This window comes from Cupressus sempervirens, chromosome 2, assembly GCF_028749045.1.
Source record: "Cupressus sempervirens isolate cs-2001-9-10 chromosome 2, ASM2874904v1, whole genome shotgun sequence".
NCBI lineage: Eukaryota > Viridiplantae > Streptophyta > Pinopsida > Cupressales > Cupressaceae > Cupressus > Cupressus sempervirens.
In genome coordinates, this window is record NC_143119.1 from 111,069,107 (window position 1) to 111,141,195 (window position 72,089).

Consider the following 72,089-nt stretch of genomic DNA (forward strand, 5'->3'; position numbering starts at 1 on the left):
AATATCGTCTGCAAATTGCTCATGAGTTGTGTTTTCAACATTTTCTGTTACTGGGATACCTTGAATTTTGGATTGGATTTGAGCTTGTTTGATTGTTCTACCCAAGGTTTCAGCCAATATTATAAAAAGAAAGGGTGAAATCGGGTTACCCTGTCATATGCCTCTTGAAGCACTGAAGAAACCTTCAGGGGTTCCATTGATGAGTATTGAAAATTTTGGTGTAGCTATACATTGGTAGATGAGGTTTATCCATCTTTTTGAGAATCCAAATTTCTCCATAGTCTTACACAAGAATTGCCAGTCTACTTTATCGTATTCTTTTTGAATATCTAGTTTGAGGAACATGCATGTTTCTTTGTTTGTCTTTACTGAGTGAATTGTTACTTGTATAATAGATATTCCATCAATCATGGATTTTCTAGGCATAAAGCCGGTTTGTTCTTCCGATATAATTTTAGATAAAAGAGTCTTGAGCCAGGCAGCAAGGGCTTTTGATAGGATTTTGTATATAGTATTATAGAGAGCTATAGGTCTGTAGTCTCCAGGGGTTTCAGTGTTACTATTTTTTGGTATTAGTGTCAAGAAAGTATGATTAATTTCTTTGAGTATGTGTCCCCCATTTCTAGTAGCTTCTATGGCAGCCCATAGCTCTTTCCCAATAATATCCCAACATTTTTGATAAAAAAAGGCTTGGACCATCCGAGCCAGGAGATTTATCCGGGTTCATGCTAAAGAGGGTTGTCCTAATTTCCTCCAAAGTGAATGGTTTATTTAAGAATTTGTTGTCATTATCTTAGATAATTTTGGGGATATTACTGAGCATTTCCTACTGGGCAGTAATGTGAGATGTTTCATAATTATTGAGACAGTCTTGAAAATACTTGATTATTTCCTCAGAGATCTTAAGAGGTTCCGAGGTTAGGTTTCCTTTAGAGTTTTTTATATGAGTTATGAGTCTAAGATTATGGTTATGGAGAGTACTGTTATGAAAGTATTTTGTATTTCTGTCCCCTTCTTCTAGCCATTTTTCTCTTGATTTCTGGCGCCAGAAGATTTCTTCTTTTGCTAATATTTCTTCTTGTTTAAACATTAATTCTTTTTCTTTTATGTATTTGTTATTATCCATGTCTTCCCTAATTACTTCATTATTGAGGTTTTTTAGTTCTTCTTCTATTTCAAGTTTTGTTAAGAAAATATTTTTGAAGTGCTCTTTATTCCATTCTTTTATTTTATTTTTTAGGTTTTTCATTTTTGTTATCAAGCAGAACATTTTTGATCCTTGCGGCTTATCTGTATTCCACCATTTCTTAATTTGAATCATAAATGTTGGATCTAAGAACCACATTTTTTCACATTTAAAGGCATTTCTTATTGGTTTGTTGGGTTCTCAGATATTAAGAGTAATAGGAAAATGATCAGATCCTGATATTGGGAGAATTTCTGCCATAAAATCCATGCCAAAGCTGCTTAAATCCTCTTTAACTAGGAATTTGTCTAATCTCTCTGCAATGTAATTGAAATCTTTTCTTCTGTTATTCCATGTGAATATTCCATTTTTTGTTGGTATATCTATCAGCATATTTTTTTCTGCCCAGCTTTTAAAGTTCCTGTTTATCTGTGATAACATTTGCTTTCCACCATACTTTTCTTCCTTTTTCATGATTACATTGAAGTCTCCTCCTAGAAATATTGTCATATCTGGATGATTAGAGAGAAAGCCACTGATCTCTTGCCATACTGTAACTTTATCCCTAGAGGGAATGGGACCACATATATTAATTAGTATAAATTTAACATTATTTTTTAGGCTTGTCACTCTGCTACTTATCCAATTCGAATTTTTATTTATTATAGTGAGATTGACCTTCCGAGGATTCCAAATTATTCCTAGGCCTCCTGATGCTCCCATAGATTCTTTAAAGTCTGACTGCCATTGTTTTAATCTTTTCCCCAGTTTAATGCTTTCTGCAATATCTAATTTAGTTTCTTGAATGATTATAATTTCCGACTCAAAAGCTATTAAATTATGTTTTAATAGCCTTTTTTTGCTAGGGGCATTTAGCCCTCTAGCACTCCAGGAAGTGATCTTCATTGCTCATTGGGAAGGCTCTTCCCCTTCCCTGCATTTAATAAATCATTGATTTTTTGCTGTTCTCTAGCTTGTCCTGCTACTTCTCTTAATTCTTTAAGAGACTTCCTCCCCCTTCTGCTTTTAATTTTGCCACATTTAGGGTGTTTATAGCCTTCTTCATTGGTAGCTATTCCCAGAAACTCTGAAGTTATCTGTTTGTTTTCATCTTCATTGCTTTTTGGTTCATCCATTACTAGGTCATTAATGAGAAAATCAGTTAAATCATCCTCCTTTGTTTCAGCGTTCCAATATCCTTCTTCTATTTCTTCTTTTCCTGCTAGAATAGGAGTATGATTGGTTTCCATATTATCCATTCCTTCCTTCACTGGTGTATTGGGTTTAAGTCCCTTTTTTATTTCATCTACCTCTCTTTCTGATAGGCTTGCTTCTTTTAAAATCTTAGTTATTTCAGGTAATTGCATTGTTGTTTGCATTTCAATGCCCATTGTTTGACTTTTCCCCAATTCTTCAAATATATCTGAGCCATCCATTGGAGTTTGCCAGAATTTATAACTCTTTTTCTTGTTCTTTTTGCGAATTGTTATATTGTTCCATTGTTCATCATCCGCTGCTAGGATTTTAGCTGAATTCTGAATAGGGGTATCTGTACTTTTTAGAGATTCTCTGTATTCTTCTATTTTTTCTTGCATGTCCTCAATATCCAATGGTTCCTGATTGTCCTCTTTTTGATTTAAGGGGTTTAAACTCTAAGTATCCTCCCCAGTAGTGCAATGTTCTTTGTGCATTTGTTCTAAGATGACTAACAAGTCTTCAATATCGCTTTGAGTGATTTCAATTTCATAATTTAGTGCCTTGAGTTTATTCTAATTAGTCTCCAATTCCTCAACATTATTTCTACATTTAGTGCATTGATTTATAGCTAATAAAATATCTTGATCTATTACCTCGTGTTCTTTGAGATCGTCATTACTTATCCTTTCCTGAGAATCCCTTGGCTCCTCTATGCAATGTTCTTCTATTTTTGATTTTTTATATAATTTCTCATCTGTTGCTTCATTATTAGATCATTTTCTTTGATTGACGAAGCTGAGCATGTCTTTAATGTTTGTAGCTTTAAATCCAACTTCAGTGCTAGGAATGATTATGCCAGAACATTCTCCCTCACAGGTTAAAAATTCTAGGTTATAAATTGATCCGTTTGTAATTAATTTTTTAATTATCGGTTTTGTTGGTTTACAATCTGATTCTATCAAGAATTTGATGGTGCTTTCTTTGTAATAATCAGATTCTATACCAATTAACTTACCTAAAAAATTTCCAATTCGTTTTAGGGTTTTAAAATGTTTAATTTTCGGAGGGAAATTTTTACATTTTAACCAATAGGCAGTTTTGTTAGGTTTACCTTCAAACCAATTAGGTTCCCATAGTAAAAATTTAACTAAAAATCCTTTATAAAAATAGTTTGCCATTTTGGCTGATAAATTGCTAGTTCGCATTGATTTATAGAGAATAAATAATGAGCTTTTTGCAAAGAAACTTATACTTACCTGGTCCTGACAGTATTTTTCAATTCTCCTTTTTAGATTCGGGATATATTTGCTAGGGCCATTCTATACTACGTAAAGCCCCCTTTCTTCGCATTCTTTCCAGTGTTCTTGTGTGAACATGTCACTAATAATCAGTGTATCAGCAAAGTTATTATCTGACAACTAATTTTCCTCTATGTTTGTTTGCTTCAGAAATTCCATATTCCTCTTATGTGGAGGGATATACGATTTTTGTTTGTCAAAGGTCCATGATCCATTTTTTCCTTCAAAATTTGTCGCGGCCCTATCACTGTACGATTAGCTTCAGATATATAGAGTGATGGTGATATTGTATTACCCTCCTTCCTTTTCTTTTTATATTTTATTCCATCTCCATCTTGTCTGTTTTGGATCTCAAATCTTAGGTCTTTTTTTTTTATTTCGCTAATTTTGCTTTTTTTGCATCGACTGGTGGTTCTGGCATTGTTTTGATATCTTCTTCTTTCTTTGAACAATTTGCCATCCTTCCTCTACCTTCGCTGGATATTCTTTGACTTTTTCCTTATTTAAGATCTCAAGCCTTCTGTTTTCATATGCTTCCATAATCTCCTTGAAAGAGTTAATTCAACGGGCCTTATTGTTTGATAAAATTTCAAATTGGTTGGATGTATTGATGCGATTCTCATTAACTCTTATTTCCTCATGCCCTTGCATATTTCTGTGATTAATATGATTAGTGTTTACCTGGTGTCTATGATTTTCTATTATTTTATTAGGGTTTGAATTATTTGCAACTGCCGATTGTTGTCTTGTATTTCGTGCTTTGTAATGCTGTTTCGAATCCTCTAGATTTAATTTGATTTGATATCTCTACTTTTTTGCCAAATTCGTATTTCGCTCTTTTCCTACCATTTTTTGCTAAAAAAAGGCTACTATTATTAAAATCCCTTCCAAGTTACAGACATTGGAATATTAAAAAAAAATCAGTATATGATAACCTTGCTTCTTCAATACAATTTAAAATGCATAAAGTCACTATCATAACTATGAATGAAATCTTAAGAAGTAACAATAAAAAAATATTATTATTATTACCCTCCCATAAGAAGGCGTCCAGGAATTAAATAGCTAACAGGGTCCTTTCTTTTTCAAAAAAATACATTACCTTACAAGTGGAGGATGGGACACATCCCTACCCACCCTTACCTGTTGATTCAAAAAGGGAGGCATGTTTGTTTTAAAAAGTTAACTTACTAAACAATTATCATGTACTAAATAGGACTTCCTCTTTTATGGTGCCTCAACCCAAAATTCACAATTAATAAGGAGGGGGGGGGGGCTATCTTATCAAACCACTCCCCATGTTCTCTACTCCACTTAGCCATGTGAATATGTGAGTAGCAAGGAGGATAAAAAAATTAATGAGAGGAGCATTTAAAAAGTTTATTAATTGCCTTGTTTGACCAACCTACATAATCTCTTAAACGTCTACCTTAGGAATAGGAAAAAGTGATTATGTTGTCTTAAATTGGATGCACTCCAATTTAATGAAGGTTTATCACCTATATAATGTGATATCATCAATCTCCTTGTGTCTTTCAACCCTTCTTCTATTTTTTGTCCTTCCTCCTAGATGGAATTGGGGTAAAACCTAATAGACCCTCTTTAAAGCTCTTATTTTCATAGTGATAATCTTGAGGTAGGATTTATTCCTCCTAGGTCCTCCTTTCCCTTCATCTATCCACTTGGAATCTACTCTTTGCATCGTAACGACTATATCTCAAACTCTGCACCTGATTATAGACATTTGGGCTTGTTTTTAGATCCTAAAGGTCCTGTGACTTGGTTGTTAGGGGCACAGTGTGCCCCTAATGGGCCAATTAGGGGTACAATTCTTGGGACCTATTTTAGCCTCCTCTTTGGGTCTCCTATCTTGATATATTTAGGGTATTAATTTGACCTAAATAAGTTAGTCAATTTTGAGCTCTATATAAACCATTCCATTTGCTCCATTTCACAATCATCAATCTACACATTAAAGCACTCAATTCTAGTTTTCAATCCTTCAAATCTTCAAGTATTCATTCAAGAATTCCTCCATCAAAGATAAATGATTCAAGGATTCAAGTAATTGAAGGTGTTTATCTTCGAGATCCTTTGTTGCCTCTCCTACATCAATCGATCTTCATCTTCTTGATCCAAATCAATTGGTAAAGTAAGCATGCTACATTCAATTTGAGAAATCTAGCTATTGTAAGATGAATTCATACATTTAATTTACATTCATGCTATTTAAATTATTTATATTCAAGGTTAATTCCTAAAAGAGTTTGACCAAGGAAAACTCCCCATCAACAACAAAAATCATTTTTTATTGCAGCTTGTGGATATCTAATCGATGAACAAATTGCAGATCTAAGTACCCTTTTAAGTTTTTGTTGGAATTAAAAAATCAGAATCAACATTACATGCAGTTAATCAGGGGCACATTGCACCCCTAATAATCCACTGTTTCACCCCATAAGATCTAGCTGTTGGATACAATCATTCAATTGTATGTTGTCTTTAATGTTACACAAATGTCAAGTATATACTGAGAAATTAGTGTATGTCAAGCTCACTCAGAAGTCAAAGGAAGTTGTAGTGTATGACGAGTGTTTCAGTATTAACCAAGTTCAGAGTGAGTGTTAATCAAGCTCACTCAGTTCAAAGGGAGTTTGTAGGAAGACAATGTCTACCGAGATCACTCGGTTACCAAAGAAAAGTTGGCATGGAACGAGTGTCAACCAAGATCACTCGGTTACCAAAGGAATTCTAAAGGAAAATTGTTTCTAATTTAGTGTTGACCAAGTTGGGTTAGCTAATGAAGGATTTTCTTGTATCAATTTTGTTGGTTAGTTCTAGCCGACTCATGGGATAAATTTCATTTGTTTGAAATTATATTCAAGCTAACTTGACAAGGTAAAACATATAAGTATAAGGTCAAGTTGAGGATTGAATCAAGGAGAAGAAGCATGGGATTGAAAAGATAAATCAAGGAACTAAATTAGGAGTTGACTAAGTTGCAAAGAATATTTTGATCAAGAAGGATCAAGTATTCAAGCCAGAACAAAGATTTGAAATCAGCAAATATAGTTGCATCAACAATTGGGTCATATCATTGTTACTCTCTAATAATTGTAGTAGTGAATAAAATATCTTAACAGAGTTAACAACTATTTTCCAAATCCTCTAACAAGGTGGCATTTCTAAATTGAAGTGTATAAAGACCTCTAACAAGGCCACTCCTAACAAGGTGAACTAAATCCTTTAAGAGGGTCGCACCTAACAATGTATTTGGTAACCTTTAATAGGGTTGGCTCCTAATAGGACTCACTTCAAAAGAATGAAAAATAGTAACTAGTTGCAATTGGTGGGTTTTCCCAAATTCAGTTTCCACGTTAAGTCCTAGTGTCTCTTGTATTCATGTTATTTGCTTTATGATTCTGCAACTAAGTTAATTAAGGTTAATCACACTTAACATCATAAGATTTGCATCTTTAGTGTTAACAAAGTAACAATGCATATATTCAGTATTAACCGAGTGTTTACTGAGTGACACTCATTCTTAGTGTAAACCAAGTTACTATGTTAACTAAGTTTTTCAATGCTAACTGACTTACAACAGTATTTCAGTTTCAACAGAGTTTGGTTTTGTTTTATACTGATATCTTAAGGGACTAAGGATTTTTTTTTGTGGTAATTAATTCACCCCTCCTCGCTTAGTTACTCCTCTTACATTTCCAACAATTGGTATCAGAGCTTTTGGTGCTTGCCGAGAAGGTTTCAAGGACCTAAGCTAAAGATCAAGATGTCTTACAAAAGGGAGATTCCTAAGCTAAACAAAGATAACTTCCTAGCATGGAAGGAACTCATGAAGTTGCATTTGGAAAAAATTGGAGACTCAGGCCTGAAATATCTAAACACCAAGTATGTGACATCTACTAGAACTATGACTATGGAAGAGATTACAAAAAAGAGGAACCATAACATTATGATGATTGACATTGCTTCCACTCTCAACTATGTTGAATTTGATGACATAAAATATTGTGCTGTTGCTTATGAGATGTGGATCAAACTAAAAGCTATCTATGGAGGTGATGATAATGTGAGGAGAGCTAAGGCAGAAAGTCTCAGAGGTCAATTTAATCAGATGAAGATGAGAACATTGCACAGTACAATGAAAGAATTAAAGCTAGTGTGTGCAAATAGAGCCTCGAGTGGGAAAATTGGTGATGAACATTGCATAGTACAATGAAAGAATCGAAGCTAGTGTGTGCAAATAGAGCCTCAGGTGGGAAAATTGGTGATGTAACAATGGTAAGCAAGGTACTTAGAACCCTTCTTCATTTTTATGCAATTAAAGTGTCAGTTATTCAAGAAATGAGATGTGATCATAAGAATGATATAACTTTGGATGCACTAGTGGGAAAGTTGACTGTAATTGAGTTGGATAATTTTGATAATTATGTTCCTAACTCTAGTAACCTTGAGTTTGCATTCCAAGCCAAGCTATCACTTAACAAGAAAGTTGCAAAGTCTAAAAGCAAGAAGTCTAACAGTGAAGATGAAGATGGTTCTAATGATGATCTTGAAGTCATAGAAGCATTGCTTGCAAGAAGATTTCCCAAAGGCAAAGGAAAGTACAAAGGAAAAATTCCTTTGATTTGCTTTTCTTGTGAAGAAGTTGGTCACATTTTTGCAAGGTGTCAAAATAGAGAAAGCAAAGAAGAAAAGAAGCACAACAAGTACAAAGGCAAGGAGGATTTCAAAAGCTATAAAGACTACAAGGAAAAAGGTAAGAAATCTTATTACATGGCTAAAGATTCTGATAGTAGTGAAGAAAATGAAATGGTTTACATTGTTGTTAAGGATGAATCAAATGATGAGAATGATAAGATGGTCCTTATCTCACATGCTAGTAAGAATGATACATGGATTATTAATAGTGGTTGTTCTCACCACATGACTAGTGATAAATCTAAATTTGAACACTTGAAACACTATGATGGTGGGAGTGTCAAATTTGGAAATGATGAGCCTTGTTATGTGAAGGGAAAAGGTTGTATTACACTAACCAATGATCTCAGAAGTGACAATGCTTATTAGGTTGAAGGACTAAAGCATAATCTGCTTAGTGTGGCACAATTGAATAATATTGGATTCAAGGTAGAACTCATGAATAACAAAGCCAAGCTACTAGATGGAAATGGAAATCTAGTTGGGACTAGTAATCAAACAAGAGGTAATCTATTCTACCTAGATTTAACTATAAATTCATGTTGCATAGCTCAAGTAGAAGAAAGTTGGTTATGGCATAAAAGGTTGTGTCATGTGAATTTTGATAACCTAGTCAACATAAGCAAGAACAAAAGCATTAGAGGCATTCCAAGCTTGAAGAAACCTGATATGGGCATGTGCAAGAATTGTCAAATTGGTAAGATAGGAAAGACAAGTTTTAAAAGCAAGAACTATCATTCTATAGAAGTCTTGGAGCTAGTTCATATAGACCTTTGCGGACCTATTGGCATACAAAGCTACACTGGAGATAAGTACTTTATTTTTTTTGTTGATGATTATTCTAGGATGATGACAACTATGTATTTAAAGGATAAATCAAAAGCTTTTCAAAAGTTCAAATGGTATCTGGCTAGAGTTGACAAGGAAATGAGAAAGAAACTAAAAAGTTTAAGATCAAATAGAGGAGATGAATTCATCTTAGACGAATTCAATGAATTTTGCAATGAGAGATGAATTAAAAGACATGTATTTGCACCTAGTACACATTAGCATAATGACATTGCTGAGAGACGGAATAGATCAATCATGGATTGTGCAAGGACATTGATGATAGAGAAGAACGTTTCTATCAAATATTGGAAGGAATCAATTAACACTGCAGTTCATACCTTGAACTAAGTTTTGTTGAAGAAGGACTCAAATCAAACACCTTTTGAATTATGGTATGGCTATAAAGCTAATGTGTGTTATTTCAAAGTATTTTGAAGTAAATGTTATATTCTGAAGAAGTCAAGAAAAGGAAAATTTGATGTGAAGAGTGATGAAGGCATATTCTTGGGATCCTCCAATAAGAGTAAAACATACAAATGTTTGAATCTATCTACTCACAAAGTTATAGAATGTGCACATGTAAAGATTGATGAGTTTGCAAAGGAGTCCGAAGAATAGAGCAGGAAAGAACCTGAAGATTATAGAAACTTTATTTAATATGAGCCTAATACTTTACCTAAGTTCAAGAAAATGGCATTCAACAGTCTTCACCACCTGAGTCCTTAAAATCCCTAGTTCAACCTGAGTTGCAACCAGTACAACTTGAGTCACAATCAGCAGGACCTGAGACACAGTTAGGAGGACCTAAGTTTCAACAAGTGAAAATCGAGTCATGTAATGGACCGAAGTCACAGACAGTGTGACTTGAGCATGATTCAAAAGATCATGGTGAACCTAGTGAATTCAGAAAGGAGCCCAAAATTGTTAAATATGTCAGAAGGCATCATGCACCCAAGCAAATCATTAGAGATTAGTCAGATGGAATAATTACAAGGAATAAATTAAAAGGTACATGTTTGCTTACTGATTTTGAACCTAGAACTATGAAAGATGCATTAGAAAATGAAAGTTGGATAGGGACAATGAATGACGAGATTGATTAGACTGAAAGGAATAAAACTTGGATTCTTGTTCCTAGACCAAAGGACAAGAATGTAATTGGCACAAAATGGGTATTAATAAATAAGTTGAATGAGAATGGAGAAGTTTCAAGAAATAAGGCAAGATTAGTTTCAAATAGTTATGCTCAAGAAGAAGGTATTGACTATGGAGAAACTTTTGCTCCTATTACTAGACTAGAAGGTGTTAGAACACTCCTTGCATACGCAACACACAAAGGATCCAAAGTATATCAAGTGGATGTGAAATCAACTTTCTTGAATAGAATCTTAGAATAGGAAGTCTACATTGAGCAACTAGAAGGTTTCATTGATCATAACAAAAGGGACATGGTTTGCAGACTACGAAAAGCTTTGTATGGTCTCAAACAAGCTCCCAGAGCCTGGTATGAATGGTTACATAATTATCTCATATAGGCTGATTTTCAAAGAACTAATGATAACAACAACCTATACATCAAAGCAAGACCTGATAAGAAGATTGTGTTGGTAGAAATATTTGTAGATGATACATTATTTACTGGAAATGAAGATTTGTGCAAAACTTTTTCTTTGGAAATGAGTAAGGAATTTGAAATGTCAATGCTTGGAGAAATCAAATTCTTTGTTGGCTTACAAATTTAATAGATGAAGGATGGTATCTATATTTCTCAATCAAAATACATCAAGGAGATACTAAATTTTTTTGTAATGGAGGATTCTAGGCCAGTTGGAACACCTATGTCTACTGGACACAAGCTTTCAAAAAATGATGATTCCAAGGAGGTAGATCAGACTACATATAGCTCAATGATTGGAAAACTTAAGTATGTAGTACACACAAGACTTGATGTAGCATTAGCAGTTGGTATGGTGGCTTGATTCTTTGCTAATCCTAAAGAAAATCATATGATGGCAATCAAAAGAATCATGAGGTATTTGAAAGGTACCAAATATTATGATCTGTGCTATACGAAAGGAGGAAACTTTGAATTGAAGGCATTCACTAATGTAGATTGGGAAGAAAGTACGTTGATGATAGAAAAAGCACTACTGGTGGAACACTTTTTCTTGGAAAAAGGCTAGTATCTTGGACAAGCAAGAAACATAATTATATCTCTCAGTCTACAACAAAAGAAAAATATGTTGTTGTAGTAGTCAATTGTTCCAATATTGTGTAGTTCAAGCAACTATTGTTAGGAATGAAGGAGGAGATCAAGGACCCAGTTGTTATCTTCTATGATAACACAAGTGCAATCAACATATCCAAAAATCCAGTAATGAATACCAAAATCAAGCACATTCTAATAAAATATCATTTCTTGAGAGAATTGGTGCAAGATAAGGAAGTGATGTTGGAATATGTGAATACAAAATAATAGATTGCAAACATATTCACCAAGCTATTGCCTAAGGATGCATTTTTGTATCTAAGAGGTAAGCTATGGGTCATTCCCTTGTTTGAAGCTCACTAATTAGATTTTAGTGATGCATCAACCAAGCATGTTGAAGATCAGACAAGTTGATGCAGTATTGTTAGAGCAGATTGCATATGAATCTGTACATCAAGGTACATGGAAACTACATTAATTGTTGTCTTTGGCATGAGATGTCAAAGTGGGAGAGTTTGTTGTCATATATTAGAGAAATTTTTGTGAATGTTTGAGATGTCAAAGAGGGAGAATTTCTTATTTCATAAATTTTGAGTTGATATCAAAGAGGGAGAGTTTGCTATTAAAGTCATTGCAATCAGAGTTTGGTGATAGAGGGAGTTCACACTAATAGAGTGAGTTCTCATGGATGAGAATTAGAATTAAACTAAGGATATTATCCTTTCTTCTATTTTTCTCTAAAATTTCTATGTATCATGACATGTTGTGTTGCCATCCATGCTAAAGAAGGATTTTGTTGGATATAATCATTAAATTGTATCTTGCCTTTGATGCTACACAAATTTCAAGTATATACTTGTACACTCGAAAGTGTCCCACTCTAAACCCTTCTATCCAAATGATTCCATGAGTTCGAAATGCTCGAATGCCGGCTTAGAGCTCCCTATCCATAGAGTGCAAGAGAATATATTTCAAGAATAAGAAGGCTCTCAAATGAGCCTTAGAGATACTCTTCTTGCTAGTAAACCATGCAATGGGAGGTTCCAAAGACAAGATGCAAGAATGCAAATGTCCCAAGGAGTTCCTCAAGAATGCAATGCAACTAAAGATTAAACTAGAATGAATATGAAAAGTGGAGCTATGCTAAAACATGTATGAGAGTGTTACAATACCATTATTAAGCTATGTGAGATTAAGCTACATGTAAAAATGAAAGCTAAGCTAAGCTAGAATGCCATGATGTCATGGATGAGAGAATGTAGACAAGAAATAGAAGTTCTCCATAAAGCTCCAAAGAAACCTGTTAGAAAACCTACAGCATAACAATATTCAAAATGAGGATGGATTGAGGGGGAAAGCTCTCTCCCTTTTAAAGATGTATGGACGGTAGAGATCAAGATGAAGATGGTGGATGATCAATGGTGAAATTCAAAAAGAGGAGTGATCCATGTGCACACACAAGTCAACCAATAGAATATAAGTTGACTTGTCATATAAGACAAAAGTCACAAAGCCTTTTCTTTTTAATTGCAAAATAGAAAAAGGACTTTATGTGTGCACTTTAAGTGGGTTAAAAGAATGGGGTCTTTTATTTAATTAAAAGGGGACATGTTATTTTAATCAAATAATGAACTTAGGATAGCATAGTCAAACTATAGGTTATAATCAAATAAATTGATTATTAGCAATTTGGTCTAGGTAAATGATTAAATTAATTGAGCCAAAATGTTGAAAAGGGGGCTAATAGTCTAGATGACCATTTTTAGGTGATTACAATATTGAGCAATTAGTGTATTTCGAGCTCACTTGGGAGTCAAAAGAAGTTGCAGTGTATGAAGAACATTTCAGTATTAACCAAGTTCAAAGCAAGTGTTAACCAAGCTCACTCAGTTACCAAAGGGAGTTTGTAGGAAGGCAGTGTCTACCGAGCTCACTCGGTTACCAAAGAAATGTTGGCATGGAATGAGTGTTAACCATAACCAAGCTCACTCGGTTACCAAAGGAAGTTTGAAGGAAAATCATTTCTTGGGTTGGGTCGGCTAACGAAGGATTTTCCTATATTAGTTGTGTTGGTTAGTTCTAGCTGACTCATGGGATGAATTTCATTTGTTTGAAATTGTATTCAAGCCGACTTGAAAAGGTAAAACATAAAAGTATATAGTTAAGTTGAGGATTGAATTGAGGAGAAAAAGCATGGGATTGAAACAATAAATCAAGGAAGGGAATCAGGAGTTGATTGAGTTGCAAAGAACATTTTGATCAAGAAGGATAAAGTATTCAAGCCAGAACAAAGATCTGAAATCAACAAATACAGTTGCATCAACAATCAAGTCATATAATTGTTGCTTTCTAATAATTGTAGTAGTAAATCATATCTTTTAATAGAGTTAGCTTAACATCTATTTGCCAAATCCTCTAACAATATAGCATTTCTAGATTCAAATGTCTAAAGACCTCTAACAAGGCCACTCGTAATAGGGTGAACTAAATCCTTTAATAAGTTCACACCTAATAGTGTGTTTTGTAACCTTTAACAGGGTTGGCTCCTAATAGGGCTCACTTCAAAAGAGTGAAAAAATAGTAACTAGTTGTAACAGGTGGTTTTTCCCAAATTGGTTTTCCACGTTAAATCCTTGTGTCTCTTGTGTTCATGTTATTTGCTTTATGATTTTGCAACTAAGTTAATTAAGGTTAATAACACTTAATATCATAAGATCTGCATGTTCAATGTTAACAAAGTAACAATGCATACATTCAATATTAATCGAGTGTTTACCGAGTGACACTAATTCTTAGTGTAAACTGAGTTACTGCGTTAACTGAGTGTTTCAGTGCTAACCAAGTTACTACAATATTTCAATTTCAGCAGAGTTTGGTTTTGTTTTGTTTTGTAGTTACATCTTAAGGGATTAAGGATTTGTTTTTGTGGTAACTGATTCACCCCTCCCCTCTCAGTTACTCCTCTTACATTTCCAACACTAGTTCACTCTTGACATATTGCTAAAATATTTATGGGTTTCATCTGCTACATAGTTTCAAACCTAGATTTGATGATTTCCATTCATTTCATTCAAAATAAAAAGAATAAAATAAACTTTAAAAGTATGTTCTTTACCTTTATTTGTCCTTTTAACACATTTACTTATATCTAGCTCCAACTTATTTCATTCATCCAGGACTTTCAAGGATTTAGATACCTTTCTCCTATTATTCCTATACCTAGTTTGCAGTAGTGTTCCTTGCTTGGCTCATCCTCTAAATGAGATTATTGAACTCATAACTAAAGGTAATGTCTGGATGCAACTGGTTGAAGTTGAAGATGCTCTTCACTCTTGGAAACATTATAATGGGGACATACACTTAGTCTATGAAAGCCCTAGACTCATTACAAAAAAGGTAAAGGACTCAAAAGTGATATCCTCCAAAAATTCATGATAGAAAAAGAGGGCTCACTCTAGGACGACTATCCTTCCTTTCTTAGTCTTATGTCTCTTCCTATCCACTACAAAAGATGGACTATGACTTCATGCTCATGTTTAAATGACTAGCAAAGCGTTGTAATATGGAGTAACGATCATGATTTTCAAAATTAAAAAAAATGACCATTGGTGGACAAAATTCTTGTATGCTTTCAAGGAATGATCTATTAGCAAAAGAATAGTGGTAGGAATCTCCTCACATGCCAAATTGGAGCTGATGGGGGACCCTTGTAATGACCCTCACTCTAAGAGGATTTTAGTGGAGAATCTTTGATGCTCAAAATTTTTGGATTCTCAAGATAGTCAATTAGGACTAGGATGGGAATAAATGCGGGTGTTCTCAAACACACAATTCAAATACTTAGTGGACTTAGTGCAAGACCAATATCAAATAAGATCTAGGAACGTGTTGGATGAATCTCTTAACTTTTTGAGTTATCAGGACCACAACCTGAGACCAACTTTGGGAAGTAAGATTTCTCCAATTTTCAAGGACATTCAAATCTCACTAGAAAGGAATATGGATGTGACATTTACCTCAACTCTAGATAGGACAATTAGTGACAATGATAACATCAAATACATCTCTAAATCATATTAGCAAAATGAGGATAGATTAGGTTTGGACACACTCATGGGTCTAGAAGAAAAAGACACCAACCAAAACCCTTCACAAAAACTCAAATGTAAAGGGGGGTAGAAATGTAAGACAGGTAGGAAAAATGTTAAAGCCAAGTTGGAGGCAGTTGGATAAACTATGGGAAAAAGAAAACTTAGATAGGGAAAGGATCATAACTCCTTGTCCCAAGGACAATAAAGATCCTCTCATGAAATCTTAGGGGCTGCAATGCCCTTGACAAGGTTTGACTGATCAACCAATCCCTTAATCAAATGAGGCTTGAAATATTTCTCTTACAAGAAACTAAAATTAGTGGCACATATGTGATTGGCTTTACTAAGCACTTTAGTAATTGGAAGTATTCCTTTGTATATGTACTTGGCACCTCGAGGGGATTGGGCTTGCTCTGGAATTAGGATGTACACATCAACTTGTTGGCATCAGGTGATTCAAGGTAGTTGACATGGGTTGTTTCAAAATAAATAAATAGGAGATTTGATCTCCTAAATGTGCACAACCCTATAGGTACTAATGTGCTACAAGAACTTGGGAGTAAATTTCACAGACTCTTCTTTAGTTTTAGGATAGACATTTGATTGTAGGGGGAGATCTTAACTCTATCTTTCACCCGATGGATAAATTGGGTAGACATGGTTGGGAAATCTCAAAGGAACACAACTTTCAATATTTTGTTTCAAATAACAACATGAATGAGATTGAGTTCAATCTAAAGAGTACCCATTGACCAACATAAGATGTGGATTCTCAAACATTGTAGAGAAGTTGGATAGATTTTTCAAGGTGGGTAATTAGGTAGATTTTCCTTGGGATCTTTCAACAAACCTCTTACCATTAATAAGGTCATACCACTTCCTAATTAGTCTTTGGCTTCACAAGGGCACTTCTCTAAACAGATAACCTTTCAAATTTGAGAAAATGTGGTTCTATGCTGTTGGATTCAAAGAGTTGATTCAAGACTGGTGGATTTTTTCTCGACAATGAGAAGGTAACAAAGCTTTCAATTTATTTGAAAATCTTACTACTTATGAAGGAACATCTTAAGAAATGGAATAGAGTAGTGTTTAAAAACATCTTTGTAGAAAAAGAGAGAGTTTCAAAAGAGCTTCATAAGTTAATTGGTTGTTGATTTCGATCATGAGAAAAAAAACTCAAAGAAGAATACTCAAAGCTTTTGCATAAGGAAGAAAGCTTTTGGCATAAAAAATATAGGAAAATGTGGCTTTAGGATGGTGATAGAAATACAAAGTTCTTTGCCACAATTACAACGTTCTCCTCCTAGGAGAATTGTTTAATAAACAATAAATATAATATTTAATAATTGTGATATACATTGTTGATTGTATTATTACTAACTCTTGATATAATTGTAAATGGATAAATATAGTATAATATATATATATATATATATATATATCAATTATGACAATACTTTAAATATTATTATAATATTAAAAATATTAAAAACTAAATAAATAATAAATAATACTATAGGAAATAATGTAATATAAATTAATTAATAAATATAATAGTTTATCCCATATTAAATTATAATGTAATAAAATTAAAACTAAACTAAGGCATCTAAAGAGTCACAACTCTTCATGTGTAATAAGTATATAAGAGAAATTAAAAAGCATTCTCTTTGATTATGGATGATGTACATAAAATATATATACAAGATTGAAAATGATCAAATGGGGAACATTACAAATGGTATCTGAGGGTTATCTTCACCTTTGTTGTTGGCTATCTCCCTTCTGAGGCTCAAAAATAATATAATGTGGGAAAAAGGAAGGATACAAATCAAAGAAAAAAAGGCTCAAAAAAGTTGTTATCTAGTATAGAAAGATCCTATAGCTAGACCACAATTCTAAAAAGGCATGACAACAAAAAATCAGATTACAAACTAAGCAATAGAAAATACGTAGTTCAAACTAGAGACAATATAAGATAGATTAGAAAGACTTTAACAAGGTAAAATCTTATACATAATAGTCAAAAGACATATAAAAAAGGCAAAAGGCTATTTGAAAGGCAAAAAAGCCAAAATTATAGGAGGCCTCTATTATTAGGTGAATCTAGTCAAGCATACACCTTTAAAAGACAATATTTATATGTTTCCCTTTCAAATATTGACCCACTACCATAACATAGTGATGTTAGCCAATAGGGTATATAAGGACCCTTTTCATTATAATTACATATATTATGTGTTGAGTAAAAATATAATTAAGGCACTATAGAATCAACATTTAATATTGACTTCAATACTTCTTAAAGAGTATTCATTAATATTATTACTAATGGTTATAAAAATAGAATTGAATCTAGTATATTATTGTAGTTGAATTAATATTGGGCACGTAAGTATTCTTATATTAAGAATTGATCTCTACATATTATTTATAATTGGAACATGACTACTTCCAATTTTACCATCATTTGATTTGTGATCGAAAGGATACAATGTTACCAAGAAGGAACTTGTCTAAGCCCAACCAATTGGATATTTGTCCCATAACAAGGTAGGGGTCAATGACCCATGATCCTTCGTGACATGGTCTTGGACCTGTAAACTTTGAGGGAATTCATTGTACATTTGAAATCTAGGCAACTTGGATAACAACTATAACCTTCAATCCTAAATATAAGTAATAACATCTACTCTATCCTTCAGTGAGTTGAAAAAAATAATATGACTATAAATATAATAAATAATCTTACTTCTTATATGGCCAACAAGAGATGGTAATGATGTTACCAAGGAGGGGCTTGTCTAAGTCCAAGAAATTTGATGTTTGTCCCAAGATAGTGTAGGGGTTAGCGACCCATGATCCTTTGAGACATGGGCTTGGACCTATAAACTTTGAGGGAATCCATTGCACATTTGGTGTCTAGGAAACTTGGATAACATCTATACCTTCTAATCCTAAATTCAGATAATAACATCCTTATTAAGAATAAAATTGATTTCCAATTGGTCATGTCTAACATCAACTCCTTCCACCTTTTGAGGTTTATATGAGTGTTAAAAGATGAACAAATTAATTCTATTAGAGAATTGACTTAGAGTAATTTATCATGATTCACATTTTCTTTAAAACTTATATATAAATATAGACACACGCGCGCACACACACACACACACACATACATGTGTACTAATGATCACTTGTGGTTGTAGGATTATATCAAAGAAGTAAATTTTGTAAATCATATTCTTGACTCTAGTTAACTATAAGGAATTAATCAAGAATGCACATGTTATGTGTTTGCATTGTGTTTGCTTAATTTTTTCATGCATTTATGTGTTTGCTCTGTGTTTTCATGTGTCTGCTTGATGTTTTCATGCATTCATGTGTCTACTTTGTGTTTCCATGCATTTAGATGTATGCTCCATAAATATTTTAGGTCCTATTGCATTTAAATATATGCTTTGTGTTGACCACACACACATCTTTGGCACAGACAATAAAATAAGTATTAAGTGTTGTCATTGATGAGCAAAATTATATGACAGGAAAATGTGCAAGAACCATTTAGAGGTAGAAAAAAGAGAAGGAAGTCTATAATTACCAGTCATGACACACATCAGGACACACCCACATTGGCACGGGAAGTCAAATATGGACAATAGTTGATTCATGTCATCAACGTGATGAGTCACCAATAATATGACATAAGGTAAAAGCAAAATGGTGCAAGTAGGCAAGGATGATAGGCCACCATTGGATCACAAAGGATAATTTGGTCATGGGTAGCTATGCTATAACATCAATAGAAGGAAATATGCAACTAAAATCATATTAAAAAGTGAGTTGTTTCAAGAAAAGAGAAGTTATTGAATAAGACACCAATAGAGAAGAAGAAGAGAATAGAGTGCATAAAGTTGAGAATGAAGAATCTAGCAGAAGCAAGTGCATCATAATGAGAAGAGAAAAATGATAGGCTATTATAGGAAACCAAGGGAAAGGTGAGAACAAAGCACTCACTAAGTCAGTAGGAAGATTAGTGCATCTTTAAGGAGACATAGTAGAGATCTACACAAAAAACCAATGCCACATTCAAGGTCAAACATTAATTTGCTTTCTTACCATTACATCTATTTGTAAACTTCTAATAGGGCAAGATTCATTAGTAATCTCATTGGAAAATTACTCTATCAAGGTGTCTCTCATAAGGAGACTTGTAAATCCTCTAACTAGGTAGCTTTCACATGCTTTTGTAGCTCTAAAAGGTTATAGGCATTCCTAATAGGATGCACTTATAGAAGAAGCACTTGTAGCTCCTAATAGGGAACCCCTTTACATACATTATAAGGGCTAGTGGGTATATTATCCCCACTGTGGTATTCATGCTCACATTGAGGGTTTCCACACAAAATATTTGTGTCATCTTGATGAATTATTTTGTGTGTGAGTTTACTTATTTTTATCTAACTGGATTTATCTTGATATTAGTTGTAAAGTGGTGTATATTGAGGCAATTTGGAATGGTTAGAAGGATAAGTAGTTTTGTGGACAGTACTGATTCACCATCCTCTCAATACTTGGTGGGACCAATAATTTGTATCAGAGCACAGATCCTTGTTGCAACAAGTATAGAAACTTGAGGGATGATCTAATGATGTCACTAAGAAGACAATTGAAGGATTCCCTGGACATTATTGAAGACTTGAAGGACAGGCTTAGAAAGTCCTTAGCTAAGAGAAAGAAGTTGATGCAAAAGCTTAGTGAATGTCAAGAAGTTATTGAACATGAATATAGAGGGTCCGAGGAGTCAGAAGACATATTTGATTTGATGGCTGAAATAGAACAATTGAAGGAAACTATTACTCAACTAAATAAAGAAAGAGATGAGCTAACTAGATAAGTTTCCAAAGCGTAGGTTGGATGAGATGTTTCCACCCTAACAAGAGATAAATATATAGCAAAAAAAAGGAGAGAAGGTGAGTTGAAGACTAAGGGGAGAAAATATGCCAATATGGAATAGTTCATAGAACTTATAGAGAAAGTGCTCAAGCTCATTGAAGAGATGAGAATTACAAATGGATAAAATGAAAAGTTGAGGAGATTCAATGAAAGCTCCAAGAAGATAGATGAGTAATTGAAGGCTTGGAGAAGAAACAAAAGCACAATCAGTCTTGGTTACCAAGGTGATAGCAAGATTTAAGGGTAGACTCCTGGAGTGAGGAACCTAAACAATGATGGATCAGGAAGTGTGTCTCCAAAAGGTAATGGTACTACTAAACCAACCTATCTATTTTGTGGTAATAAAGGACACACATATGGTGTGTGTTGGTTTAAGTAGATTACACATGTTCAATAGTTCACCTATGAAGGGTATTGCAACAACTGTCATTTCTATGGACATACAACACAAAAGTGGTTTTCTAATTTCAATGAGAAAAGAAAAGATGGACATTTCTACTATTGCAACAAGTATGGGCATAAAACAAAGGACTCCAGAATAAGAGCTCGAGGTAATCAAGGTCTCCAAAGGTGACGAGTTCCGTTGGAAGGGACAAGTTTTCCACACTAATATGTATGACCTATGGAAATGAAGGTCATCCAACAACTCAATGCAAGCTGACAATAAACCCAAAGAATAGTCCCAGACTATGGAAAGGTAACAGAATGACATGTTATATCTGCCACAAGATAGATCATCTTGCAAGGGACTACAAATATAGTAGAAGACAAGGCAATAAGTCCTCAATCAAAAAGGAGAAGCTCATGACCATGAAATAACTGGAAAATGACTTTGCCACCAAGTGGACAAAGAAGAATGAAGTGATTGGAACAAATCCAAATGAGGTAGAAAGCTCACTAGTCAATGGTGATACCTCATAAATTGACTAAGCTCACAAAGCTTAGAGGGGTTAGAAGATAAATAAAATAATAAGAAATTGGTCCCCTAATTTAAAATTAATAGTCATGCACATGAAGAGAAGGAGTGTCAACACTAAAACAAAGTGTGATATGTTGATGAAAGATCAAGGTCGTGAAAAGTAATCATTACAGAATGACTTGAAGTATTGCATAATGACTTGAAGTATTAATAACATATGTCCTCTAGTAGGTAAAAGCTTTTTTCGACCATTGTAACCCTGACGTTACAATCTTGTGATAAAAATACAAGGAGTGAGAGACATTGGATATTTTGCGTTATGAAAACACTTGTGCTTTCATACTACAAAACCCTAAGAGATTAGACGTGAAGACACACGAATATCATTTGTGAAAAAGAACCTTTCATGAATTTTATCAAAAATTATCTTGAATAAAGCAAAACAATGGCAAAAGAAATCAATAAGGTGAATGTAATTGAGAGCAAACAAAGTATTCGCCTAGAGTATCAAGAAATCATAGAAAAAGGGAAGGATGATGAAGATGAAACCGCACTATCATCTTTGTATGATGATAATTTTCTCACATAAGACATGAGTGCATACTTGGAACTTGAGATACATGATACTGACAACAAGGAGATAAGAGAGTTGTATGACATATTCTTCTCAAAAGAAGCCCCAAAAATAGAACACAAAGATTTAGTGGATTCCACGCTAAGAAGATCGATGGAGATACCCAATTTATTTCATAGTGAATGGGAAATGTTTGTTTTATGTAGAATTCATGAGCAATATGTATGTTTGGATAAACCACACAGGATTATAAAGGCCCTAATCGAGAGGGTAAATGAGTTCAATGCATCAAACATTGATTTGTCAATGGACATTGTCTTTTTGAGGCAAGAAACTTTGTTAATTAGAGGGAAGATGATACATAATAGAATAGGATGCACTGTAAGTGATATTCCAAACCCTAAATTAATGTTTTCATCCATGGTGTTGGGTTACAAGTTGTGTCACACCAGTAGAGAAAACCATGTTCCAAGCAACATCACTTACAAAGTAGTTTAGATCATCCACAATAAATTAGGGGTTGATCTATGTAGATGTTTGCACATGCATATAATGGAAAGCACCAGGAAGATAATGAGTGATCATCAAAATCAAACTCTAAGGTTTGGATCCCTACTTGTATGTATCTTCTTCCACCTAAGGGGAGAATTCCTTAGATCCCCAAGCATCAAGTGGAGCAAAGAGCAATTGTCATGGCTTAAATAGGATAGTTATATAGGAGATTGTAAGGAAAGGGAAATGCCATGATGTGGGATTATTTTAATTTCCAAAAGGAAATGAACCAGAGAGAATGAATACCCACAAGTATGGTGGAAAGCTACAAAGACAAAATCTACCTTCTAGCAAGCACAAACAAGTATATTGTGTGCTCAACCCAACCAAGAGCTTTATGGTTGACACCTTTTGGATACGAAGTGAAATATGAGGAGGATAGGCCCTATGTAGTAAAATTATTAGCTTCAAATGAAATCTTCATTCTGCCAAGGTTTGGCACTTGTGCTAAGATAAGAAATAAGCTTCTCTTGGAATCGAAGGCAACACAAAAGCCAACTCAACAAAGAGTAACAAGGAGTCAAGTAGGTAATCCATTTAGAGCTATGTCATCCAAGGTAATTATCACCAAGGAGATGGGAGAAGAATTGGAAACAAGTCCCCCTCACAAAATTCAAGCACCAGATAAAAGATAGCCATCCTTGGATCAACTTGAGGCTAAGGAAACTAAATATAAAGATGATGTAGTTGGAGTAGTTGTGATAACAAAAGCTGCTGAGGAAGAGGGAGTGGAAGCATCACTAACACCTAAGAAAGGTAAGAAGAAGTTTAAATTGATTTCCATTAGTGAGATTGTAAATGCATCTGTAAAAAATCATGATTATATTGTTCTTAAGAATAGATTTAAAAAAATTTCAAAGGAAAACAAGACAAAAGCTATAAGTGTTATCTCAACTAGCTTAAGGATAATAGAAAGAAGGCCCTATGATGTTGGGTTGGAATTACCCAAATATTTGAAAATAATACTAAATGGTAAATGGAGTATGAGAGTAAAAGATTACGAGAAAAATACCAAATGATAAATGGAGTACGAGAGTAAACTATTATGAGAAAATGGTGGAAGACCCCATAATCAAGATGAGACCAAGATGAATGAGTCTCAAAAGAAATATTTAATAGAAGTAGAGAAAGGAAGGTACAACAAGATGAGAAATATAATAGACCTCATAACTAGTCGAATGAACCAAACTCAAGTAAGCATAAGTTAATATCTAAAGGAGTCCACTCTAGATATTGATATGTATCTAAAGAGAGATCAAATTCCAGGAGGCAGAACAAAATCAACTTGTCCGAAGGGCAAGGGAATTGATAAGCCCAAGCCAATAGAGGAAAAAGCTAGCACGAGACTTGAAATAAAGGGAAACGAAGAAGAAAGGAGGCAGGAAACTCCTGGTCCTCAAAGAGAGCAAGATGTACCATAAGGATAGGAACAAGAAACAAACAATGTGACTCAATAGGAGTTAACTACACCCAAGGGAGTTGATACATAAAGGTCAACAGTTGAAGAAAATAAGGATGAACAACTAGTAAATGCCCCACTAGTAACACAAGACAATGAGAAAACCACAAAGGAGCGAGTCAAGTTACCACAAGGCATGAATCAATAGCAGGCTGATAACACAATCAAGACTACAACCATATCTGTTGACTCATCACTAGAGAAGGATGATGATGATAAAAGTGAATCACCCATCCTGGTACAGATACCAGATGATAGATTTTTAGAGGAGAAATCCCCAGAAATGAAGGAGTATGTGGAATAACCATCTAAGAAAGGTGAAGAGGAAGCAGGACAACAAAAAGAAAGGCAAGGCATTACTACAAGACCTACATCCTCAAGATCAAGAGTGTATGAAAGAAAGACACATGAACAAGAAAGTAGGAAGAGAGAACCAAGAACATCTAGGAAAATAGGTGGAAAATACTAGGAAGAAGAGAAGACTAACCAGGTACATGACAACATCATCATCTTTACCATTGTCATCATCATCTTCAAGCTCAAAAGATGAAGGATAATTTTATGAAAAAGGGTGTTGGAGCTACTGAAGGCAATGAGGAACTTAATGTACTCATAGCTATAAAGAAATAAATGATAAACGACATTGATCTAGAAGAAATCAATAAATATAAAACACTTAAAAGAAGTGGGCTGAACTTAAGAAGCAACAATGAGTTAGAACACTGGTCATCACCAGAAACATTATTGCATAACTAGCCTTAGATGTCAAATATGGTACTAATGCGGATCTCATCAACTGACTCTCTACATTGGTTGACAAGGTCAAAGATGACCAAGAAGTGTAGAAGTATTGGTCAAGAAGAAGCTTGAAGCCAAGAGAAAGATTACCTTGCAGAATTTGGTATCACAGTATTAGACCACCCTACGAAAAGCCAAAGAAAAATTGAAAGAGACTTTGCAGTATTTAACAACGGTCATGAAGAAGTCATAAGATCCATGAGCACTCTTACCTAATCTTGAACAAAAGTTGTAGCAAGTAAAACATGAGTTGCAAAATCAGAAAGATAATTACAAAGTAGCCACTGACATGACAGCTAAATATCTATCCAAAACTCAAGGGAAACTAAATATCATAAATCAGATCAAGGATAAAAGGGAAAAGAGACCATTAGATTTATGAAAGCTCAATGAAAACTATTCCTAATGACATGCATCATCCAATAACATATTGGAATTGTAGATGCACTTACTAGAAAAGCTCTGGGCCATACCATGAGTGAACTAGAAACACTCTTGAGTGAAGTCAAAAGTAAGATCATAGCTCTCACAAATCTAAAGGCATCATGGGATACCCATCTTGTCACCATACAGGGTCAATACCAAGACATATTTAACAACTTGTAGCCACCTCGCAACATCCTTTGTCATTGATAAAAAAAGGGGGATAATATATGAATCAAATAGGAGATTTTAATATATTTATCAAAGGGGAAGATTACACAAAAAATACAATAGGAGAGAATACATGAAGATTGAAAGGAAGGAACATAATGCCAAGAAAGGTGAATTTAGACACAAAGGTAGCACAAGAATAACAACATAAGGGAATATGAATAAAAGAGGTATGCAAAGAGTCAGACACACTGTTAGGGGGAGTGTCTAACAAATTTTGACCAAGTCCATCTACTGAAACCATCCACTAGTACAAGCAAAGGTATAGTAACAATTTTTTCCATCAAAGGAACTTTGCAAGGAAAAAATGGAGGATTTTGGTAAATGATATTTTTCCAGCAATGCCAAAGGGGGAGATTTTTGACCCTACACACATCTTTTGCACACACAATGAAAGAAGTATTAAGTGTTGTCATTGATGGCCAAAAGTATCTAATTGGAAAAATGTGTGACAAATGATTAGAGGAAGTAGAAAGAGAGGAAAGACTACATAAAATGGTCACAAGACACATCGGGACATACTTTGGCACACCCTTATTGGCACAAGAAGTCATATATGGACAACAATTTCTCTAAGTCATCAACGTGATGAGTCACCAATGATATGATAGAAGATAAAATCAAAATGGAACATGCATGAAAGGATGATAGGCCATCACTAGTTCACGAAACGATTGGCAAGGCTACCTGCCTAGATCCCAGGTGTAGGGTTCACAAGTCTTTTGTGAACAAAGCAAGCAAGGAATTCAAATTTTGAATTCAAGAATGAGTGGGATTATTTGGTCATGGGTAATTGTGTGCTAACATCAACATAAGTATATATGCAACTAAAATCAGATTAAAGTTGTTGCAAGAAAAAAGAAGTTATTGGATAAGACACTAATATAAAATAAGAAGATAATAGAGTCTAGAAAGTTAAGAAGGAAGAATCTAGCAAAAGAAAGTGCAGTAGAGTGAGAAGATGACAACAAGAGGCCATTGTAGGAAACCAAGGGAGAGGTGAGAACAAAGCACTCACCAAGCAAGAAGGAAGATCAATGCATCTTCAAGAGACAAAGTAGAGATCTACATGACAAACCAATGCCACATTCAAGGTCAAAAACTTAGTATGCTTTCTTAACATTTCATCTATTTGTAAGCTCCTAATAAGGTGATATTCATTAGTAATCTCATTGTAAAAAATTCTTTAGCAAGGTGTCTCTCAAAAGGAGACTTGTAAATTCTCTAACCAGGTAGCTTTCACATGCTTTTGTAACTCTAACAGGTTATAGGAATTCTTAACATGATGTGTTTCTAGAAGAAGCACTTGTATCTCCTAATAGGGCACCCCTCTACATGCATTAAAAGGAGTAGTGGGTACATTATCCCTACCATGGTTTTCATCCTCACATCAAGGGTTTCCATGTATAAAATATCTATGTCATCTTAATGAATGCTTTTGTGTGTGAGTTTACTTGTTTTTATCGGACCATATTTATCTTTATATTACCTCAAAAGTGGCTTATGTTAAGGCTATTTGGAATGGTTAGAAGGATAACTAATTTTGTGGATGGTCTTGATTCACCCCCCACCCTCTTTGTACCTATTGGAACCAACACTTTGTATGTTGCAACTATGGAAGAGTTAATGCACGAATGATCTTTTCTTGAGGACAAGAAAATTTGAAAGGGGAGGACTGTTACATATCCCCAACTTAGAACCATAATTATAATGTTCTCCTCCTAGGAGAAATGTCAGATAATAAATAAAGATAGCATTAATAATCTTAATATACATTATTGTTCATATTATTACTGACTCTTGATATAACTGTAGATAAATAAATTTAGTATAATATAATATAATATAATATTATTGTATACATATATTAAATAATAATACATCAAATACTATTATGATATAAAATTGATATTATTATAATATTAAAAAACTAAAAACTAAACAGATGGTAAATAATACCATTGGAAATAATACAATATAAATATAATAGTTTACCCCTTATTGAATTATAGCCAATAGTGGCATGTTGTGATGGTTAAGTTGTTGAGTTGTTTTCCTTGCCATCAAGGTTCAAATCTAATAGGGATGAGGTCCTTCGTTTATGGCCTTACTGGTTCATAGCTCCAAGTCAAAGCGTTTACCCCTCTTATAAAAAAAAACCCTTATTGAATTATACTGTAATAAAATTAAAATTAAACAAGGCATCCAAAGAGTCAAAATTATTAAGGTGTGATAAGTATATAAGAGAAAACAAAAGTTTATAGAAGATATACATAAAATTTATATACAAAATTTAAATGATCAAATGGACGACATTACATTCTTTCACAATTTTATTGAAGTTATGTATTCAGTAAACAATGTCTACTCAATTAGGGATTCCTCAGGCATTTTGCTCATTGAAGCAAGGGACATAAATAGAGAAGGGTTCAATACTTCCAAGAGAGCTACATAGTAGAGAGGGCTGATCTCAAAGATCTAGATCGTATTCTCAACCTCATTACTCAATGTGTGAATGATGCTTAAAATAAAATTTTGACTTAGAAAGTCACTGTAGAGGAGGCTAAATCCACTTTGTTTAACATGAGAGGTGATAAAGTTCTAGGTCTTGATGGTTACCCATCATTTTTATTTCAAAAACTCTAGAAATTATTTGCACATGACATTTGGGAAGTGGTGAAAGAATCCAAATGTGGGGGCTTTGTCCTTGAGGATTTAAATAACACCTTTATAGCCTTGATCTCCAAAAAGTAAGAGACTCACTCTTTTGAAGAGTTCATGTCTATTGCATTATGTAATAATATTTACAAGGTAATCTCAAAAGTTATTGCAAATAGATTGAAACTGGTGTTGCACTCTATTATCTCAAGGGAACAAATTGGTTTTTCCCCTAATCGATAAATTTATGAAGGTGTTATAGTTACATATGAAACTTTTCACTCAATTGAGCAAGCTAGAACTAAGTAAATATTGGTCAAATTGAACATAATAGGGGCTTATTATGATGTTAACATAATATTTTTGCTTGTGGTACTATAGAAGATGTGTTCGGACTCAACATAGATTGGATGGATTGAGTCTTGTATCAACACTCCAAGATTCCCCATCTTAATCAATGGCAGTCTCCAAGGATTCTTTGAATGGTCAAGGTATCAGGTAGGGTGACCCTTTATCACCCTTTTTGTTTATTATAATGGCTGAAACTTTCAGTTGCTTGATCTCTCGCTTGTAGTAGGAACTAGAAAGGAAATAAAGTTGCACTAAATATGGAGTAGATCACACATCTCTAGTTTGTTGATGACACACTTATGTGTGGGGTATCATCACTCAGAGATGCTTGAATGATGCATCAAACACTAAATTCATACAATAATGTTTTAGGGAAAAAAGTTACCTGGCACAAATCTGCAGTTTTCTTTTTCTATACTTCAGGGGACAAGCAAAGGGAGATTGGAATAGTTCTACGCATTAAATTAGGTAAACTAATGGGTAATTACCTTGGAGTATCCCTATTTGGTGTAGCAAGAAAATTGTCCTCATGGAAGAATCTGGTCAGTAATTATTATGACAAAATGGATACCTGGAAAAGTAGATGGTTATCATCTGGAGGTTGGATTATAATATTGAAAGCAATTATCTTGACAATTCATGTTTACTCAATGATGTATTGTAAAATCCCCAAAATAATCCTTCATCGAATTGAACAAAATACGAGGTAGTTTTTCTAAAATGGTGCACAAGATCGAGATAAACTCCCCCTTCTAGTATGGGATAAAGTTTGCACCAACAAAAAAGATGGTGGATCGGGTCTCATGAATTGGAATATGCCAAATAAATATCTAGGAGCTAAATTAATTTGGAATACGTGTATTCAACCTACATAGCTATAGGACGAGATTCTAAAATCCAGATACTTATATTTAAATAATAATAAGAGAATTGTGACTATTAGAAATACACCTAAAGGTTATGCGATCTAGAATTTTATGATTTATTATAGGCATGTTATAATATATCACCTTTTCATGGCAAGTTGGAAATGGTGAATCAACTTCTTCTTGAGAGAATTTCTACAACAACTATGATAACATACCAACTAATGAAGAATGAACACAACTGAAAGGTTAGTGCAAAATAAATTGGGGTGATAAGTTGATCTCCTACACATAGATCCGAGAAGACTCTTCAAGATGGTTTAGAACTTGAAAGAATTCATGTGATTCCAATGTACTAGGACATCTCAAAGCCAAACTCTTTACCCTCTTTTAATGAAGGCTACTTATGTGGTGTAGTAATTAGGATAAAATTATTTGGGTGATAGAAAATAATGGTTCCTAATTAGTTAAGCTTGGTTATAATCTCCTAGAAAGAGCTACAAAGTTGCACGATTCACCTACCCATCTATTTTGAGGCACAAAGTGCCTTCCAAAAGAGGGATCCTTTGCATGGTTAGCCTTTAGAAATTAGATGCTCATAGAAAAAAGGTAGTGTAGGTTGGGCATCTTGGGTCCCTAAAAATGTGTCCTACATGCAAAATATAAAAAAACTATAGATTATTTGTTACTTTCATGCAACACAACTCAAACATGTTGGTCAATGCTTTAATTAAAAAAAAAATGGTGTGGTTGAATGCAAAGTAACCTAAAACAACACTTTTAGGCTTGGCCTTTAGCACCATTGAAATCTACCTTGCATTTTGTCTAGAATTTAAGCCCCTTAATAGTGATATAGGAATCTAGAAAGAGTGCAGTAACAGAATCTTTCAAGATGAATCATAAAATTTCAAAAGAATCTTACTAAGAATAAACCAAGATATATAGGAAAAAACTTATGTTGTTGTTTCAAGGTTTGGTAATAATAAAATCCATTTACACGAGCTAATCAAAGACTATAATTAGAGTGGTTGAACATTTTTATTTGGCCTCTGAATGAGCCCGGTAAGGTTGATCTCATTCAAGCTCCTATGGAGCCCATGGTTTCAAAAAAAACACATGATGGCTGGTGGAAATGCAACTTTGATGATGCCTCAAAAAGTAATCTAGACCCATCAAGCGTAGGATTTATAGTCAGAAATGCTAATGGTGACCTAACTGCTTTAAGCGATAAATAATTACAGGGTGAAACTAATAATGTTGTCGAGGCATAAGTTGCCTTATTAGAAATTAGGAAATTGAAGAATCTAGGTGTGACAAAACTACATGTGAAAGAGGATTCCCTCATAATTATAAATGCAATAATAAAAGGATCACTGGAAGCTTGACACCTCCAAAATCACATCTCAAACATTAGACAAAAACTTACAACTTTGGAGGACTTCAAAATTTCACACATCAAGAGGATAGGTAACAAGGAAGAAAAGGAAATGTCCAATTGGGTCCTTACTTTGAACATAAATGAAGTGGTGGTGGAAAAATTTAAAGATTTACTCCCACATGTAGATGGAGAAATAGACCCCTGGAACTAAGTAAGAATGGGAAAAATCCCAAGAATAATTCGGTAGATATTTAAAAATTAGAGTTGAATATTCTTAAGGTCCAATCCCACATGAACTTGGGATAACAAATTCATGCATTTTAAAAGAATGCAATGGCAATGTTTAATGGGGCACATATTGTACTCACTGTGTTGTGTGCCACATTTTAATGAGTTGAGGAATGTCCATCATTCCATTGATAAGCATAGTCTCCTTTTTATAAAACAATTAAAATCCTTTAGGAAATTTGCTTCACAAGGAAGTGGTAGATTTGGTGTCACAAGTTAGAATGACATCCTCCTTCACATTTTCTTGAATGAACTAGTTGAACCCCTTCTATGGGAAAGTGAAGAAACAACATATAGATGGGATGTTTGAGTTTAGGCATATTCTACTCACAGAATTGGTGGAATTGCTGCTGGGAGAAATGTTCTTTGAAGTGAAGAATAAACACTACACCAACACTAATGTCTTCTCAATGATAATTGTCACAGGGTCAGAGTTTTCCCCTATGTGGGACTGTCTTTGTAACTAGAAACTACCTTAGAAACAATGCAGACTACCCCTACACTCAACTCATGGAAATTCCCAAACCCATATTGCAATATAAACAACTAAACAGCTTAACCAAACATGTATTCAACAATTGAAAATAACAACACAAGACAGGGCCAAAACGGATTCATAATTCATAAAAGATAACAATCACTTACAATTTTCCATCCATAATAGCAAGTCAGATCCCACCGATAATGCTTGCCTCAAGTTACAGACCCATAAGACATCTTGCACCGACTCAATCTTGCAGACTATCTAAATCCAATGCTGCCTTACAAAACAACTCAACAAACTAAGAAAACTATCCTAGAAAGCTTACAATCACAGCACAACATAACAAATTCTCTGTGCATCCTCAAATGAACAAGGCATCCACCTAAAGAAGGATGAGCTAGAGAATCTTTGAAGATCTCAGTGATTTGGGCTATCGGCTAACCAACTAGCAAGGAGAATGTTGCCAATCCATGGCTACTTGTCTTCACCAATGGTCGCCTTGCTCGTCCGCTAATCTCATTGCACAACTCAGGTAAGCTGTCAGCGCATCCTCAAAAGATCTCAAGCCATCTGATCATGATCCATGCGCATCGATCCATTTTCAAAACAAAGCCAGTCATTCGATTCACTTCGCAACCAAGTGTGTTTTCTCTTGGAGCATTACGCCTCCAAAGAAACACACATTTGTGTCAAGATCAACAGTGAAGTGTGCATTTTGATCAACTCTGCATACCCATTTTCCATCAAGGCAACCTGATTTGCATTATATGCACTCAACTCAATTTCATGCACACTACATTCTCCCCCACTTAAACTAGGCAACGTCCCGACGTTGATGCATTCTTTCTCAAGATTGCAGGGAAGATCAAGTGCCCATTACTACTCTGGCTGAGCAGAATTCCTCCCTGTGAGAAATTCCAGCACTCTCTCCTCATCACGCCAAAGAATTTTTGACTTCTCCCATATCAGATCCTCATCTTCTGCACCTTGCCAGATAACCAAAAATTCTTTTACAACCTTCTTACCAATGCCATGCACCCATGTGCCCACAACTTCCTTCACTCAACAAGTGGGGTTGTCTAGCACATTTGCTAGTCCACGCTCAGGTATGTTCTGAGTAAGATCATCAAGATCAGGTACATGCGGCCTTAGCTAAGAAACATGAAATACTAGATGAACTCTCAAGTGCAGAGGTGGGTTCAACTTGTAAGCCACCTTACCCACTTTGGCAACCACCTCAAATGGGTCATCCTAATAACGCACCAAAGAGGAGTTGATACGACGAGGAGCCTTAAACTAGTCTGGGTTCATTCTCAACAAAAATTTGTCACCAAGGTTGAACTCAAGTTCCTGCCTTCTTCGATCTGCAAATTTCTTCATTCGATCTCCAACCATCGTGAGATGATACCTTGCTAAATCAATCTGTTCAATCCACTTCTTAACCACATCCACTGCTGTAGCATCACTTCCATGATATCCACTTAACAAAGTATGTGGTGTAAGAGGTTGCTGACCATATGCTAACTCAAAAGGTGAATACTGGCTCGAACCACTCTTCTATAGATTATAGCTGAATTGTGTAATATCCAACAACATTGGCCAATTCTTTTGATCACCATTCATAAAATGTCTCAAGTAATCCTCTAGTAAAGCATTAATCCATTTGGTCTAACCATCCATTTGAGGATGATAACTCGTGCTCATCAGGAGCTAAGTTCCAACTAACTTGAACAACTCTGTCTAGAACTTAGAAGTGAACCTAGGGTCCCTATCATTGATCATGCTAAGAGGTAAACCCCACAACTTTACCACATTACTGAAAAACAACTGAGCCGCTACTGCAGCAGTGCAAGGATACTTGCATAGAATGAACGTTCCATACTTTGTGAATCGGTCTACTACCACCATGATGCTGTCAAACCCATCAACGAGAGGTAATTAGGTTATGAAGTCAAGGGAAATACTCACCCAAGGTTGAACTAGAATAGGCATCAATTGCAGAAATCCACCAGGTAACAAAGGCACTGCCTTCTCTGTTGACATACCAAACATGTTCGCACATACTACTCAACATCGTTCCTCATTTTCGACCAAAAGAACCCTCTTTCTAGGAGAGCAAGTTTCCTATGCTGCCCTAGATGCCTCGCCTAGGTAGAATCATGACACTCTTGCAAAAGTTCCTTCCTCAACTCCTTCCACTTAGGAATATATACTCTACTTCCAGTAAGGTATAAAATGTCATCAACAATATTGAACCTTCTTGTTCGCCTGACACTAACTTGAAGCATAATCTGGTGAGCCTGAGTATCAGCTTCAAGACCTTCTTTAATCCAACTCAGTACATATTCATTCAACTCCAATCGAATTCCAAGCTGCTGCACACCATCCTCTTCAGTCATTGCTCCCAACTGAGTCTTACAACTTAGTGCATCTGCCATAAAATTGTGTCGACCTAGATTGCAGACCAAGTTGCAGTCAAACTCCACCATGAACTCTTGCTATCGAGCCTACTTTCACGTCAACTTAGCCTACGTCTTGAAATAAGTAGAGCTCACATTATCTATTTTGACAACAAAAGGCAGATCGAGTAGGTAATGATGCCAAGTTCTAAGACAATGAATGATGGTCGTCATCTCCTTTTCATGTGTAGGGTAATTCTTCTCACGATCATTCAACTTTCTTGACTCGTATGCCACAGGATGACCACTTTACATTAGGACTCCATTGATTGCAAAATTAGATGCATCAGTCTACACCTCAAACGGTTCTCCATACATCAACAAAGCCAAGACTGGCTCACAAGTCAGCTTCTCTTTAAGTAACTCAAACGACTCTTGTTTCTGGTCCCAATGCCAGGCTTTATCCTTTTTGAGCAAATCAGTGATAGGTGTTGCCCGCTTAGAATACCCTTGAACAAATCACCTGTAGTAATTGGCCAACCCCAAGAACTGCCTCACCTTGTGAACATTCTTCAATGACTCCCAATCCAAAATGGCTTGAAGTTTATTTGATTCCAGTCATATCTTGCCATGCCCAACAACATGGCCCAAGAATTTCACTTCTTGCTATGTGAAACAACACTTCTCCTTCTTAGCAAACAATTGGTTATCTCTTAGAATTGAGAACACCTCTAACAAGTGTTCTTTATGCTCTTGTAATGAACTACTATACACTAATATATCATCCACTACACAATGATCTAACAAGTGCCTAAAGATATCATTCATAAGAGTGCTAAAAATAGTAGGGGTGTTGGTCAGCCCAAACGACATGACCAAAAACTCAAAGCTCCCATACCTGGTTGTTATCGTTGTTTTCTCTTCATCACTAGGAGCAATCTGGATTTGATGGTAGCCTTGTCGAAGATCCAACTCAGTGAAATATCTTGCCTCAACCAACTGGTTGAAGCTGTCTGTGATTAGTGGCAATAGATACTTGTTCTTAATAATCAGCTGATTTAGAGCATGATAGTCCATGCACAATCTTAGCGAGCCATCATTCTTCCTCTAAAACAACACTAGTGCCACATAAGGAGATCGTGAGGGTCTGAGGTACCCAACCTCCACAAGCTTGCTTAACTGTCTCTTCAACTCAACCATTTTTGGGCCAGAGAGATGGTAAGGAGCCCGAGCATCTATCATGAGCTCAATTGCACGATCAACATGCCTCTAAGGTGGAAGACCTGCTGGTAATGAATTGGGCACCACATCTGCAAACATGGTGATCACATCCTTGACAGCTTCAAGGTCAGTTGGATCAGAGGTTTCACCTTCGTCCCAACTGCCAACGATTGCTGCCTAGAACAACTTCCCTGCTTGCTTTCTTGCTACCCTTTTCAATCCAAGTGCACTCACTCTCTTGCTCTTATCATATGCTGCTACTGTTGAAACCATACAAGGCCAGGTCAGATCCAAGACCATGATGCAACCCAAGTGAGGAGCGATCACAACGTTGGCTTGGCACATGAACTCTTGTCCTAAGATCAAGTTATATTCTGACATCTTGCTGGCAATAAGATTTACTAACCCTTTCCAAGAACCAACTTGCATGACAACATTTCTAATATCACCTTCAATTTTCTTAGCAGGACTACTAACAACTTTGCAACAAGTATCAGACAGGCTAATTTGCAAACCTAAAGTTAATGCCCTATTTACTACCATATAATTATGAGACGCACCTGAGTCGATCATGGAAAGAACCTTCTCAGGTCTGAAGAATGCCTCCATGTAACACAACTCATGTTGGTCGAGCTCAGTCGGTTGGTTAGCAGGAGTTTCCTTAAGTGCATTCAGTAGTTGCAAGACACCCATTTTGGGCACCTTTTCCTCAAGAACAGTTGCTACCCTTGCTTACTTAGGACACTTACATGCCCAATGATTAGGTCTATTGCAAATAAAATAGGCCTTACCATTTCCATCCTTACTCTTTGTAGCTAGTGTCTTCTTCGATTATTGCTTTGATCCTCCATTCGTTGTAGGCTTTGTTTTTGCTTTAGTCTCATTCTTCTTATAAGGTGAGTCATTATGTCAATCTTGCCTAGACTTGAAGTTCTTCTTCTGCCCATGATCAGTTCGAGCTCTACTGAACCCCTTGGTTGCGCCCCCTTTGTAATCAAGAAGTCTATTAACTGCTGCGATGGCATCTACTAAGGTCTCAACTCTCTATCGGTGTAACTCATCGGCTGCCCAAGGTTGAAGGTTCTTAATGAGCAAGTACAACTTCTCAAAATCATTAAGCTTACTGCACTCAAGATCAAGAACTTGAAAATCCCTCACATAATCTCGAACCTTTCTCATATACTTCAACTTGTCAAACCTAGCACAAATTACCCAATTGTTGTTCCCGAGCTTGAACTGTTCTTGAAGTGTTGCCTTCAAATCTTGCCAATTTTCTATCTTTCGAGTTAGTCTCTTTGCTTGCACGTCACTGAGATAGGTCCTCCACCAAAGCTTGGTGCTGCCAGTGAAACAGGTCGTGATTTGGTTCAACTGAACATCGTCCACCATATCCTTGGTGCTAGATAAGAACTTGTCGACATCCCAAAGGAAATCGTTAAGCGATTTATCATCTCGGTCACCATCATACTTCACAGTCAGATTGGGTGACTCGATCATGCTGGTGTTGCCTTGCAATGAAAAGCTGTGCAAAGAATGACCTTCTTTCAAGAATCAGACCTCTTCTTTGAAACCCTTCATGGCATCCTCAATTTCTTTCACTTTTTCGGTTAGCTCCAATTGGGAAGCCTCAGCAGAACTGAGACATTCCTCAAATTTGTCGGCCTCCAAAGCTTCAAGATGTGAGTCATGATCAAGCAACTAGTTCGTAGTCTTTGGTTGACTAGGGGCAATCACTCGATCAGGCCTCACTTGATACTTGTCACGGTGAGCGGTACCCTAATGTTCATATTCTTCCATGGCACCAAGATGCCACTTTTCTCAGCCCTCAACCCAAGTTAATCCACCAAATAGCACCGAATCCAAATGCCAACTCCTTGGATTATAAATCAAGATCAGCCACAACAATCAAGCTTAAATAGCTCTGATACCAACTGTCACAGGGTTAGAGTTTCCCCCCGTGTAGGACTGCCTTTGTAACTAGAAACTACCTTATAAATAATGCAGACTACCCCTACACTCAACTCATGAAAATTCCCAAATCCATATTGCAATATAAACAACTAAATAGCTTAACCAAACATGCATTTAAGAATTGAAAATAACAACACAAGATAGGGCCAACATGGATTCATAATTCATAAAAGATAACAATCACTTACAATTTGTCATCCATAGTAGCAAGTGGGATCCCACCTATAATGCTTACCTCAAGTTACAGATCCATAAGACATCTTGCACCGACTCAATCTTGCAGACTATCTAAATCCAATGCTGCCTTACAAAACAACTTCTCCACGCGTCCTCAAATGAACAAGGCGTCCACCTTAAGAAGGGTGAGCTGGAGAATCTTTGAAGATCTCAATGATTCGGGCTTTTGACTAACCAACTAGCAAGGAGAACGTTGGCAATCCATGGCTACTTGTCTTCACCAATGGTTGCCTTCCTCGTCTACTAATCTCGCCGCACAACTCGGGTAAGCTATCAATGCATCCTCAAAAGATCTCAAGCCATCCGATCACGATCCGTGCGCATCGATCCATTTCCAAAATAAAGCCAGTCATGCGATTCACTTTGCAACTACGTATGTTTTCTCTTGGAGCATTGTGCCTCCAAAGAAACACACATTTGTGTCAAGCTCAACAGTGAAGTGTGCATTTTGATCAACTCTACATACCTGTTTTCCATCAAGGCAACCTGATTTTCATTATATGCACTCAGCTCAATTTCATGTACACTACAACAATGGTGTGGGCACTTCAGTTGGATAAGCAAAAACCAAGAATTAACTATGTAATGGAAAAGCTGGTTCCAGCCAATGCTAGATTTGGCATGGAAGAAATCCTTCATTTCTCTGTCCCAAAGTTGGGTCTATGGAAGGGAGACCAAGATTCAAGGATAGATAAAATGGAAAGGACACAATTTTTCCCTTTTTTGGCAGTTTAGCAAGGGAAAAAGGCATGCAAGATTCAAGCAGGCCTAGGTTGGTTGGTACCTCCTTAAACTGTTGGTTATGGACCATGTATTAGATGAAGATTTCAGAGCAATGAAATTAAGGGTGTATTAGTTCCTAGAAGATGAAGTTGCAATGGCACTTTTAGTTTACAACAATAAGCACAAGACACACAAACACAAAGAGATGATGAGTCATGGCTAGAATGAAAGGTGGATGCTCTCATGGATGAGAAAATTCACGAGTTTGTGCCTTCATCCCTTAAAGGTGAGTTGTGATGTGAGAGTTATTTACATGGTGGTCTCTGCATGGGCTTGGTGACTTTTAGATCTCTTTTGTGTTCTCTTATGTGTTGTTGTTGTGGGTAAATAAAAATGAAGGTTATTTTGGGGAATTTTGATGTGGGGAGCATGATTTTTGTTAGATTGTTTCCTTTTGGAGGGGAGATTTTTTTGGTGCTCTAGTGTTTTGGTAGGGTTGGGGGAGATGTTACAAAATTGAAGTTAATAGATTTTGCAGAGGAGTGAAACCCTAGTTTTTGAGGTGTGGCTCAAGTTGATCATTATGGGATAGGATAAGCCAAAGATGAAGTTTTTGATGCAAGTTAAATGCCATTTTGTGTGTGTGGTGATTAAGAACTGCCTGAGACATTAAAGAAAGAGCTCTAGCAAAGAGATTGGAAAGGGGCCTATGTGATTGCACATTTGAGGGATGAATGTCCACAATAAAACTCTCACTTTCTACATAGAACGTTGCTATGTGCAATTGGAAGAGTATTCGTGCTTTTTTCTTGTGTAATGAAATGATGAAAGGACAGATCTTCCTTTTGGAAGATGTGTTAGGTTTTTGAAACTTGTAATGTTTCCAAAAAGTTGATCCTTGATGAAATTTCTGAGGAAGCTTATTGCACTTAATTTTTATGATATTTAATAAATTTAAAAACTTATTAGCAAGAAAAAAATGATCATTCAAAAAATATATACTTTGAAAAATTAATAAGAGAGATACAAAAAATGTAAGATTAGAAAAAATATAAATAATTTTTTTACATCCTCTCACACATATCATATTGGTTAAATAAATTTCAAAAACTTAAAATCAATATTAAAATTAAAAAAAACTAAAACCTAAATCAAATTTAAAATTTAAACTAAAATTAAAAACAAAATCATAGATCATGTTAAAAAAATATTGGATTTATCCCGGGTCCCTCAGGTGTAGGGGTCATGGCAAGGGGTACAAATGATTGCATTTTGGCCATGTCTGCAAAATGAATCCCAGATGACACAAATAATTAGGTAAAATGTTTGGCAACAGTGGAGGCGATACTAATTGGTTTGCAGACTGGAATATGTAAGATTCATTTAGAGGGAGACATGTAATCGGTAGTTCAGGGTATTGACAAAGGTGAAATGGACACTTGGTATTTAAACAAACACATCTCACTTATTTGACACTTGCTTAATGAATTCAAAGATTTCAGAGTATCCCATGTGTTCAAGAAAGCCAATGATATTGAAGACACTCTTTTAAAAATTGGAGCAACTTAATAGATGCAATTTTTGAAGATTATCAGGACTTATCTCCTGATGGTTTGATACCCCCATATTGACTCATCATCACTCCCAATCAACATTTTTTTCTTAGTGACTGGTCATATTGATGCCCAGGGGCAGATGCAATCCCCATTGGTTGATGTCATGTCCTCATTCATATGAGCGAATTTTTGGATTTGATATCGATTTCTTCTTATGTCCTAACATGTGACATAGATGGGGTACCCCTATCAATATACCTTTATGCTTGAGAGGTAGAAGATATTTCAGTTCAACCGTGGGTTGATGAGCTATTTCACAACTTGGGAGCTACATTTTATGATCTTGGAAAATCTCCATTATGGATTCAAAAGCAGAGAGACATATCTTTTTTTCCAAAAGTGAAGCTAAGCGTTGTGTGTAGTAGGTTGCGGGTTGTTAGTAAGTTATGGAGGCAAATTTCTCACTCAAAATGACTAGGTAGATCCCATCATTTGAAGGTAGTATTTATGTGAAACAATTGTGAAACATTTTCAAAATAGATGATGAGGTCTTTTGGGAAGCCACACTGTGAGAAATTAATCACAACTTTAAAAATCAACCCAAACCTAAAAATTTGCTCAGCACACACTATTGCCAAGTGCCAGATTTACTCGGTAGCTTAAGGAATCGAGTGGTAGGAGAGTGCTGAGTGAGCTCGGTAAATGAAGGGCAAATCGACACCAATGGATGCCGAGTGAGCTCGGTAGCCACTGTAGGGTAGAGCTCGGTAGTGTGATTACCAAGTGAACTCGGTAGCCACAGGAGGGTGGAGCTCGGTAGGAGAAGGCACCGAGTGAACTCAGTAGCCATTGTAGAGTGGAGCTCGGTAGAAGACGTTACCGAGTGAACTCGGCTTGAACTATAGATGACTTCTACCAAAGATAATATCGAGTGACAGAACTATAACGTGAACTCCTTTTCACCATTAAAACCAGAGAGCCAAAGTATGAAGCTTCTAAATAAACTTTTCAAATGAAATGAATAGAAGAAGGACAATGGAATCAAGTATGCTTGCTTGCTTTCTATTCAACTTTGATTATAAATATTACAAAATCTGGGAGCATTCAGCTTCAACCAGAAAAACCCTAAAATAACCCTAAAACTTTAAACAACTTCAATACTTCAAAAGCTTTAAATTTGCAGCTCTAATGGCTGCATACTACAATGCTTGGAGCAATCACTGCTTCAACAGGTCGAATCAAACAATAAACTACAAACTTATAGGATGACACAAAGAAGCACGTGCAACTGCAGTCACGAAATAAACTTCCTTTTTCCTTGCAACAAACTAGATCTGCTGATCACTTCTTCTTTCTTCCTTCTCTGCAACATCTGAGCTCTTCAACTTTAGCTCTCTCTCTGTCTAGTCGAATGAATCTAAGACATTCCTTTTTTGTTTTCTATCACACAAGATTTCCCCCTCTTTTCCAAAATTTGAAAACTCACCTACCACATTCATGTTTATGATTGTTGTGCAGGTTGTCAGGGATGGTAGGTGGGTGTTTGGCTCAAGGGGCAAATGACCTTTTTATTTAATATTCCAACACAACTCATCTTTGGGGAAGAGTACTTGTGGAATGATTGGAGGTTGCACTCAAACTTGGACATTTCGTCATTGTTCTTTGCACTTGGGCTCATGGTTGTAGATTCTAAGATGGATGTCAAGTTGGTGGTGAGAAAATGGTTGCAGTTGAAGTAGAGTGTCATGACGAAGAACATTATTCAGTGGGTTGAGTTGGGTGTGGGCCTACACATGTGTAACCACATGTGGAGGCTGATTGGTAGAAGAATGGATGAATTGTAACCCCTTTTAGTACGACCCTCAATAGACCTGCCCAAAGTTCATTTGCCCGTGGCTCGTTGGGGATGGTAGAAGCTAGTGCAATGGTTGTGATCTCAAGATCAAGCTCGCGCTCTTGGTGTTGACATTTGACCAAGGGAACACAAAGTGACTATGCAATGGTCGAATGGACCCTTGGATGCCATGAGTCATCCCATGATTCGATGCCAGATCCCTATTAAATCAGGACCATGGAGAAACTCATCCAGGGGTTCGACTTTAGTAACAATAAAGGGTGTGATGGTTGGAGTGGACACCTCGCTCTTGGAGGACCATGCACCTAGTTTAGGTGGATTTGTTGCTCATGTTGGGGGTTTCACATTTGTGGCTGGACCTCCCATGCCTAATTTTTCTTGAGAGGATGCAACCAAGTTGGTTCTAGTAGGCTCGTCCGGTGGGTTTGTCATTTTCTGATATGTCTTAGGGTAATCAACTATTGTATGGTGACCACATTTTGGTGTTGTGGTCTTAGTGTTGTATGAGATGATCGAAGTTCTAGGGGGTTTTGGGTGGTGCTTCTTTTGGTCTATTTTTGGTTGTCTAATGGCCTTTTTGTGCCTTCATGAAGCAAGCTTGTTTCTTCATGGAGTGGGGGCTAAGGTATGGTATGTCTATGATTGGCCATACATTTGGTATAGTATCAAATGCAATGTACTCCTTTGTTTTTGAATATCAATAGATATCCTTATTCTTGATTTAAAAAAAAAGGATTTAAGAGTATCTTGTTATTTTTATCGCAAGAAAACTATTGCTTTCGTTAAAGTCTTATTGTACAATTTGTTTGACCAATAGCATTTCAAAATTTTTGTAGCTATAAAGTTTGTTATACAGTTTACAAATTTCCTTATAATTTTAAAAGTTTAATTTTATTTTTTTTAATCTAAAATTTTATTGTTCCTCATGAAAAAAGGAAAGGAGTAAAACTATTTTTTAATAAGAAAAATAAGAGATAAATATTGTCACTTATTTCAATGCAAAATTCACTATAAAATGTGAGTCCTTCACTCTATTAATTGGATTCAATGTAAGTCTTTTACTGCATTAAATGTAAGTCCTTTTGATAGGGGAAGTTTAGCATAGTAGGCTTTAAGAATTACAAATTTTTAAACTCTATGTTGGTTTCAGTTTTCTTAAGAAAATAGTGGGAAGTGCTTGTTAGTTCCTACTACTCATTCAATTGTTGTATACATAGTCAATTACAAACAAGAGACACATTGCGTCGAAGTTCCTGCCAATAGTTAAGAAAGAAGGAGATTAGAGAGTGAAATACATGAAGAGAGAGTTAAAAGATATATTCCTCGTAATAGTTAGAAAAGAAGGAAAATGGAGATTTATATATATGAAGACAGATTGAAAAGAGAGATAATGATAATAGAGATTTATAGATAGAAATGAAGGATATGAAGAGATTTAAAAGAGAGAGAATGATATGTTATTATAGGGACAATGAATAGAGATAGTTGGAAGAGAATTAAAAATAACAATTAAAGATTATGTTATTTTAAGAAATATTTAAATAACAATTATAAAATTGAGTTAAATCAATGAAGTATTTATTTCTACCTTTTCCAATATAGATTCAAATATTAAAATTTTAAAATATAATTTGTTGACTACTTGATCCAAACCAACAAAAGAGTTAGTAAGTTTAAAGAATAATATTGGTTTTGCAAATTTTAAAATGTGAAAAAGAATTAAAACAAGATTGAAAAAAATAGCTAGTTAAACATAGTGTGAAAAAAGTTAGCAGGAAAGTAAGGGGCAATGTAAAACTAATAAAAATATTTAAAATAGAAAATATAAAACATTAAAAACTAAATTAAAAAAAAATTGTAACAAAATTTATAAATATTTTTAGTAAAAATTTATCAAATAATTATATTCCTAAAAATATCCTTTTGTTATTTATTAATTTAATTATTATTATTATTTTTTGATTGGTAAGAGGCCAAAGCCAAGATTAATTATTATGTATTATTATTTTATTAAGCATGGGTAGATTCGTCCCAAGACCTCTTCAATAAGAGGCTCACAATTTACCATTGTGTTGTAGGCTCTTGCCTATTTATTAATTTAATTATAATTTAGAATTAAAAAATTAATTTTAAAATTAGAATAAAATAATTTTAAATTATTATGAAGAAACAAATTATTTTTAAATGACATGATAATTAGTTTTTTAGTAAGATTTTAAATAAACTTAAACTCAAAGATGTTAAAAATAATAAATTGATATGTTTGCAATCTTTGCTAAGAAAAATGATTTAGTTATTATTGATTAGACATGCATTTATGTCTTAGGTAGTGAGGTGGAAGATAAAATAATTACTTTTTGGAAAGTTTTGAAAAAGATAAAGCTATTATTAATGCGTCATTATTGTTCTTGGAAAAAATGTGTATTTTTGTTAAGGAAAATTGATTTTTCTCCCTACCAAAAATAGTATGGACCAATAGAATGAACACAAAATGTCATCTATAAAACAAGGGGCACATGTGCCAAAGTTCCCTCCTTCAAGTTTTTATGGTTGACTGAAGTAGTATTGCATGAAGGGGAAATTAAATTAGTTACAATTTTTAGCAAAAACTTGTTGATGATAAAATTTTTCAGCTACTTAAATAAAAATAAATCAATTGTTGATTACTTCAATCAAAGTATAAAAATATGTAGTAAGGTTGAGGGGTAGTATTAATGGTATAAAAAAATTGAGCAAAATTGTAAAATTGGTGCTTCACCCCTGTGAGCATCACCTAGATCCAATGAGTGCTAAGTGTTCCATTTATTCTCATGAGAGATGGATTAATGTTGAATCACTACTCATGAAACATGGGTCAATGAGTTTGACTCAAAATCACATAGTTAAATCCTAATAACAATATCACAATTTGATTTGTTGTGGAAATGATCTCCTACTTATCAATTAATGAGCTTAAGGGGCTTTCTAATGAATGGTTCATAAGGCACAACACTTGGTGAAGGTTATGCAAATGGGTTTTCAAGCTTTGGGTTTAACCATGGAGGAAACTCCATAGTTAAGTGTGCTTAGGCTGGAGTAGTATTGGGATGGGTGACCTCCAGGGAAGTTTTGGTGCTTTACCCTTGTGAGCATCACCTAGACCCAATGAGTGTTAAGTGTCCCATTTATTCTCATGAGAGATGGATTTATGTTGAATAACTACTCATGAAACATGGGTCAATGAGTTTGACTCAAAATCACACAGTTAAATCCTAATAGCAATATCACAATATACTATATCACTTGGTACTTATATACTTGGAATTTCACTTGATCGTTGAATGAGCTCGTTCCATTTAGAAAATTTCTCTATGACCATACTTACTCAACTTCTATAGAATTACTTGATACATACTATCTTATGTACATGCCTTAGCCTATGTAGAATAGCTCGGTTGTAGTGATGATCATTTGACTCTGTCTTGTAAATGACTAAGTGATTGACACTAATAGACAACACCAGTTAGAGATACCACCATTTTATTAGAATTATGGTATGATTGATAAACAATATCTTAACAACAAAATAATTCATAATACAATAGTGCAGAATAAAGAAAATAGGCTATGCAAAAGATAAAACACACACATAAAACAACAAAATTTGGAAATGAGCAAAATCGCTCTCTAGAATTTGTATGTGAAGTGGGAAAATACCCATTGCCTATTTGGTCTAATAAAATATTCATAAAGGAATATTCCCTAGACAACTTCATCACAAAAGAAACCCATTAAATAGTAATAGATCTAAGATACAATAAAAAATAATACCATCTAGTCAAAAAGGGACACGACTATCCTCCCTACAAATTGCACCATTGACTAAATTTCAAAAAAAATGAAAACACAATGAAAATTTTGAAATTTTCAGCATTTGATCTTCATAAGATGTATATTTTGTGATAAAAAACAACATTTTTTTTGAGAAAATTTTGTCGTGTTTTCGTGAATCTAAACAAGTAAATCATATTTTTTTTTTTTTGGTCTATGGTACATTTTGTTTGGAGATTAGCCAATCCCATCAAAAAAAGATGTGAGTATAAGCCACCAAATTCTCGTGACTATAACTTAGAATAAGCCACCCTCACAACAAAATTATATATAACAACATACCCTTTTCTTATTAACCTATGTAACAAAATAATCCATGTCATTTAAAAGAGGAACTTTAAAACAAAACAAAAATAGTGTATATGTATATAGTAATGTGGGAGTGATTCATTTTGGTTGATGACCACTCCCCAAATATCTCCTGTACCCAAACCCTTATCCTCCTCTTTTGCCATGCCCCTCTTCCCACCAACCATGCATACCCTAGATATCTCTCTTACCTCCCCTCATGTTCGATGCCGAACCACCTCTCACCTCATGCGTCCACTCTCATCCCCATACTTGTTGCCATCTAGGAAAGCCAATGGGAAAAGGGGAAAACAAACAACAAATGATCCATGGTTGACTGTCCTCCCCTCCCATTTGCCAATACTTGTACTACCTTATGCGCCCAAGATCCCATGCATACTCCTTGGCCTAAAATGTTGCCAATGCAATGATAGGTTAGTCCTTAAATAAGTATTCCCTAGCTTGGAAGGCGCACCTACGACTTGATGTGTGGGCTTGTCTAGTGGCCAAGTGGACCTAAGTAGGTGGCTAAGTGGGGATTTAGGGTTTTTAAGTTGGTAAAAGTTGATGGTATTAGTGTTTAGCATTTGATTCATGTGCTAGGCAATAGTTAGGGAATTTAGGATATGTTAAGGTATAACTAGCATGTTTGTGGTTAGTATTTAGGAAATAGGATAGTTAGTGCTAGATGATAGTTAGTGTTAAATAGTTAGTTGTTAATAAAGTTAGATTTGTACACTTAAATAATATCTAATTTAGAAAGTTAAAAATGGTTAGATAATAAGGATTATATTATAGTAAGAATTAATAGATTAGGTAGATGTGCTAGTAAGTTGTTAACTTGTGACAATATTTAGACAAGGGGTCCATACACCAAAGTTCATGCCTTCATGTTTTTATGGTTGACTGAAGTAGTATTGTATGAAGGGGAAATTAAATTAGTTACAATTTTTAGCAAAAACTTGTTGACGATAAATTTTTTCAACTACTTAAATTAAAAAATAATTGTTGATTACTTAAATCAAAGTACGAAAATATGTAGTAAGTTTGAGGGGTAGTATTAATGGTATAAAAAAAAATTGAGCAAAATTTTAAAATAGTAACTAGTAAAACATAGTGTAAACTTTTTAAAAATAACATTTTACAATTGTCAAAAATAAACATCAATGTAAACCTAATAAGAAATATATATAAAATGAGAAATAAAAAACATTTAACTCTATATTTGAACTTGGTAAGATAGTAAAATATAGTGTAAACTTAAAGAAATAACATTTTACAAATTACAAAAATAAACATCAATGTAAAACTAATAATAAATATATTTAAAATAAGAAATATAAAACATTTAACTCTATAAATTTATATGACTTCTTCTTCATAAACTATCTTAAATAGTAAATGTATTTAAAATAAAAAATATAAAACATTTAACTCCATATTTGATTAAAATATCTATATTTGAATTTGGTAAGAAAAATAAAAAGTGATAATTAATATTGACTAGAAATTCATTTGTGAGGTGGAAGATAAAAATGATTGTTTTTTAAAAAGTTAATCCACTTGTCACAAATGTGGAAAAGATAAAGTTGTAATTAATGCATTCATTAATAGAATTGTTAGAAAATATTTGTATTTTTGTTAGAGAAAATTGAATTTTTTCATTGCCATTTTGGTTCCTGCCTTTGGCAGAAAACTAATGGAATCATGAAGTTCCACATTAGTTACAAAATCTAAAAATTTCAAGATAATACTAATGTTTGCAAAAGGTATATTAATTTGTATGTTTTTTTGAAATTGGAAAATACAATTTTTAAAAATTTGTATTGGCTGATGATGAAAAAGGCAATGAAAAATTTCAATTTTCTTCAACAAAAATACCAATAATTTTCTCAACAACTGCATTGATTGCAATATTATCTTTTCCACATTTGTGACAAGTAGATAAACTTATTGTTAAAAAATCATTTTTCCGACACCTCTCTTAATGAATGCATTAATTGCAGTTTTATCTTTTTTTATTAAATAAGCCTTTTGTCCTTTATTTGTCGGCATCATTCTCACCGTCTCTATTATAGGTGTTCTATCTCAATTTTTTATTGAGGCGATTTATTCTCAGATTGTGCATTCTCTTGTTTATGAGTGACATAAGCAGAAGTAGGCTCAGTAGAGTAACAAAGCATGTATTTCCTTCTGTTATTTTAGTGAAGGTCAGTCATAACATTTTCCATGTAATTCAAATTGTTTAGCATTGGGATTTTTTGTTTTTTTTGAGAAGTTTAGGTTTATACTGAAAATAACGTTTTAGGCATTTTATTTGTTTGCCTTTGTGATTTTATTCTACAGCAAGGATATTATAGGTGTTGCCAAGAAGAGGAGATAAGTGCAGTACTTCAATTGTAGTCTCTTTTTAAAGGTTAGTAGAATTTTTTTCTGAACTAATTTCCTTTAAGTTCTGAATCACCAATGTTTTCTTCACATTGCATAGGTCACCTTTTAAGTCCATTTTAATTATTTTGCGTTATTTTTTCCATGAAGACATATAGATATTTTTGAGCTTTCATGGGGTCACATATTTAAGCCAAGCCAAAAAGGATCTAAGGGTCTGATTTTTGCTTTGCTTTCAGGATATAGCCTAAATTTTGTCTTTTTTAGTGGTTTCCTTTTGGGTTTGAAATCACAATGTCATAGTGCACTTCTTAGAGGCACCAGGAATCTAGGTTTTCTTTTTTGGTCAACAGTACTATTTTTGAAGTTGAGCTCTATTTTTAATGTGTTTTTGAAATACAAATAGAGGGCTTACGACATACATATCAAGCTTTGGTCTTTTGGGTTTCTAGGGCATTTGTTTTCAAGTGGACGGGAGGGATTGGGGTTGTTGATATGGGATGTTTTGAAATATTCGCTTTGCAGTTTGTATTTCATAGGCAAATATCAAAAATGGCCACCGACCAGCTGATAGGGCTTTAGGTGTTGTGTTCTTAAGAACATATCCATGTCATAGAACAGAAATGACATTTTCAAGCTTACAAGTTCAAAAGATGAGATGGGTATTTATGGTTTCGTTATCTTACACCACTTTTAAGTTAATTCCAATGACTTCCCTGGATTTTTTACAAGAAGCCCATCGTAATCTCCTTCCTCTGCATTGTAATGTGCATCCAACAAGCTTAAATGCCCACTGTTGTCTCTACTCACCACTATAGCCCTTTCTTTGCAAGGAAAAAACTCAAGACATGTGATCCCGCTTGGAGTGGTTTTAGATATATGCTTATAGTCTAGCTTTAGGTCCTCCAACTTAAACTCAGGCATGTGGCATTTCAAATCCAAAGAAGAGGCAATATTCCTAAGACCTTTAATCTACGACCTACAGAATGGTGGACCAGTGCCCTATGACTTTGGCAGGTCAATCACCAAATTCGGCCTGGGCACATGCCCACAACCCAGCAAACCACGGTTATAGGGAGCTATAGAGGATAGGGCATAGAATAGTAGAGTGGCCACTACTTTGAGTTAGGATAACCCATAATGGTCACATTGAAAGGAGGCAAAGTTCTTCTGTCTTAAGCTACAGATTTCACATGTAGAGCTGATCTGTAAATGCTTGGGTTGGTCGATGGATTTAACAGAGGGGTAAGTAAAGTGTAACTTTTTGCTTATTTTTATGATTGTTTTTGGTTAAACCATTTCACACTTGCCATTGGATGCATGTTAGGGAAGGACGTTGGAGTACAATTAAATGAAAAAAATGAGTATATAATAGTTTGACATAATGTTGTATATAATAGTTTGACATAATGCTGTATATAATAGTTTAACATTTTGTTGTTACATAATTTTGATCATTTTGTCACTACATAATAGTAATCTAATTATTTTGGTTTATTATTTCATGGCAGCTGAACAATGGAAAACATATGTGTCTTTATTTAGTTAATTATGTATAATACAGTTAGATAATTTGACTTTATTTTATTTCATGGCTACTGAATGAGGGAGGACAAATGTCTATCCATTTAATCATTTATGTTTTAATATGAGTTATAAAATTTTACAGTAATGTTAAATAAAATTTGAATCAAATGGCAAAATTGGTACGTTAATATATATTTTATTTGCCAGTAAATCAGAAGTCTATTGACTAAATTTTAATTATATGAAAATCATTTATATATTTTTAATTTTTCTATTTAATTTTTTTAATAAAGTGTTTACTAGATAGTACAATTTTTATATTTATATTAATCAAATGAGAAGGGGTAACATATTATATAGTTTATTTGAATTAAGTAAAAGTGATTCTATTATCTTTTTTCTATTTTAGATTTTTTTTGATTTCTTCACTCTTTTATCAAGAGATTAAGAGTCCATTGATAAGAAATCTAAGTCAAGATTGATTATTATGTGTTTTATTTAATTATTTTTGTTTACTTTATTTAACTCTATTAGATTCTCCAATATAAAAGGCTCACAATTTACAATGTTGTAAGCTCTTACCTAACTTCATTATATATTTAAAAACAAATTTGAAAAAATATTTTTGATTTAATTGATTATTTAATTATTCTATGAACATCAAGGAATCTTATGAATTGATTATGAATTTGTCGCAATTTGGGTGGGCGTGGTAGAGGTTCAATTGCTCTTGGTTATGTCTATTATAGTAATAAATCTACTAGACTGATGCATATATGACCTGAGAGACCTGCATTAAATGACCCGCACATTGATTGTTTCAAACATTAAATATGGGTAATGGGATTTATAACATGTGACATGCTTTCGAGACAATTAATAATAAGGGATACTAATCTGCAAACTTTTGCAATGAAATCAGATTTTTTTTAGATGACCTTTACTTCCAAAATGAAGTACAATGGAACCTTCTTTTCAGATGGTCTTTTATTTTTTGAAACAAAAAATATGTTCATTTCATATTTCTTCCTTCCCAAGATATTAGAATGCTGCCATTGGCTATGAAAGTAAAATGTCAATTTCAAATTGCAATCTATTTACTTCATTTTTTGTAGATTTTCTTCTTTACAATCTATTTTCTTGCTTTTTTTTCTCTTAAATGCTACAACGTTTACACAAGAAGGAAAAAAGTCACCGTGATGATTATAAATACAATTGTGAAAAATATTATATAATTTCTGAAAAGAAACATTCAAAACAATTAAGCTATTTAATTAATAAAGGTATTTTAAAATAAAGATAATGTTAAATAGTACAAATCTATAATTGATAATTCAATATTATTTCAGTCACTGTTATAGAATATAAGAACTAAAAATAATAATATTCATGTATACAAAGTAAAACATTAAATCAAAATAGATATAAATGAAAATAGATTTCAAACAAATAATAAAATATTTTAATTTCTTAATTTAATAATTTACAAAAACAGATGTAGAAAATTATTGCAAGAACATTAAAATATAATAAATATATAGCTGAAATCGATAAACATTAAACAACCACTTTTCAATTCTGATATAGCAAGTTTTTTAAAATAAGAGTAAAATTTTATAATTAAGCAACTAATTTATATTTTAATCTAAATTAGATTATTAATCACAATCAATAGGAGATGTATGATATAACTAATAATAATCATGAACAAATACAAGATATAGGAATGAGATTGGGATTGAGAATGGATATGGGTATTGTATGTTAATAATTCAATTTTTCAATTGAATCTTCTCTTTCATCTTTATATCTACTATTTAATTTAATCAAACAAACCATGTTTCAATCATGTTGCTTGCAAATATCATATGCATGTAAACATTAGCAACTGATTGGAATTATGTTCCATTATTAGCGAGGGTTATCTACGAATCTAAAAGTCAGCACATTTTGTAGCAGAATCAATTTCATTATAACATTTATAGGTAGCAATGCATTATATGTTTGATTTAAAAAAAACAATGAATTTGCAATTTACCTTTGTATTATGTTTTTTTGTTTTCTTTATTAGTATTAATTGTTTCATTTATACATGTATAGATTAAGCAATATTGTTGAAGTACTGTGTAACAGGTATGCAATTATCTATTTTCATTCTATAGTTTCTCGTTCCTTTTAAAAATGTTTCTAAGTTTTCTAAATCAAAGTAAGAACTATGAAGTAAGAAATGATTTCAACTTTTTAGTAGAAATCTCATTCATTTGAATCTTGGTCAAATTAGTCTTCAAAGTATAAGAATGTAATGTAAAAAAATGATAGGACTATTAGAATTAAAATCAATACAAATTTTTGTAATATAATAATACTATTATGAAGATATAAAATTATTGAAATAACATTAAAATATAATAAATATATAGGTGAAATGATAAACATTAAACAACCACTTTTCAATTCTGATATAGCAAATTTCTTAAAATAAAAGTAAAATTTTATAATTAAGAAACTAATTTAGATTAATCTAAATTATATTATTAATCACAATCACTAGGAGATGTATGATATAGGTAATAATAATCATGAGCAAATATAGAATATAGAAATGAGATTGGGACTGACAATGGATAGGGATACTATATGTTAATAATTTGATTTTTGAATTGATTCTTCTCTTTCATCTTTGTATCTAGTATTTAATTTAATCAAACAAATCATGTTTCAATCATGTAGCTTGCAATTATTATGTGCATATAAACATTAGTAGCTAATTGGAATTCTTTTCCATTATTGGTAGGGGTTATCTGCAAATCTGAAAGTCAGCACATGTTGTAGTAGAATCAATTTCAGTACAACATTTACAGGTAATAGTGCATTATATGTTTGTTTGTGGATAAAATGAAAAATTGCAAACATGTTACACATTATGGCCAAAGAAACCAACCAATAGAAAACATTTCAGAAATTATGAATGTAGAAAACTATGAAACTCAAATAAAACTTCTAGAATTTGACATCGACATTGTTCTAGAAAAAGAAGGATTGTATAGACTAAATTCATTTAAATACATAGTTGGAGATTGTTTATTTGACTCCTTCCAATACTTGCTTGACAACAAGTATACATTGTTTCAACTGTGCAAAGGAACTATTGAATACTTTATAGCTTGTTTGCAAAGAGGTGAGAAGGATGTTATTGACTCATACAACCTTGAATTGAGTGTGCAAACATCATATGAACTGCATAAAGTTACAGATGTTACATCATATTTGAGTAGAATGCAATTGTTTGCGAATCTAGCCCTAGGCAATACCAAAATTAGACTATGGGGAGATGTCTTTTGCATTCACTGGTTATCAAAATGGTTGAACATACAAGTATGTGTTTGGTCACTAACCAAATACAAGAAGTACTTGCACTTCAATAGGACATTACATACAGAACTGTACTCATTACTTTTCAATGATAGTAATCCACTCCATGGAGACTTTGAGCCTCTTCTGCATTGCAATTTCAATTATACCAATGACCAGGCAAAATAATAGTTCAAGAATACATCAAGAGATAAACAACCAACAAAACTTTTCCAAATATAATTACCAATGATTGAAAAGAAGAATACTAATGAAAGAATATCACTTCGTACTATTAAAAAATTGATTAGAGACAATAATCAAATTGATGAAAACAAATTCTTCAATTCATTCAAAAATCAAACAAAATTTCCCACAAACTACAAAAAAATGAAACATTTTCCTCAACACAGGAAAAAAACATTACCACCAATACAATTATTTAAAAAAAAAAAAATCAAGATACGCCAAAATACTCAAGCAGTATTTGTCAAATGTTGTGTTTCAAAAAAGACATTAGAGCATTTCAAAATGAACAAAAACTAACCTACCATAAACTAGTCAAGCACCTATCAATACACTAACAAATTACATTTGTCAAAAATGTAATATTGCATTAAAACAATTGACTCTTCCTACATATGCTACACCACACAATATCAAAATGAGTGATGCAATGCAATATCCTAAAATGCTAAGAGAATTGGAGAAGCATTTTGTTTCACTATGAATTTCTTTTGCACAAATATGGGAGCTTGGATACAAACGATCTCAATTTGGCCTAACTGGTTCGATCATTAACATTCTTGTTGACACAAACATTGTTCAAAGAGCTTTCCCTGTATCTACTACCAATACAACAACAATTGCAATTTCCTTGAAAAGATGTTTAGAATATAGAAATGCTTTCCAAAAAGGCATGGTACGTGCAACAATTATCATGCAAGCTCTTCAAGAATTGACAAAAACAACATTATATAGAATGCATAATGTAAAACTCAATGACAACTGGAAGCAAGCTATCCAAATAGATACTGACATTAATAACCAAAATGAATTATCCACAATTGACTTTGAGTCAGATAGTGACAATGAACAAGGACCATGTCAAACTTTGGTGCATGGGTTCACTAAATCTATTAACATACACAAAATGCAAGACAAGTTAATTGAAGTTGCACCTACCCAAGACCAATACCCTATTGGAATATTCCAAGACAAATATGCAAAAGAAACGAATTTCCCAACTTTGTTCTTTGGTAACTCACGTGATAATGATATCACTAAAAATTTCACCTACCAAAAAATAATGCTATGGGAATTGCCACATTCACAAAGGCGATTTGCATACCATACAATTAACCTCTTCTTTAAAACAATTAAAATACTTATACAAGTGATGTCCACAATGTGGATAAGAATTCCAAAGGCCCAACTAAAAGGAAGAAAGCTATTAGCAAAAGAAGTCAAGCATAAACCAAATCTAGAGAAAATATTAAAGTCAGATATAGGTTATGTTGACTTAAAAAAAAATGCATATCTCCTGATTACACACAACACCTTAAAAATAATGTCTTTGCAATGATACAACAACTAGGACCACCTACTTTCTTCCTCACATTTACCAGTGTCAGACAAAACTGGTTTGAACTACAAATAACATTGCAAAAACTACATGCAAATCACTATTCAACAAACAAACAAGACCTTGTTACATAAAATGACACAAATGTCTATGAACTAATCAAAAGAGACCCAATAACCTATGCACGATACTATAGGAATAAGATAAATGCATTAAAAACATTGATCTTTATAGATCAGTCTTTCTTTGGAAATGTATTAGACTATTTTTCAGTAACCAAATTTCAAAATCGTGGAAATGAACATGACCAAATTTCAGAATGCACCCGTATATGGAAGGCATAGCAATACAAGCATTACAAAATTTATTGACAAACACATTACATGTGACACAAAAGATTTAGACCCAAATATAGCAATATTGCATATACACCACCATACAAAATGATGCAGAAAATCCATGAATACATGTTGTAGATATAATTTTCCATTTCCACCAATTAGGAATACAACAATACTTGAACCCTGAGAAGATGCAAATGAAAATTTATATTCAATTGCTAAAAACATCTATACCAAAATTGAAAAAAAACTTACAACACATTTACATTCATAGATTTTTTAGAGGAAATAGGTGTCAACGGAAATGACTACATAATGGCCTTGAGATCTACAATCAATAAACCTACCCTTTATCTTCAAAGGGAACCTTCTCAAATATGGAACAATAGTTTCTCCAAAAAAATACTAGAGCTTTGGAGAGCGAATACAGATGCACAATACGTCCTTAATGCATATGTTGTAGCAATGTATTGCAACTCCTATATGTCAAAAGTGGATAAGTCAATGACAAATGCATTCAAGAGAATCCATAAAGACCACCAACAAGACAATATAAATTCCATAAAATCGATATCAAAACTAGGAAATGCTTTACTATACCTCCACCAAATGTCATCTCAACAAGCAACACATCTGGCTCTTTCATTACCACTGAATTACAGTTCTAGAAAATGTATCTTCATTGATACAAGACCTAAAAATGATTGAACACTTATATTGAAATCAATGAAAGCATTAAATAAAGAGGACGATGAATCAAAAAATGTGATGTGCAAATCAATAATGGACTATTATTTAGAATGCCCACAAACTATTTCAAACATTTGCCTTGCAAAATTTGTTTCCAAACATAGAAAAGGCGGCACTGAGCTTCACCATAAAACCAAGCCAAAAGTAATTTGTTTCATAAACTTCAACAAGCACATTAACATAGAAAGCTATTGTAGAGAGCAATTAATATTGTATAAGTCATTCATCATAAGTGAAAATATGCTAAAAGAAAACTGTAACACTTGGGAAAATGCATATTTGCAGAATGAAACAATGATCCAAATCAATCGTGCAAAATTTTGCTACTCCACAAATTCTGCCTAGGGTGACATTGATAAAGCTATCACTAAAATCAAATAAAATGATGTCAACATCGAAGACATTAGATTTGTAGAAACAAAACCCATACAAGAAGAAAAATATGACATACAATAAGATATTCAAACCACACTTCATAAAAGCACCAATAACCTAGTCCCAAGAGCATTTGAAATTGCAAGACATCTATAGATCATGGACAATAATGAATACTGCAGACTAAGAAGAACTTTAAATAGAGAGCAACAAGAAATCATTAAAGACATTATCATGAAAAAGTTAAAAGGAACCTAATAGTCCAATACACTTGTTTCTAATAGGAGGTGCAAGAATAGGAAAGACATTTACTGCAACAACTCTTTAGCAAGCTCTCATCCAATTGTACAACAATACAATTCATAGTGATCCTAACAAACCAAAAGGCCCGATGACTGCATATATAGGAAAATCAACATACAACATTGGTGGAACAACACTGCATTTAGCCTTCCACATACCTTTCAACAAATTAGAATTTGTCCCACTTAGCATAGAGACATTAGATACAATGTCAAAGACCTATAGACAACTACATCTGCTTCTCATATACAAGATCTCTTTGGAAGGGTCCACATTTTTGTGATACCTCAATAAACGATTACGTGATATTATGCAATTTCCTACTAAATACTTTGGCAACATCGACACAATTTTTTCTAGTGATCTCTACCAAGCTCTCCCAATACTAGACTCAGATGTATTTAATAATGAACCATCTCCAACAAAATTAATGCCTTACAATTTTTGGAGAGACAAAGTAAAGTGTTATTCCCTAAACACAACAATGTAGAAAAATGATACCCAATTCATTGCCACTCTTAATAGGATATGTTTGGGATCACATACAAATGATGATATACAATACCTAAATCATGCTTGCCTACACCCAACACCATTTGACCCAACATTCCCATACCTCTTTTTCAAAAGACAAGATGTTGACACACATAACAGGAATATGCTATCCATACTTCCTGGTAACACCATTGTATTAGGTGCAATTGACCTTGTAGACCAAAATTACATTGCAACACGAATCTACAACCATTCAACAATTCTACCAAGTCAAATAATCTTAAAACCAAACATCCTTGTCAAAATTATTGAAGGAAACTATAACACAGAAGATGGCCTTATCAATGGATCAGATGGAATATTCAAAACATACACAAGTGAACAAGACATTGACATAATTTGGATTCAATTTAATGATCCAAAAATAGGCCACCACCAGCGAAATAAACTAGCTCGATACTATACAACATAAATTCAAAGAGATTGGGTTCCCATGGATAGAATAACAAGGCCAATTCCAAAAATGCTTAACAGTGGACAAGTAAAGATTAGAAAACAATTCCCAATATAAGTAGCTTTTGACCCAATTGGCATTACACAACATGGCTTAACATACACAACACTTTCAAGAACAAAAACAATTCAAACACTATTTTTACTTAAACCTCTATAATCAAATCATTTGAAGATCAAACAAAATATTCATTCTGAAATGTCTTGCCTTTAAACACATGCAAAATGGCAACTTGAAAATCAACCGACTTGTTCAATGCCAAATTCACATCTACTGTTATGCACACTAAAGACTCGTAGTCTAAGAGCACATACAAATGATATTGTCAATGACTATGACATCATGGACTCTAATATTTTGTGCCTCCAAGAGGTCCACTTACCTCCATCCCATACAAATCTGCTCCACAAATACAACAACCATACAGTATACCATATACATGGCATAACAACTTTTACAACTGACAATCTGTTAGTGTTGAATACAAGAGAACATAAAATACAAAATACCGAAGCCATAATGCTAACACTGCATTATGATGCCCTTGAATTCATTGTTTCAAATGTTTACATACGACCCAATACCCCTATAGATGAAATCCTAACCACAATGACTAGCATCTTTAGCTACCCAATTCAACAAACTGCTCTTTTCATTGTAGGAGATTTCAATCTAGACATGTCTAAGGACAATAAAATGACAAGAAAACTCATACAACATATGAAGCAATACAAGACAAAATTTGTTCTCAACAAAACACATATTGCCCATAGACCACTAATTGACCACATATGGACTAATTCAATCAGAAATATATGTTCCACCTATAAAATAGAAGTATATTGGATAGATCACCTTTCAACTTTTATAAACATTCATTCTATAACATGATATTACAAAAACCAACAGTTACATTTTTCCAATAAGGCTCAATCTTCTCATTCTAAATACATTCAATTTGCTTGTGTTTTCACCAACAATGATGGACAGAACTAAAGTAGTTGATGAAGCAGATATAAATGAAAAAAAAGAATCAAAAAAGTTATAGCATCAATTACTTTGATATACTGCATTATCTACATAAGGACCAAGCTTAACATTGTGTTCTTTCCTTTATAATAGACCAATCATAATGGAGACAACAAACCTAGCAACTGAGGCAGATACAAACAAGCAAAAAAAACCAAAATGGTATTACCATGAATTGTTCTTTGCATCTTTTGCAGTCCTCCAAATCATGCAACTTAGCATCATCTTTCTTGTTTTCTATTAGGCCAAAATTAACTTATGAAAAACCAGTAACAATTGAAGATCTAAATGCTAGAAAATTTGGCAGCACTTTTGAAGGCATTGTACTTGTCACCTACAAAGTTATCCTTGACAAAATCATAGGAATACATGAAGTCTTATGAGCTGGTTTGACAGATTGTAAGGGCGAAATGACAATAACACTAACTGTTGGTAGCCATCTACGACACAAGTTTGAGAATAATATAATACCAGGAACTGCAATAGCAATAAAAGAATTCCATGTTGCACTAAAAATAGATTTTGACCACGGAGATTCTAATTACATCTTAACTTTAAAAGATTCTAATGAAATTGAAACTACTCCACCACTTCAAAATGAATATAACTTCATCACAGGTACAACTATAAAACAACTTATGTCTAGTACAAAAGAATATGCTTATGGAATAGTAGGTGCCCTTGTTGTGGTAGAAAACAAAAAAGCAACACAACACATTCTTGATATCAAAGATGGCCATACAGATATAAATAAAGCACCGGTAAGCTTCTTCATTCTACATCCATTTTTTTTAATACTTTTTAAAACAATTTTGCTTCATTTCGCAAAATAATCACTATTACTTTTCCAACATAGCTGTAAATGCATCCATCTTTCTCTCAACTCTTCTATCAAATAGAACAACAGTTATGAAAAGGTGAAATTCCAATCTTCCTTTTTAAAAACATTGCAAAAAAGCAAGATCAAAAGCACGCTCTTCGTACAACTCCATCAACATATATTTGCAGCCTAAATGACAAAAGAACATTGGAAAGACTCCATGCACTCCTGCACACCACTTTTGAGGTAACCATTTCAAATACCTTGTACTTATCATTTCCTACAATAAGATTCAACATTTTGCTAATATTCTTGAACCTTTTTACAGGTTGTTGGGCTCTTGACACCTGCAAATGCATATTCAAATCCATTTCATACATTTTGTCCTAAATGTGACTACAAATTTGACAGCTACACCACACTAAATAACAACAAAGCATATTGTGTCAAATGTAAAGAGGAAGTCAACTACATATATTCCCTACATGTTAAAGCAATCATCACTATCAACAACAATCAAACTATCCACTGCTTTGCAGAGAAGGATATTGCTCAACAAATCTGGCCTTCCTTACAAAATATGACATATGAAGCATATGTCGCTGACATATGAAGCATATGTCGCTGACAAACTAGCCACTATATTTATGTTTGGAGACTTCTAGCTAAGAGGAAAGTTCAATCTAAATCAAAGCAGTCAGATAAATCATGTTCTCGCACTTGAAGATTAGGCCACACAATGTCTTCACTGAGGTATACACATTGACAATGCTTTTCGTTTCTTCTGATTTCATATTAAATCACTTTTTCTATGTAATACTAACTTGACTCATACAATCATATCATTGTACAGGGCTCCGACTACATCAAATACTTTTCTCATATTGTAGCTATTACAAAGTTTTGGTTTCAAATACCAATCATAGTACTCGATCAAATATGTTATAAAACATATATATTGTCTTTGCTATTTTGAATAGTCACTAGTACATATGTGTTGTCTATGCTATTTTGAATAGTCACTACTAACATTCAATAAAAAGCATTTCAACACATATTAAATGTTTTTCATACATACTTCTTAAGTTCTAGGTAAAAATTATACCATACATAATTTCAATATGGCACAGTTCACTTGAGCTGAGCTCTTTACTTGATCTCCATGTTCCAGTCTTAATCCATTTCCTACAACTAAAATGTTGTGTTGCTAATCAACTTTTACTATAAGAGTATAGATTCTGATCATCACATTTATACTAACCATTTAAAGCATAAAAATTACACTGCTTCTTTTGGCAGTGTTAAGTTTATAGTTTTTTATAACTTTTATGATGATTTTAACTGCGACAATAATTATTTTAGCTTGATTTTTAAGTGACATGTACTTAACTATTGTTTCTTTCTTGAATTGGGAAATGTAAATCTACATATTCATTGCCTAGTTGAGTCATATTCATCTCTGAAAAATAACTTCTTCCTTTCTATAAGTTTTTAACAACAATAATCCTCATGAGTATTCTTGTTATATGCTCGAATACATGGAACATCACTTGAGCTAAACTCTTTACTTGATTTCCATGTTAAGTTTGCAGTTTTTAATAATTTTTATGTTGATTTTAACTATAGCAATGTTAATTATTTTAGCTTGATTTTTAAGTGACATGTAAGTTAACTATTGTTATTTTCTTGAATTCGAAAATGTAAATCTGCATAATCATTGCCTGCCTGAGTCATATTCATCGTTGAAAAAACAACTTCTTCCTTTCTATAAGTTTTTAACATCAATAATCCTCATGAGTATTCTTGCTTTTTCTACTGAATTTGTATCATCGTATTAAATAAACCCATTGCGTCTTTCACATTTCTTGCCTTAAACTTGCTTCTCCAGATTGATATGTCTGAATACATGGACCAACATTCAATTTTGTAGGCTTATCAGTGCTCCAGCTGGGTATGTATTGTGCAATATGTTTATTTTTGATGCAACCTATTTTAAATATAATTTCTTATTTATGTATTCTGTTGGTCTGACTTTTTCTGCAGTAAAAAATTTTTCAGTTAAACCATAGAAAAGTCAGATGTTCTATGTCTAAGTGAAGCATAGGGTTTTGGATAAAACATCTATAAGAAATAATCGCCATATAAGCCCTATATTCATCCCTATTCATAAATGGTCGGGCGTGAAATTTTCAAATTTCAAAAGAAGCGAATATGCTTTCGTATTCCTTTTCCTTTCTCCCGGGTTACCTTTCTTCCTATTTGTCCCAACTGTCAGATCCGATTAGATCTACCGCTGGCATTACCTCGCTATTGAGAGTTGCATGCTCATTAAGTATAGCGAGATAGCGAGTGTTGAGTTTTTAAGCGGTGGGACCATGAAGTGAAGGTGCGGCGATCAGAGATTTGCTTATTAAATGCTTTATTGTGCAGGTACACTTTGCAATTCGCCATAAAAAAGGGAGGAGAGGGACCCACTAGAATATCTGACATCAGAGCCGGAATGTTGATTTTTCCGAAAGTTCCGCCACCTCGCTATCGGAAAATTCAGGCACTTCACCGTTAGCGAAGTAGCGAGGCCACGTGAAAATCTAAAAATGATGACATTGCATCTTGCTTGTATCATAATTACACCAGGTGGCATGACCAGTCATAAATACCGTTGTCAGAATCAGTTTTAATTAACAGAAGTAATTACTGGGTACCCCTTGCATTTTCCGGCACGGAATCTTTTTAAGTGCCGAAGCTCGCTACCTCGCTATCGGAAAATTGAGGTGCTTCACCGTTAGCGAGTTAGCGAGGCCCCATAAAATGGCAAAAGATCGGCAAGATCTTTGATGACGTGTAATGACAGATGACTGTGATAAATTTTGACATGTGCCAGCTATGCAAAGATCCGATTCTCATTAATACCTATCTGACCAAATGTACAATAAATATGGAATGTCAGCTTGAAGTGAATCAACGGAGCTCGCTACCTCGCTATGAAGAGTTACAAGGAAGATAATTTCAGCGACATAGCGAGTTGGGCCCGCCGCCTTCTTTCTTAAGAAGTCCTGTAGCATATCTTTCGATCATTTCTTGATCCGATCAACGGTTGTCGCCGCCTCGTCATGGCAAGGTGCTTGTTCTTTATGCATAACGAAGTAGCGACATGCTGACACGTGTTCTCCGACGTCAATGGGTCTAAATGTAAGCGCCATCAAAAGAAAGAATTATGTACGTGGCAAGCTCTCATTGGGTAAAATAACTGACATGGCAAATATAACTCCTAGTTGTTCTCTTTGTACCGCATGATCGTAGGATCTTTGAAGATCAACGGCGCAGTTTTAAATAAAAAATGTAGTGCCACTCTCTGTATTAATTAGACAAGAAAGCTTCGTCCGTGAGGAAAAATAGAGTATAATACAGAGAGATTGCATCAGTTTCATTTCACGCGAGAAAAGATTTGAAGCCATTCTTGTGCAGAAGCTATTACTGAAAGAAAAGCGTGCCAAGGTTGATAAAAAATTGTCAAGTTATCTGTTCGCTGAAATTTTGCAGGAATACAAAAGAGAATTGAGACAGAATTCAAGTAAGTAAAACTGCCATCATCTTTGTGAGCTTTTAAGTTTTAAAAAGGATAGCCCAAGATGCCTCCTAAGAAGGGATTTACAGGAGCAGTAAACTACCTGGATAGAAATGTGCATGATGATTTGCTTGAGTTACTTCCTGAGTCCACTGTAGAAACGGTGCAAGTTAAGAGGTTAACCTCACTCGACCTTAGGCTTAGGGTAGCTGATGGATTGTATGATAAGGGTAATTGGGTCCGGGATGCTCAAACTGCTCAAACTGGTTTGAGTTTATTCAAGAAATGGTTTACAGAGAGAAAGTTATATGCCCCTCATGCCAACATTTGGAATTTTGATCTTGGGAAGCTTGTTGTCCCCAGCGTGTTTATGGATTTTGACCTGCTTGAAGCCATAGCAAAAAACTATGACCAAGCCACTAAGGTAGTGAGGAGAATAGATGGTGAGGCTTTAGTTACCATCAGTCCCGAGGAGATTAGGAAGGTTTTCAATCTGGGACCCCTCACCACGTATCATGTGCCCATTAATCTGATAGATTTAGAAAAAGAATATATATCCAAGAGGGATGTAGTTAGACAGGGTGCACTGAAAGCCCACATAGGCCGGATTGGAGGCCTCCCAACCATAACATCATCTTCTAAAGAGCCCTTCAAGAAATCATGTTTTAATGCCAGGGCAGTGGAGATATATAGGACCCTGTGCAGAGTCTTCGGAGAGGGCGAAGAAGATTTTATTCCGGTGAGCTTCATGTATATGATCACCCAAATCTCTTCTTTTGGTGTGGAAATAATTTTTGATTTTGCATCTTACTTGGCAAATGAGATCCATCATGGATTGGTGGGGATTGCACAGGGCAAGGTGGAAAAGGTTTGGGGTCAGTATTCCTTACTGATGCATATGTTTCTTTTTAAAGGGGGCCACTTATTTTGGTAAAGAAATGGTTTTAAATAGAGAACAAGAAGGGGAAGCACTGCCAGTCCAATTATGGAGTGCAGACATGACCTGGGAAGCAGAAAATGCTAGCTTCGTTAGATTTGATAGGCACTTTGCCTCCAAACTAAGGTGCCTCATATTGAGTGACAATCCCAGAATCCCTAAGGCATTAATGCACCTTGTCAGGCCTATGGACAAAACCCATAATCTAAAAGTTTCACATAATTGGGGAGATATTATCCCATATTCAGTCTCAACGGTCATCAGGGTCTATGGTTTCAAAGGAACACCCCATGTGTTACCCTATCAGGTACCTTTAAAGGTAGGGATAGCTGAATTTTTGTGGCAGTTGGGAGGAGTGGAGGAGGCCTTTTTGCACAAAAGGGGGATAGGATCAATTTTTCCTACTTGTACTATAGCCCACCAGTTTGTGATAACTAAAGAAGGGTGGGTCTTTCTCCATAAATTTTTGGATCAATACAAAATGGCAGTGTCTCACTCTCGTTTTTGTGATACAGAAGGTTTCTTTAACTCTGTCCTTAGATTGAGAATCAAGCTTCGTCCAGTTCAGCATGAATTCTATTTTCCTGAAGATATAATAAGAAATGAATATTCTCTCCATGAGCAAGAAATAAAGAAAGAAAAATGGAGAGTCTATTCAAAAGTTTTGGAATTCATTAATTGTTTTGATAAAAATTTCAGTCCTCTTAGTAATGCTGCAAACAATGCAGATAAAATACATAAGCTCATGAGTAATTTCTCTGAGATAATGGAAGTAATGAATGAGAAGAAACAACATTTTATTAATTCTTTTCCAGATAAAGCCAGAGAAATTATGAGAAAATTGGGTTTCACCCCCAACATTGGAATAGGTCCACTGGTGGTACGGAAGAAAACAGGATATACTATTGTCCGACAGCAGGTGCCCGTTGTGCATAAAGAAAAACAGATAAGTGAATCCACCAGCACTGTCCTAGAAGAAAGACCCCCTGAACCTTCCCCCAAAAGAAGGAGAATAATAAGGGAGGAAGTATCCCCTGATGAAAGTGGCTCACCTTCTCAAACCCCAATAAGAATTGAGGAAGAACAGCTCACCAATGAGCAATTCGAACAAATGGGGTCACAAGGAGAAATTTTTGTTACACAAGCAGAGATTGATGAAGGGAACCCTCAGGAACCCCCTGTACCAAGTTTTGAATTAACTACAGCAGATTTCAGAGGAAGGGAATTGGACCCTGTTTTGGAACAAGCCAGTCAGCATTTTTTGTCTGATAACAATTTTGTAAGATCTAGGGCTTTCCATCAGTTTGCGTGGAGAGTAAACATGCACATTTTTGAGCAAAGGTGCAATAATATGAGAGCAGAACATCCAGAAATGGATGAGACCTCCATTCAAAATCTAATAAAGGAACAAATGGTTCAAGAGTTCCAAAATATAACCCCTGATGAGGGAAGACAGATGGTAAAAAATGCTAATGTTTTATTATTGCCCAATTGGGACATTGCTGACGCATTAATTTTTAATTCTGTTTCAAATAATTTAGGACTCCAGGATCCAAATAAATAGGAATTCTTGGGTACAACATTCAGCAATGATCAAGCTGCCCTTGTTATGTGGTCCCTGAGAAGAGGATCCAGAGTTACTTCATCACAGCCTGATGATTCAGGATTAATAGGGAGTATCATTGTAAGAAGAGTTGCTGACACTTCAAATGTACAGGCAGCCCACAGGAATGTGGATTATTCTAAATTTGCCCTGGCTACTGCGGAAAGAGAAGAGAGGGAAATGATTGATATGCATAATAAATATGAAGTAGTGGTGGAAGCCTATAATCAAGAGGTAAAAAGGAGAATTGAGTTAGAAAACAGGGTATCTCAATTAGAAAAGGTACTTGGAAAGAGAAAAGTGGGAGAATCCAGTACATTAAGAATTGCATATCCCCCATAGTCATCTGTGGGATTAACCCCTATTATTGAGATACCTGACACCCCTGAAAGACCCCAATTCTATACTACAGAGGAGTTTGAAGCAGAAAAAACCAAATTACATGAGTGGCAGATAGAATTTAGAAATCAGCAGGAAGAGAAATGGAGGCAGGGTGTGACATACTTGAGGGATAAAATACAATGGTCAAATTTTTATGACCAGTTGACAAGGATTGTAACCCTCATAGATGAGTTAAATAAAGAAAAGAATGGACTAGATTCTCTTGCACAGAAGTGGAGACAGAGGAATAATGATGTTACAATTATTTGTATATCTACAGTTCAAATGCCTTATCATCAGAATCTGTTGATGCAGTAAAGGAAAAAGACAAATGGAAAAAGGAAATGGATGAATTATTTGATAACAGAATAACAAACATCATCAGTGAGACTGGCTATTGGTTTTGGGCAAAGACAAATGAAGAGCTGGTAAAAATACAATTGTATTATGCTGATATAAGAAAAGAATTCGATGATTTAGAAGAAAATGCCAATTCTTTAATAAAAATACAAAGAGAAACCCTAAGTTTTGATTGGCCAGATGATGATACCTTTAATAGATGGAAAGATCAGTTTAGTGAACAGATGTCAGGGGACGATGACGAGGAAGATGTAAGAATAATAGTTACTCTTGTAGTCAGCAATGATGACATAGAAAATCCCCAGGTTAAAGTGATTTTGCATGTAACAGAAGATGATACATCACTTGCAGACCTTATGGGTATGTACTCTGAAGATGAGGAATGATTGCGAGAGCAGATCATAACAACCAAGAAGCATAACAGAAAGGGACCCGCCAAGAAGTGCTATTGTAATCAACCTTTCTGTTATTCTTGTTTTTGTTTTTCAAAAGAAGGACACCTGTCACCTTCTGTAGCCTGAAGCTTGTTGCATCTCACATTATTTAAGTGAGATCCCAAGGCTAAAGATGGGTCCGAATTTGGTTTTCACTAAGTATTGTGCTTAGTTCTGTTTTTGGTCCAAACATTTTGGAAAAGAAATTTATAGTATACTTTTTCTGTCAAAATTTCTGAGATATGGATGAATGTAGAAAGAACTGTGCTTCTTCTCTGAAGGTTTTTCTGGGTCTTTTGTAAAGGATATACCATTTTCAAAGGAAATGAATACAAATTATGAACTGTCCCCATATCTGTTCTTCTCTGAATTTTGTCTCCTTTTTAATATTGAGCTACCTTGATGTTGTGTGAGTAAGAGCTTATGCAATTGATTGCAATTTAGTAAGACTGTACATCCATTTGTTATTGCTGTTAATTCAATGGATTAAGTAAAGGCTTTGATGAATGTGATGAGGTTGCTGGGGTGTTAATAAGGATTTTTGAATGATAAATTCTGATAAGAATTGCTGATGAAAATTCGTTGCAAGGCAACAAATTAGATCTAAGAATTTACTTGACTCTGAATTCCCAATGGATTAGGCACTGATCGAAAGTATTTCAGCCAAAAGAGAAGTATATTATAACTAGGCTTTTCAAAATACATCATAAAATCAATTTTCAATTATCTTTCCTGTAAGATTTTCAAAGTTGGCCAGCACTTGCCTGCATGGATTGTTTTAGCTTCATTTAGCCATTGTTGTTGGAAACATCTGCAGAGCTATAGAAGATTTCTTGGCCATATCTGTTCAAGGGATGTGTTTATCAGTTATTTACCTATATGTTTTGAGGATTTAGAGATGAGAATCAAAATGAAACTAAGGATAATTCTCATACAATTATTCCATCTTTGAACCATCCCCGGGTGCACCTGCCCTGGTTTTACAGAGCCAAAAGAGTAGAAAACCGTCTAAGGTTTTGTTGAAGTTGGGCCCTAGTACTTTGCATATGCAAGTGATAATGAGAATTGGCTATTCTTTAGGTTGTGTATGTACTGATATCTAGGTACTAAGCCTTTTGTCGCCTAGTAGTTTTAGCACTGTTAACATCAAAATAAAACACCAACATATTCAATGCAAACAAACAATAGTTTACCTGACTCTTAATCTATTATTGTGGATATGATCAGACAGTTAATTACTCCAACACCATCATCATCATGGCATCCAATCTTGAAGAAAAGTACTTGCTTACATGACTCTTTCAATGCACATCCATGAACGCTGCCCAACAAAGAGTATTGCAAGAAAATATGCCTGAATACATGGAACAACATTCAGTTTCTAGCCTCATCGGTGCTCCACCTAGGTATGTACTATGTAATATGTTTATTTCTGATGCAAGCTATTTTAAATATAACTTCTTATTTATATATTCAATGCAAACAAGCAATATTCATCATCATGGCATCCAATCTTGAAGCGAACTACCTACTTGCAGGACTCTCAATGCACATCCATGAAAGCTGCCCGATAGACCAGTCCCATAACTTTGTGCTGCCTACATTTTTTATGTTGCTAAATACAATTAATGTCCGCCAATAATGAAGTTTATCTACCTTCTCATTCTCTCAGTGCTAATTCCTCAAGGATTCAGAAACTACTAATGATAGTTTTGACATTCATAAAGAATTTGAAACTATTTGCCACCATCATCAAAAGTGGTGGACTAAAGAGACTATAGAGAATTAAAAAACTATGTAATTAAATGTCTTCTAGTTTACAATAGATGCTTAAGTTGTATTTTCTGGCAACTAGATCTAGTTGTCATGGAAATAACTATCATTATAAAAGAAAAGTTGTTGTGCTAAATCTTCTTTTAACTCTTGCTGAAAAAAATAATATAATTTTATCTATATCTTACACAAAATTAGTCAATAAATATATTTGTTATGATAAATGTTCTTTAGGATGTCTCAGTTTAATTTACCATGATACTATAATGTCTACTTATAAATTCTTTTAAAGCTTTAATTAATATATAACATTGCAGTTATAAAATTTAATAATAATATACTAACTATATTCTGTCATTTAATTTAGCTTAGTACTATAATACTATATTTTTTCATTATTAGTTACTTGTTATAATTATTAAACTAAATATATTACATTTTAACCAAAGGCTACTTCAGTCAACCATGAAAACACAAAGGCAGGAACTTTGGCACATGCACCCCTTGTTTATCATGGGCCAATACAATTTTCAAAAAATTGTATTTTTCAATTTTAAAAAAAATTCAAATTAATATAGCTTTTGCAAATATTAGTATATCTTCAAATTTTATAGATATATGTAACTAATATGGAATCTAATGATTCTATTAGTTTTCTGCGAAATTAATAAGGAAAAAAAAGAAAAAAAAAAAATATACATTGTAAGTTCCATATAAACTTTTAAATTCATTGATTTCATTGATTAGTCTAATTGAAAAATTGCATTCAATGAATGTAATAGTATCTTGCCTTTTCGCAAGAACTAAAAATTATTATACCTAATTTTGTGATATTGGTAGATTATAAAGGTGTCCTCTGTGTCTCTCTATGAGGGATCTATTTTCAACTAGATATTTCTAAAATTGAAAATTTCCATTCACATTAATGATCATAAATTTTCTTTTATCAGTGGATGTATTTCTTATTTTCCCTATTTTTTACTATAAAGGAGCTTGAATTAGATCTTCCGCCAACTGAGTTGATGGTTTATTTTTAATTTTACCCACTTTTCACTCATAGAAGGGCTTGAGTGGGATCCTTGGCAAGGTACCCACTACCCCTATCTATATTTTTTCTTCTCTACAATAATACCTTTACAGTATATATTTTGGATCCTACCAGTGTGAACAAGTTTGAGTATTCTTTTTTTGGCTTGAGATTTTAATTCTTTCTAAATATATAATCTCAATTCCTTCTAATTTTTTTTTTCCTACACTAGCCAGATGACAATGTATGTTTTTTCATTATCCATTAGCAGCTAGGAACCAGGTACAATGATTGCTAGTCTATAAATTTTCTTAATCCTTAGTTGTGTAGGATTAAGATAAAAGACAGGGTATCAAAAAGAAGCTTTCTTCATGTGAAATTATTTAGAGGGAACATATTAGTCCAAAAAGAGGCATCCTCATGAATGTTTCACATTTAGCATATCTATTTGAAGGAGGTTTTATTTACATATCATATTTTATCTTTTGAGCTTGGTAAGTATGGTTTTGCTATTGTGCTACGAGGTTTGAGGTCTTTTACTTTTGCAGTCAAAGAATTCTCCTATGTCGGAGCTCTCTCTTAAGTGGTCATTGGATTTTCTATTTCAAGCACCATAAGAAACTTCAAAAGATTGCATTTAGTGGTTTGTTCAGGTAATGACATAGAATATAATTGGCATTACCATGTTACGATTTTGTGATATGGTAAACAATGTTTTTGGGTACTTTAGGAAGATTTTCTTCTTATCCAAGGAAAAGTGAGCTCAAGAATAGTGGGGAGTCATCAACTCAGTTCTCTGTCAGTCAATTGGGTGTTTCTGCTTGCCTACTCTTCAGAGTGAACCTAACCATGCTCTCAAATTAGCTCCATTTTATACCAATGACTAAGGGAAAATCCCTAATTTTTTTTGAAGCAAGCAAACCGTAACAATAAAAAATTAACAATATTTTTTTTTTTATTGCAAGCAAACTGTAAACTTCACAGGGGATAAATCCTAGAAATTTGTGAAAGGATAATCTGTTGTAAATTTTCAAGTTCTCTAATTGAAATTGAAAAGAAAATATCAAAAAATTCTAGGCAAAGAAGAAAAATAACAATTTAAAAAAATGGTAGATGACATATATAATTTTTATCTTTCTAGGTTAAGAGGCTTTATCTAGAGGATCCATATGGAGAGGCTCTATGGGAGTACACTCCCATGTCCACGACTAATATATTTAGCAGCAACGTTCCCAATCTCTACATCATTGTTGTTTTTTGCACCTCTCTACTCCAATAAAATTTGTCGACCTTAATATTTCATCAATTTAACATACAATATTACAGTGAAGCTAATTAATGAGGGAACTTAGATTGGCCATGAATGTTCCATAAACTTGGAGACACCAATTTGCATTTAATTTGAACAGTTTGAATTTTATGTTTAGTCTATTGGATCTAGGTACTACAAATTATTGTATTTCTGAGAGATGAGTTCAAATATTTTCATGAAGTTCCATTTTCAGCTGGCATTTGTAAAACAAGGTGTGTGCCTTCACCATTCTCTAACATTTTACTTACTACCTACATCCAGCAAGGGATAAAGAGGTGTTGTAAATTATTTTTGTATTTTTTAAAGATAATTCAATAGAACTAAAACAATATTGCCCCTCTCCAAGGAACAAGGTATGTTGCACTACTTTTGGTCAGTAGGAATAACTCTCTCTTTTTTTCTCTCTTTTTTCCCCCTCTGTTGTTAATGGGTTTTTCTTATTCCACTGCTAATAAAACACTGGTGAATTCTCGGTATTTCCTATGTCTTGCTATGTCAAAAGAATGAGAACTATACATTTTAGTTGGTGGCATAACCGCGTATCCCAAAAACCCCATATTGTGGCATTTCTAACATGGCATTGATTACGTGATTTCTTTATTAATTTTTTAATTATCTGATTATTTTGTGATATTTTCTTTTAAGGTTACATCCACATTTAAATAAAGATATGTGGGTCGGTGTGTAATTTTTAGGTCATTTTTTATGTTGTTATTTTCTATTTTCTATTTTTTGTTTTGCAAATTTTTCCTATGTCTTCATAAATTTATGTGTCATCAATACATGTAGGTATACCTAAAATAATAACAACTATCTTTTATCTTTAAATTGAACAACCATCTCAATGAAATTTGTGAGGGTTTAGAATTAATACTTTTTAAGTTTATATTTTTGTTTATATTTTTTTTTAAATTACGATCTTCATTTTAATATTGGTTTGGTTTTTATATAGTTTAGATCTTGATATAAATAGTAAGCTAGCAATATTTTATTACTTTTGTCTATTAATTCTAATTAACTTATTATTTCATATGTTAAATTTTTCTAGCAAGAATATATTATCACTTTTTAAATTTTTTTTTAATTTTTTTTTCAAAGAAACATATTATGACATCCATCATGTATACTTAATCAATTTAATGGTATATGCTTTCTTTATATTTTCTAATCTTTGTTTCATTTATCTTATTTTTAATAGAAATACTAAATTATAGAAAAGTAATAACAAAAATACAATTAACCATAGTAAAAATATAATATATTTTTTAATCATAAAACAAGGGCTCTGTTGGAGCTAGAGTCCTTGCCTTTTGATTAGGAAAACAAATCATTGCATTGGAACATAAATAGAAACATGTACTATAAAAAAATTTCATTTTGTTGAACCTTGTTTAGATGGCCCAGTGCATATGGTGCAAGTTGATGTTCGAAAATGATGATGGCTATCTACTAGTTTTGCAACTGTTAGCTGGAAAAATATTAGTTGATGTTCGAAAAATATTATTCAATCTTATAATTTTCTATTTTTCTTGTAATTGTAATTATGATCTATAATTAGAGAAACTATTAAAACAAAATGTTAGTAAGAAGATACAAGCGACATAAAAATCGAACAACTATTATTCTAA

General features: G+C 33.9%; 1 protein-coding gene across 1 annotated transcript; it reads right to left on the reverse strand.

Moving 5' to 3' along the window:
* Positions 1-1,387: 1,387 nt before the first annotated feature.
* On the reverse strand, positions 1,388-2,092 carry LOC149571272 (uncharacterized). The gene has a single exon (XM_089815684.1). It carries the CDS (start codon positions 2,090-2,092, stop codon positions 1,388-1,390), a length of 705 nt encoding a protein of 234 aa, XP_089671810.1.
* Between the last annotated feature and the right edge of the window lie 69,997 nt (positions 2,093-72,089).

Coding starts and splice junctions, on each gene's coding strand:
- LOC149571272 (XM_089815684.1), bottom strand. CDS start 2,092: ATGAAGATCACTTCCTGGAGTGCTAGAGGGCTAAATGCCCCTAGCAAA.